The 61,601-nt window shown below is 40.0% G+C and overlaps 2 protein-coding genes, 3 long non-coding RNA genes and 1 pseudogene across 5 annotated transcripts; 3 read left to right on the top strand and 3 right to left on the bottom strand.

Annotated features, from left to right (window-relative positions):
- The first annotated feature begins 37,315 nt into the window (after positions 1-37,315).
- Positions 37,316-39,135, top strand: LOC143480617 (uncharacterized). The gene is made up of 2 exons (XR_013121856.1): positions 37,316-38,170; positions 38,946-39,135. It is a non-coding gene; the product is annotated as an uncharacterized LOC143480617 (long non-coding RNA).
- Positions 39,136-45,131: 5,996 nt separating this feature from the next.
- LOC143480616 (uncharacterized) lies at positions 45,132-46,950 on the top strand. The gene is made up of 2 exons (XR_013121855.1): positions 45,132-45,986; positions 46,761-46,950. It is a non-coding gene; the product is annotated as an uncharacterized LOC143480616 (long non-coding RNA).
- Positions 46,951-52,943: 5,993 nt separating this feature from the next.
- On the top strand, positions 52,944-54,764 carry LOC143480618 (uncharacterized). The gene is made up of 2 exons (XR_013121857.1): positions 52,944-53,798; positions 54,575-54,764. It is a non-coding gene; the product is annotated as an uncharacterized LOC143480618 (long non-coding RNA).
- A 1,745-nt stretch (positions 54,765-56,509) lies between these two features.
- LOC143480604 (histone H3) lies at positions 56,510-56,930 on the bottom strand. The gene has a single exon (XM_076978375.1). The coding sequence runs from the start codon at positions 56,918-56,920 to the stop codon at positions 56,510-56,512; it is 411 nt and encodes a 136-aa protein (XP_076834490.1). The 5' UTR covers positions 56,921-56,930.
- A 593-nt stretch (positions 56,931-57,523) lies between these two features.
- On the bottom strand, positions 57,524-58,063 carry LOC143481121 (histone H2A-like). Its single transcript, XM_076979066.1, has 2 exons — positions 58,040-58,063; positions 57,524-57,931 (listed from the first exon to the last, which is right to left on the bottom strand). Exons 1-2 carry the CDS (start codon positions 58,061-58,063, stop codon positions 57,524-57,526), a joined length of 432 nt encoding a protein of 143 aa, XP_076835181.1.
- Positions 58,064-59,909: 1,846 nt separating this feature from the next.
- On the bottom strand, positions 59,910-60,606 carry LOC143480656 (histone H1 pseudogene; annotated as a pseudogene).
- Between the last annotated feature and the right edge of the window lie 995 nt (positions 60,607-61,601).

The raw sequence follows: 61,601 nt of genomic DNA on the forward strand, positions 1-61,601 counted from the left end.
CAAGGGGTACGCCGTTGAGATTCCTAAGGCGCAACTGAACTGCCATGATGGAAAACTGTGGTATATTCCCCACCACGGGGTATATCACCCACAGAAGAAGAAGCTCCGCGTTGTCTTCGACTGTGCGGCCAGTTACCAGGGAATCTCACTGAACAGTGAGCTACTTCAGGGACCGGATTTAACGAACTCGTTGATAGGAGTCCTTCTCCGCTTCAGGCAAGAACCAATTGGCATTATTGCAGACATCGAGGCCATGTACCATCAAGTCCGCATTCCGGAAGATGATACCGACCTGCAGCGCTTCCTGTGGTGGCCAGCAGGTGATTTAAGTCAAGACATTGTTGAGTACAGGATGACAGTCCACATTTTTGGTGAGACTTCTTCTCCTAATTGCGCTGCGCAAACTATGCACTTCGAAGAACGGCTGAGGAAAACCGCAGCAAGTCGTCACAAGAAGCTGTGAACTCAATACTGAATAACTTCTATGTCGATGACTCATTGACATCAGTTGCCAATGACGATCAGGCAGTGAAGCTGTACAAAGACCTAACAGCACTGTGCGCCAGTGGAGGATTTCGTTTAACAAAGTGGACAAGCAACAGCCGAGCTTTGCTCTCCTCTATCCCCGACCAAGAAAGAGCAAAAGACATTAGAGATCTCAACTTGGCTCACGACGCGCTACCTATGGAGAGAGCCTTAGGTGTTCTATGGAGCACTGAGTCTGATGCCTTCAAGTTCAGGATCAACGTCAAAGACAAGCCTGTCACAAGACGAGGAATTCTCTCGATCACGAGTTCCATCTATGACCCGCTCGGATTCCTTGCTCCTGCAATTTTTCCTGCAAAGTTGATAATGCAACATCTGTGCAAAGAGGAACTTGCTTGGGATGAAAAGATTCCAGAACAGCTCAGTAAAAAATTGAACAATTGGCTGAAAGAATTAAGCCAGCTGTCAGCTGTGACCATACCTAGATGTGTGAAACCAGTGGAATTTGGGCCTGTCGCAACAGCACAGCTCCACCATTTTTCTGATGGAAGTGAAAGTGGGTACGGAACAGTTTCTTACCTATGCTTGACTGGGGAAGATGGACATGCTCATTGTGCCTTTGTGAAGGGCACATCCCCCGTGACTCCAATCAAGCAGGTCACTATCCCACGTATTGAGCTGACAGCAGAGATGGTTGCAGTAAAGACAGACAAGATGCTGAGAAGTGAGCTCCAGATGGATCTACTCGATTCTTTGTTTTGGACTGACAGTACAACTGTGCTAAAAAACATTGAGAATGAAAAGCTTCGCTTTAAGACATTCGTTGCGAATCGCATCTCAGTAATCAGAGAGCTGACCACACCCCAACAATGGAGGTATGTTGACACGTCAACTAATCCCGCCGATTGCGCATCCCGAGGGATGGCACCAACCAAATTCATGAAGAACACAAGCTGGTTCCAGGGACCAGCTTTTTTGAAAGAACCAGAACATTGCTGGCCGAAAAGACCAGATAAAGCAGAAGGTGATGAAGATGACGATGAAGTGAGACACACTGCCACAGTTTGTCGCACAAACGCTGCTGAAGATGTTCAATTTGTGAACAAACTGTTCAACCGTTACTCGAACTGGTACCGTTTGAAAAGAGCTGTGGCGTGGGTTCTCAAGTTCAAAGACCTGCTTCTGCAACGCTGCAGAAAAAGGAAAGAGCAAACAGACACAGACAACACGAACAAACAAGACAAGAAACCAATGACAACAATAACAGTGCTTACCTTGGAAAACCTAACACAGGCAGAAACAGAGATCATCAAGTTCTGTCAGAATGAAAGTTTCCAGGAAGAGATCACCATGCTAAAGAAAGGCAACAGTGTGAAGAAAACCAGTAGCTTGCGGAAACTTGATCCAGAGCTTCATGAAGGTGTCTTGAGAGTCGGAGGTCGTCTCTCTGCTGCAGCTATGCCTGAGCACACTAAACATCCAATAATCCTTCCGAAGGACCTACATGTCACCACATTGATCTTGAGAGACACTCATGAAAGAGTTGGACACTGCGGGAGACTTTATATGCTCTCCCAGCTACGACAAAAGTATTGGATACCCTCTGCCAACTCGGTAGTGAGAAAGTTTTTATCAAGGTGTGTGACCTGCAGGAAAGTTAAAGGCAAACCTTTAGAGCAGAAAATGGCAGACTTGCCAGAAGACAGACTTCTGCCTGACAACCCTCCTTTCACTAGCGTGGGGGTTGACTACTTTGGGCCATTTGATGTTAAACAAGGCCGCAGTACAGTGAAAAGATATGGTGTGCTGTTCACCTGTCTCACAACAAGAGCAGTGCACATAGAGATTGCGCACACATTGGACACTGATTCTTGTCTGAATGCCATCAGACGTTTTGTGTGTAGGACAGGTAGCCATCGTGGGCTTCCTCTCCCACGTCCCAAACCCAAACGTGATTTACGTGTTTGACAACACTGCTTGCTCCATCGCTACACGACACACACAGACTCTGGATGTTTGACGGATGAATTTGTACGGCCGCCGTGAGACCTAAGATAAGTAGAGCGCGGTTGTTACATCTGCTACTCTGCTCTCTGCCGTCCTGCGTGGTTCTTTTCAGCTGTTTTCGGCATCGTTCCAGCTAGCCAGGTTGCTACTTGGTTCAAACTGACTAACGTGGTTGCTACACAGCTGCTACTCTGTTTCATATCAGCGAGTGCTAGGGTAGCGGTTACACCTGCTACTCTGCTCCATGCTGGCTAGCATGGTTGCCACACCAGTGTTAATTTTGACAGAAATTTTTGATTTAGTTTTAGTCTTAGTCTTTTGACTAAAATGTAATTTAGTTTTAGTCATAATTTAGTCATTGATTTGTTTTTAGTCTTAGTCTAGTTTTAGTCGACTAATTATCATTAGAATTTAGTCGAATAATATCAAAATAATTTAGTTGACTAAAATATAAATGGTGTAGTAGTCATTATATACACTTGCACAAAATGAAACATTTATTAACCAGTTACAGAATATTATTTTTTGTATGTGCAATATATACAAAAACAAATTTCCAAACAACTCTATTGACCTGAACTTATAGTTATTGAGCATAACAATAACAAAACATTGATGACCAGTAGGTCCGCTCTACCTGAAAACATATGGAGTTTATGAACAATGCATATTAGATTCTATATAAAACTGTGCGCCGTAAAACAATGCCATAGCCCGCAGATGTCGTTTCATTTGTCGTATTTGTCTCGACATCATCATTCCTCATGGTTTACACAGCATCTTGTTTTTCTCAAAGTCAAAGGAGAAATGTGTCCATATATCGCCGCTCATCTATCTCCCTGCTGACATTGTCGAGTTAACGTCGAGTTTAATTTCATGAGTGACCACAGTTCACGGGCTAGTTTTGTCCTAACGGGTTCTGCGCGTTGTGAAGACGTTAGTTCTGATTGGATGGTTACCCGGTTTGTCCCGCCTCTCCGTGTACGCTAAAGTAGTTACGGTTGGATCTCTTCTTAACTTATCCCTACCTTTCACAAAAATAAATCAGGTCTGATTGAATGTCGTCGCTGGCCAATATTTTCGTCTCGTTTTTATTCGTTGACGAAAATGTCCTTTAATTTCGTCATCGTTTTTATCCCTTCGTATAGTTTTAATTTAGTTATCGTCTCGTTTTCGTCATGAAAAAAGGTTCGTTGACGAAAACTATGACGAAAATTATTCGTCAACGAAATTAACACTGTGCCACACACCTGTTACTTTGTTTCATTTGGATTTTACTGACTGTAATGGCCTCTCACTGCCAATGGCCACCTCCAAACAGGGGTCTTGGCCGCTGGATTACTTCAAACGTGGCATCTCCAAATATTATTCCATCTATTTGGTCACACCGTACGCCTGCTTCTCTACGTCGACATCACAAGACGTCTGCAAACCTTCGTCCTCTCCTACGATCATCACAAGCAACCTTACAGCATTATAGCTTGAAAATGGCTTTGCTTAATATTCGGTCACTAAACACTAAAAGCCTTGTCTTAAATGATTTTATATCGGACAGTAAAATTGATTTTCTTAGTCTCACTGAAACATGGCAAAAACCTCTGGACTATTACTTATTAAACCAGGCAACTCCTATAGGGTATTCATATATGGATAAACCTCGTACGGAACGGCGAGGAGGTGGTGTTGCTGTAATCCATCGGGCTGATATTAAAACTACGGCAATTTCTATTCCTGCTGCCCTCTCATTTGAACACCTTGTCTTTAAACTGTCCGGCCGTACTCCTCTGGTTATTGCTCTTATCTATCGCCCTCCCAAGTCTAACTCTTCCTTTCTAGCTGACTTCTCTGACTTTCTCACTCATCTAAGTGCACTGTCCTCTTCTGTTCTTGTTATGGGTGATTTTAATATTCATATTGATGACCCAGACTGTAAGTTTGCTGTTGAGTTTCTGGATCTCATACAATGTTTTAACTTTACGCAGCATGTTAATTTTCCAACTCACACTAAAGGCCATACTCTGGACCTTGTCTGCTCAACAGGTGTCATAATCAACCAGCTCTCCAACCATCAACTTGGTGTTTCGGATCATCTGACAGTCACATTTGATATTGACATTCCTGCACCTATTATTAAATCTAAACGTAAAATTTCATTCCGGAATCTTAAACAAATCTCCCCCTCTGCTCTCTCAGACTCTCTAATCAGTCATATGTCTGTCTCCCCTACCTCATCTAATAATCCATCAGTTCTTGTTGATTATTATAATGACACTCTTTCGTCCTGTCTTGATCAGCTGGCTCCCCTTAAAACCAAAGAGGTTTCATTTACCCACTCTGCACCTTGGTACACACCAGAGCTTCGTCAAATGAAAACTCGAAAGCGCCAGCTTGAGAGACTTTATAAGAAATCTGGCCTAACAGTACATCATCAGGCTTACTCTAGTTATCTTAAACTCTATAAAGATGCTCTCAATATAGCCCGGACTACATATTATTCTGACCTTATTCATGCTGATTCTACTAGCCCCAAAGACATTTTTTCTACAATAAACAAACTTCTCAAACCAATAGATAATATCTCAAATACCTTTACAATTGATAAATGCAACTCATTCATGTCATTCTTCCAGACAAGGATAAAGACTATCTACAGTTCCTTGAACATCCCTTCTGTTCCTCCTGTCCTTCCGTTGATCACACCTCAATCTACCACCCAGTCTCTCTCCCAGTTCTTACCTGTATCTCAGGCTGAGCTGTCTGAGATCATGACGAAAACACGAAGCTCTACCAGTATTCTTGATCCTGCTCCAACAAAACTGGTCAAGGATTGTTTTCCAGTTATATTATCAGTTGTATCAGATATAATAAACTCTTCCCTTTGTTTTGGTTCAGTACCTCAGTCCCTTAAAATTGCTGCTCTCACTCCAGTCCTTAAGAAACCAGGGCTGGATTCAGATAATTTAAGTAATTTTCGCCCTATTTCTAATCTTCCATTTCTATCTAAAATACTAGAACGGGTAGTTGCCACTCAGCTTAATGATTACTTAATGTCACATAGTCTGTTTGAACTATTTCAGTCCGGTTTTCGCTCCCAACACAGCACCGAATCAGCCCTTATTAAGGTCACAAACGACCTTCTTCTTTCCTCTGACTCTGGCAATCTTAGTATTCTCATTCTCCTCGATTTAACTGCGGCCTTTGACACTATTAACCACTCTGTTCTTCTTTCTCGCCTAGAATTCTCTACCAACATCACTGGTACTGCCCTTGCATGGCTAAGATCATATCTCACAAACCGTAAACAGTTTGTATGTATCAATAACTGCAGATCACACATTGCTCCATTGTCCCAAGGTGTTCCCCAAGGTTCTGTGCTTGGTCCCCTTCTCTTTGTTCTCTACATGCTCCCCTTAGGTGACATCATACGGAAACATGGTCTACATTTCCACTGCTATGCCGATGATATTCAGCTTTATATTTCCACCAAATCAGTCTCCACTTTAACTCTAGCCACACTGTCAAATTGCCTTACTGAAATAAAATTATGGATGGAAACCAACTTTCTCAAATTAAACTGTGATAAATCTGACATGGTCGTAATAGGTCCCAAATCCCTCACAAAAAACATACAAGACATCTGCCTGACCATAGACAACTCTACACTGTACCCTTCCTTACACATCCGTAATCTTGGTGTTATTTTTGACAGTCATTTATCATTTGAACAGCATGTAAAGCAAGTCACTAAAACTGCTTTTTTTCATTTAAAAAATATTGCTCGCCTTCGTCCATCACTCAATTTCTTTGCTGCTGAAACTCTGATCCATGCTTTTATTACATCACGAATTGACTATTGTAATAGCATTCTCTATGGTACACCAAACAAAATCCTAAATAAACTTCAGTACATTCAGAACTCAACTGCACGTCTTCTCACCCAGTCACGCTCCCGTGAACACATCACACCTGTTCTTCAACAACTACACTGGCTCCCTGTCACACAACGTATTCAATATAAAATTCTTTTATTTACTTATAAAGCTCTCCATAATCAGGCACCTCCCTACATCACTGATCTGCTCCATCACTATACTCCCTCTCGGTCGCTTCACTCCTCTGATGCAAACCTTTTGTCCATACCTTTTAGGACCAAACGTACCTGGGGTGATAGGGCCTTTTCAGTGACTGCACCCACTCTATGGAACTCTCTCCCCAAACACGTCCGTGATTCTTCTGATCTTTCCACTTTTAAATCTCTTTTAAAAACTCACCTCTTCAGATCCGCTTTTAATTTATGATGCTACACATTTATCTTCTTCTTATTTTGTTTTATCTAGTACTAATTATCTTTATTTCTTATAATGTTGTTCTATATTGTATTGTATTGTAGTCATTATGCTGCTTGAAATTTTGTACTGTAAAGCGTCTTTGAGTGTCCTGAAAAGCGCTATACCAAATTAAATGTATTATTATTATTATTATTATTATTATCATGCGCTCAGATAACGGCACAAACCTAGTGGCCACTGAGCGTGAGTTGCGTACAGCAATTCAAGAATGGAATCAGTTCAAGATATCAGAATCCCTGATGCAAAGAGGAATTCAGTGGATATTCAATCCACCCTCAGGTTCTCACTTCGGGGGAATTTTGGAAAGGCAGGTCAGATCTGTGTGAAAGGTTTTACGGTCTGTGCTCAAACAACAGACAGTCAGCGATGAATGCTTGCTGACACTGATGTGCGAAGTGGAGTCGGTGCTGAACAATAGACCACTGACTACAATGACAGACGATTTGGCAGATCCTGAACCGTTAACCCCTAATCACTTGCTACAGATGAAGAAGCAGCCAGTTCTTCCTCCTGGACTGTTCCAGAAGAAGGACTCTTATTCCCGCCATCGATGGAAACAAGTGCAATACCTTGCCGACATGTTTTGGAAACGGTGGGTGCGTGAATATCTACCCATGTTGCAGGAGCGGCAGAAATGGACTAGCATCAAGAACAACTTGAGTGCCGGGGACATCGTCATGATCGTCGATGATACTGCACCCAGAAGCTCATGGGTACTGGGGAGGGTTCAACGGGTCATTCCAGACGCCAAGGGTCTTGTGCGGCATTTAGTCATCAAGATAAAGACCAACACTTTAGAAAGACCTGTTGACAAACTTCGCTTTATTTGTGAACAGGACACATGAGTAAAAAAAAAAGGGAAGGAATGTGAATATTGTACATTTCTGAGTGTTATGCAAATGATGTGCGTTTTATTGGCATGTAATACCTAATGTGTGTGTATTTGGCTCCATATTTAGTAGTATAGTGAGTAATTGTCAGCCTTCATGTCTTACAATTAGGGGCTGGAAATGTTAGAGCCAAATTATTGAAAGTGATTTTGATGAGTATTTGTTGAATCTCTATATGCCAGAATAATGTTTAGCATTGTTTTTGACTAGTTGTAATTTAAATATGCTTGTTTAGAAGCATAATGTTAATGCTGAGTTTTGATTGGTTAGCAGGGTCTGGTGGGATAAGTATGATTAAAAAGATGTGGGGGGGTGTAGTTAATTGTTGAAGGTGAAGTTCGTGCAGCAGTGAAGGCGTATAGCTTTTTGACCGTGCCCGTGTCTATGTGCCCAGTGCCTTAAAGGAAGACAAATGGTGCTTGATTAAGCGATATATTTTCCCTTTGTGTTTATTTTTGTGTTTGTACCAAGATACTTTTGTGTTACCACGTTGACAAGAATAAACAAAACCAAAATGAAGCTCAACTGGTCCGTGAGTACACTGAAGTAATACGGATAGCGGTTAAACATTGGACATGGAGACGAGTCAGAAACTCTTAGGCTGCACGCACGAAGTGGTTAATTAATGAACCCCATGACCGAAATTTTGCCACTACACCTGTGCTCGTCGTTGTCTGAGTCTACACATTCTCCGTGTGATCATGTGTATGTTATATGTGCGCTAACGGCACTTATTCGTGTCTGAGATCTGGATTCCTGTCTCGTCCTTTGCCTCGCACCCAGCGTCATAGAACAACGAGCCACAAGAGACAGCATGCCAGGCTATGCCACCCGGCCAAAGAAGGGCAAGCGCCCCAGCAAGTGGCACCACCGTGCTTCTACCTCCCCCCCGCACCGCGAAGCCGCAGTATCGCTCGAGGAGATGGAGAGAGACCCGGTGTGTGCTTTCCAGCTGGCTTCAGCGCGGGAGTGCAATGTCCCAGAGGTGGCGAAGATACTCCATGAGGGGGTGGTGAGGATGTGGAGAGAGTGACACCCCTCTCCTTCCCGCGAGCTCTCACCTCTGAGAGTGGGTGCTTGCGTGATCTGCGCCATGGACACAACCCCAGAGAGCGAATTCAGGGAGGAGGCAGGGTACCCGCGGGTCCTTAAAAAGTCTTTAAATGTCTTAAATTAAGTTTTACATATTCAAGGTCTTAAAATGTCTGGAATTTTAGGAGGCGAGGCATTAAATAAGTGTGTTGCTCAGTTTTTCTGTTTTATTTTACCGATGTATATCCCACAATAATTATCATTTCCGCAACGGCCGTATACTCTGCATGGTAGATGGCAGTAGTACGTCACCTAACAGGTGGAAACAGCAGACGATGCTTTAGCTGCCTAGCAATCTGCTTTTCTTATTTGAGGGCTGCGGCGGGAACAACAATACAAGGCTCCGATGCAGACATGGGTAAATGTCGATTCAATGAAGTGGCTGGAGGATGAAAAATATTGTGGCTAGCTGAAACCTTCCAGTGATTTGTATGAGGCGCAATGTGAACATTCAAACTTGGTACAATGGGCTGTAAAGTGCTGGATTCTCATATGAAATCTGAAAAACACAAGCAATATGTTAGCACTCGTAATAGTAATATGCATATCGAGTCATTCGCTGCTAACTGCAGTTTAACTGTAAGTGCCAAAAATGATTTGTCTACTGTGTAGTGTGACCAAACGTCTGTATTTCCCGGGACGTATTTCACGTCCTGTCCCAGGTTTTTTTTAAGTGAGGAAATGTCCTGGTTTTTTAATTACCTTCATTGGACCCTTACAATTTAAATGTACAGGCACTAGGGCACTGCGCACAGCGCTGTATGTGCCGTAATCCCTGAGCCGCGTCAAGCTTGGTTTATACATGACGCGACGCGACCGGCGCGAGGTTCCACGTGCCGACAATGACGTAATCGCGGTGGCTCCGCCCCTGCGCGAGGTCCCCGTGTGCTGTCGCTTTGCGAGGTCGTGCACATCCCCTCCCCCCTCAACAACTTACGGTCGCCACCCCCCCCCCTCCAAACAATTTACACTCGCCACCCCCTCCAGGTTCAAATTTCACTCCAAGCGATCTTAAAAAGTTGGCAAGCCTGGTATTATTTTTTCTTGTGAGAGGTATTAAAAAGGTCTTAAAAGTCATTGAATTTGAGATTTTAAAATGTGCAGATACCATGGAGGAGGGTCTCCGTGGATTCAGAGGAAGAGGACTACCCTCCGTCCATGGGCTCCACTCCCACCGTGGACTACGGTGGGGAAGAGGAGGAAGATGAGGAGTCCTACATGGAGGAGGAAGAGGTGTCCTACACGGAGGAGGAAGAGGAGAGTCCTCCCCCCTCGGAGCTCTCCACGGGGACTGTGAAGGGAAGGAGGACTCCTGAGAAGGGCGTGTCCTCCAGACCGTCCGAGGCCAGTACCATGGACTACTCCCAGGGTGAGAGCCCGGCAGAGTCCATGAAATGGAGCCTGGGAGAGGAGGAGGAGCAGAGGGAGACCGACAGGAGACTCCCATGCGACCCGCCTAAAGTGTCCTTTAGCTACGTTGCACCCGGCGCGTCCGCCAGCCGCGCTGCACCCGGAGCGTCCGCCAGCCGCACCGCACCCGGTGGAGGGTTTGCAGTGAGGGCAGGAGGAGGACCGCCCACCGCAGCACCAGCAGCTCCCGGTCTCTCTCCCTTTGCCCTTCTCCTGGCGCGTAGCTTGGCGCCTGTGTCGTGTGTGTCTGTTCCTGTGTTCGTATGTCTTCCCGTGTGTCTCCCAAACCCCCTTTTCCCGTTTATGCCTCTGTGTGTTAATGTACCTGTGTGTGTATTCGTGAGCGTCCCGTTATGTTTGTCTAATGTGTTTTCCATGGTCTTCCCAGGGAGGGCGGTTCATGGTGGACTCTCCACCGAGGGCGGTCATCTCCCAGGCGCAGGACTGAACGCGTCGGATCCGCCCATCGATGTGGGTTCGGGGCACTCAGTCCTGTTGGCACCCTGGGACGGGTAGTGCCCTTGGTCACGTTGAGGACCCCAGCCCCTCCCTTTTTGGCATGTGTTTACGTCATCTACGTCTCCTAGTCTGCGTTAGTGATTCTCCGTGGGTGCAGTTGTGTCTTGTGCTGATTCGTCTCACCTGTGGCTCGTCTCGTAATCACGTGGGTCTTATGTGGTTTGTCTACCTAATGTGCGTTCACGCAGTGTCCTATGCTCGTCGTTCTCCGTGTGATTGTGTGTATGTTATACGTGCGCTAACGGCGCTTATTCGTATTATTAAACGTGTCGTTGTGTCTGAGACCTGGATTCCTGTCTCATCCTTTGCCTCCCACCCAGCGTCACAGATAGATTAGATTAGATTGAACTTTATTAATCCCAAAGGGAAAGTCAGTTATTACAGCAGCACAGATACAAAGAGAGCAAGAATAATATAAAAGTATCAGTAGTAATGAATATATGATATAGCTAGGATTAAGTAGAATAAAAAATATTAAATATAACAGTATGAAAGTAATAGATTACATGAGATCTACATCTAATGACATGAGATTGATGTGCAAGGTAGTGGCATGAGTATTATGCCGTAATAGTGCAGTAAGTACTAGTGTTTTAACTAAGCGCAGTGACTAAGCTCAGTAACAGCAGTAATATTAACAGTTAAAATTGATGAAGGACAAAGTGCATGGAGAATGTTATAAAGACCAGCTGGTGTAGACTGAGTGCAATTGAGCAGGACTGTCAGGAATAGCACATGATCTCCATGCAGATGCAGTTCACCTGCTACTCATTGCCCCTCCCCCTTCACAACTATTTAAGTTTCCTCCGCTCTCTTCCGGGTTGCGAAGTATTGTTGCCATGCCACATACCAAGCGTTCTTTCTGTGTTACTCCCTTTCTGTGTACCGACCTCTGCTCTCCTCCTAGACGTTGTTCCCTGCCTAGTCCCTCTATACCTCCTGGCTTCTGTCTCACCGGCGTGACCCTGGACTGTCCTGACTATAATTACAATACTCCTGCACAACACACCCTGAACGGAGTAACCCACCTGTTTGATTGCTCTGTGATCGTTGTTTCAATAAGCAGCTATTACCCGCACTTGAAACCTTGTCTGTCTGATCAGTATGTTACAAGGACCTGATAAGCCATTGTCGTGAAGTAACGACTGGCACAGTGGAGAGCTTTTGTACAGCGTGGTCGCAGTTGGTATGAATGATCTCCTGTACCAATCTTTTTTGCAGCGGAGCTGGATGAGTCTGTTACTAAAGGTGCTCCTCTGTCTGACCGGTAGCTCATGGAGAGGGTTTGATGTGTTATCTAGTATAGAAGTGAGTTTGTTGAGTGACCTTTTTTCCACCACTTCCTCAAAACCAACCAGTGGGCATCCCAAAACTGAGCTGACTTTCCTGATCAGTTTGATGAGCTTCCTGGTGTTTCCTCCCCTGATGATGCTTCCCCAGCAGACTGCTGCGAAGAAGATAGTACCAGCAACAACAGACTGGTAGAAGATCTCCAACAACTTGCTGCACACATTAAAGGACCTGAGTCGTCTCAGAAAGTATAGTCTGCTCATCCCCTTCTTGTAGACAGCATCAGTGTTGGCCTTCCAGTCCAGTTTGTTGTCCAGCAGCATACCCAGGTATTTGTAGGAGTCCACCAGCTCAACATCCTGACCCATGATGGTGACAGGGCAGATTGTGGATCTCTTCCTTCTGAAGTCCACCACCATCTCCTTGGTTTTGGTCACATTGATGATCAAGTGGTTCCTTTTACACCACCCAACAAATCTGTCCACGAGGTATCTGTATTCTCCTTCCCGTTCATCCTTGATGCACCCAACCACCACTGCGTCATCAGAAAATTTCTGAAGGTGACAGAGGTCAGACCTGTACTGGAAGTCAGTGGTGTACAGGGTGAAAAGGAAGGGGGAGAGCACAGTTCCCTGTGGGCACCGATGTTGCTGACCAGACGATAAGACGGGCAGGTTCCGGTTCTCACATACTGGGGTCTAGCAGACAGGTAGTCCCGGAACCAGTGGATCATGGGCTTATCCACCATCATCTTAATCAGTTTTTCCTTCAGTATGATGGGTTGAATAGTGTTAGAAGCACTTGAGACGAAAAAGTCAAAAAGGTGGCTCTCACAGATGTGTTGGCCTGGTCAAGATGATAGTGAGCCTTCTGCAGTAAGTAGATCACAGCATCATCCACTCAAATCTTCTGCTGGTAAGCAAACTTCAGGGGGTCCAGCAAAGGGCTGACCTGAGGTCTGAGATATGTCAGAACAAGTCTTTCAAGGACCTTCATGACATGAGATGTGAGAGCCACTGGTCTGTAGTCATTGAGAGTGGAAGTCTGAGACTTTTTTTGGAACAGGAACCAGATCTCACACAGCTGAGAGGCACAGACCTTCAGGACTCTTGGGACAATTCCATGAGGGCCTGCAGCTTTGCCTGGCTTCAGCTTCTCCAACTGCCTCTTCACCTGGTAGGCGGTCACCTCCAAAGGTGGAGGTGGATGTGTGTCTGCAGACAATGGCTGTGAAGTGGTGGGGTGCGAAAAGGAATGAGAAAGCTGTTGAGGTGACAAGGGTGTGAACAGGGTGCTGCTGGTGATGGGTGTGGGTGTGCTAAATCTATTGAAGAAAGCATTTAGCTCATTGGCTGTGTCCAGACTACCCCCAGCAGCTTGTTGTTGTGAACTGAAGCCCATGATCATCTTCATTCCTGACCAGACTTCCTTGGCATTGTTCTGCTGTAGTTGGCCTTCCAGCTTCCTTTTGTATGTCTCCTTGTTCACCCTCAGTCTCACCTTCAGCTGCTTTTGCACACTCCTAAGAAGATCTTTGTCTCTCAGCTTGAAAGCCTGCTTCTTTTTATTTAAAAGTTATTTCATATCACTGGTGATCCATGCTTTGTTGTTGGGAAAACAATGCACCCGCCTGACTGGAACAATTGTGTCAGTACAGAAGTTGATGTAGTCAGTGATGCGGTTCGTCACATTGTTAATGTCCTCTCCAGCTGACTCATACAAAACTCCCCAGTCTGTGGTCTCAAAGCAGAATTGCAGAGCCTCCTCTGCCTCTGGAGTCCACTTCCTGATGGTCTTTACTGTCACAGGCTGTCTTAAGACCACTGGTCGGTATGTGGGGGTCAGCAGGACCAAATTGTGATCGGACCTACCAAGTGGGGGAAGTGCAGATGAGCTGTATGCATTTTTTACATTTGCATACAGAAGATCCAGGACTTTATTCTCCCTTGTTGCACACTTTACAAACTGGTAAAACTTTGGTAAGGTGGTGGAGAGTGTGACGTGATTGAAGTCATGATTGAAGAGCATTTGGATACAGAGTCTGAAGTCTTGCGATACATGAGAGTATAACGTCACACGCTACCTCCGCATCCGCAATTGGTGGAATGTAAACAATAACAAAGATGGTGGCGGTGAATTCCCTCGCCAGGTAGTACGGACGTGAACTGACTGCTAAAAGTTCAGCGTTTGAGGAACAATGACTCTCCTTAATAGTAAGATGTTGCGGATGGCACCATTTTTCATGTCGGCCCTCACGATCCGAAAGCCGGGCACCGACACGTTAGAGTACGGACAGTCAGTACACAGCCAGGTCTCAGAAAAGCACAGCACACTGCACTCCAGGTACTCCCGGTACTTTATCACATTCTGGAGATTCCAGAACTACCTGCAATCCACGAAGTAGAAATGGTATATTTATTTAAGTTTTTATACACTATATTAAGGCTTTATAAACCCTCCCCACACCTTTACATAAACTTTTCCCATTCACTTAATAAGCATTCCCACACTGTTCTGTGCATGTGTGCTTGTCCAGCGAGCAGTTGTGTTGCATACTTATTTTCCTTCGGGATTAATAAAGTACCTATTCTATTCTATTCTATTCTATTCTATACAATCTCATGTAGGCGAGTAGAGTCTCAGGCAAGTGATGCTGGTTCTCGTTTCCAAGAGTAAATATGCACTATTTCCTGTAATTCGTACTATTTTATTATTTATAACATTCCTTGTTAATTGTTAGAATTAATACTTATAATATATTTTTATACATTTTGGGATTTTGTCATGTAAAAAATCATGAAATATTTTTTTTTTCAGCCGATCGAATTCCGCAGACAACCGGCGAAAAAGTGAAGACCCACGAATTATTTTTCCCCATTAATATCTTATAAAAACCCGTGAAAGAGTGAATTCGCAAAAGCTGAAGCATGAAGTGGCGTGGGATCACTGTAACTTAATACAAAAAATAAGTATGAACTAACCTACACCTGAGTGCAAAATAAATATAAAATTAAGATAAAAACTGTACATTCAGAAGAAAATATCAACTTAAATATGCAATCAAAAAGAAAATGTGAGTGAGTGGCAGTGCAAACGTAAATCACGTCCTTAGCAACAGTTCACTGGGTGACAGTATGTTCAGTGAACGAATCAGAGAATGAACGAGAGCCCACAGTACAGTGAACGAATCAGAGAATGAACGAGAGTCCTCAGTTCATGAACGAATCAGAGAGTGAATGAGAGCCCTCAGTTGAGTGAACGAATCAGAGAGTGAACGAGAGCCCTCAGTTGAGTGAACGAATCAGAGAGTGAACGAGAGCCCTCAGTTCAGTGAACGAATCAGAGAGTGAACGAGAGCCCTCAGTTCAGTGAACGAATCAGAGAGTGAACGAGAGCCCTCAGTTCAGTGAACGAATCAGAGAGTGAACGAGAGCTCTCAGTACAGTGAACGAATCACTGAGCATGCGCAGTTCCCTCACAATGAATGTCTCCGCTTCTAGATTCACGGGTGAATCAGTGATTCACAGGCCACACAGCAGTTCCCCCTGCCGGCCTGCACGGTCGCTGCTGAGCTCAACTACTGAACTGAAAAAGGAACGAATCAGCTGAGGAAGTGAATCGATTCAGTTCGTTCACTCAAATGATTCGTTCATTTCAACGAATCGTTCGCGAACAACACAACACTAGAACAGCCTAGCCTGTGTGTCTGCTGCCTGGCCTCTGCTCTGGTTTGTCAATCCCCATTAACTACTCCTCCTAGGACAGGAGTACTCAACTAAATTTGTCCACGGTCCAATTTTGGCAGATACCTGTGACCTGAGGTCCGGTGTGGCGGGGGTGGCGAACGTAAGTTGTTGAGCGGGGGTGGCAAACGTAACACTCGTGACGGATTGTTTATTTTTCAATAGCCCTGAAATAAATGCTCCGTTTTTTTGTTTGGTCCGTATCCAGTTAATCAGGAATGAGATTGGGTCCGGACAGGACTGCGTTCGGGTCCGGATCCGGACCGCGGTCCGCCAGCTGAGTACCCCTGCTCTAGGACTTTCTAAAGCCCAGATGCGTGTAGTTCATGAAGGTGAATAGTGTGTATAGTGTGATGTGTATGAAGGTGCACAGTGTGCTGTGTGCTGTATGTGTCTGTGTGGAATGGGTAAGAGACAGATGTATGTGTGTGGGTGTGTGGGGGGAGCTACCTGTTGTGACAGGATTAGAGTGCAATGTGTGTAGAGTCTAGTTGTGTGTTATGGTTCATGGGATTGTATGTGGTGTGTATGTTTATGGCATATATGATGCATATGTTGTGTGTATGAAGGTGTATTGTGTGTATGACCACCTCCTTAGCTACAGTTGTGATCAAATTTATTCAACCCCCACTGAAATAAAGTGTTTTGGCCAGTTTGACATTGATTTTGATCATTTCAGTCATCTTATTTACAATTATATCAAAGAGGCACTTATAAATTAGACAAACATAACATAATATTTATGATGGAATAACCACAAATGTCTTTACTGTGCTCACATCATTATCAGTTTTATTCAACCCCCTAGTGACATTATTTTTTAGTACTTAGTACAACATCCTTTTCCAGTTATGACAGCTTTCAAGCGTGAAGCATAGCTTGACACAAGTGTCTTGCAGCGACCTATGGGTATCTTAGCCCATTCTTCATGGGCAAAAGCCTCCAGTTCAGTCACATTCTTAGGCTTGCGCACTGCAACTGCCTTCTTTAGGTCCCACCAGAGGTTCTCAATTGGATTTAAGTCTGGTGATTGCGATGGCCACTCTAGAATGTTCCAGCCTTTCATGTTCAACCATGCTCTAGTGGACTTGGATGTGTGCTTCGGATCATTGTCCTGTTGGAAGGTCCAACGTCTCCCAAGCCGCAGGTTTGTGACTGACTCCATCACATTTTCCTCCAAGATCTCCTGGTACTGAAGGGAATTCATGGTACCCTGCACACGTTGAAGCTTTCCTGTACCATTAGAAGCAAAACAGCCCCAAAGCATAATTGACCCCCCGCCATGCTTCACAGTAGGCAAGGTGTTCTTTTGTTCATAAGCCTGGTTCTTCCTTCTCCAAACATAGCGCTGGTCCATTGTCCCAAACAGTTCTAATTTAGTTTCCAAAACCTGTTCCAAAACCTTTGTGGCTTGTCCACATGACTTTTGGCATACTGCAGTCGACTTTTCTTGTTCTTTGGAGTCAGCAAGGGGGTGCGTCTGGGCGTTCTGGCATGGAGGTCTTCGTTATGCAGTGCGCGCCTTATTGTCTGAGCTGAAACTTCAGTGCCCACATCTGACAGGTCTTTTTTCAGTTCCTTAGCAGTCACGCGGGGATTTTTCTCCACATTACGCTTCAGGTAGCGCACAGCAGTCGCGGTCAGGATCTTCTTTCTGCCACGACCAGGTAACGTTTCCACTGTGCCCTTTAACTTGAACTTGCGAATGATACTTCCGATAGTGTCTCTTGGAATATTTAACAACTTCGCAATCTTTTTATATCCATTGCCATTCTTGTGAAGAGCAATAACCTCTTCTCTTGTCTTCTGGGACCATTCTCTTGCCTTCACCATGCTTGGAAACACACCAGTAGATGTCTAGAAGGAGCTGAGTATCACAGTCCTTTTAAATCTGCCTAATTGGTGCTTATCATGCTTGATTGCTGCTCGTTGACATCCACAGATGTTTTCAATACCTGATGGAAAACACTGGAATGAACCTCTGTTCTTAGGAGTGGTAGTCGTAAAGGGGTTGAATAATTGTGTCAATGAAGAAATCACAAAAAGGCCATTTAATACTTTATGACAAAAAAAATTGATGCTATCTTAGTTGCATTTAGTTCTTTAACAAGTCCTTGTAAGATTTCATTATGAACACAATTACAAATGTGCACTGAATTCCATAAAACCCTTCGCAGCATTGGGGGTTGAATAAATTTGATCACAACTGTATGTATCTGTCTGTGTACGTGGCATGGGTATGAGAAAGATGTAGGTATGTGTGTGTCTGTGTGGAGTGTGTATGAGAGAGATGTATGTATGTATTGTCTGATTTATGACAAGTTAAACACCGAGGCAAATTGAGAAAAAGCCTAACTCTGATTTTGATAAGTTTACATGAGAGCCCATGGGGCAATTTGTGGTGCATAGGGCCAAACAAATGGTCATAACTTAAAAAAGTAATTATTCAAATGATTAGATATTTAGAACTGCCGGAAAGGACAAGTTTATCTCCTATGTAAAATTTAAATGGAGCTTCTAGGTAAATGCTTAAAGATTTTACAGCAGTTTATCCAGGAGATTTTTGATCATTTTTCACTACAGCACACTCTAACTGGCAGTTATAATTTTAAATTCTGAAAATTTCGCCATTAATTTCTATGGGGCTTTTAGAATGTTTAAATTCATAAGCAATTACAAATGCTGTCAACTCAAAAAAAAAAAACAGCACAAGTCATATAATAAGAAGAAGTATGAGGCAATATATAGGTATAGGTCCCCTCATGTCAAAGTGACAGGTTGACCTCTAGTTGACCCCCCCCCCCCCACCAGCACCCCCCAAGCCCCCACCATCCCCCCCCCCCACCCACCCACCATGTGACATCATCACATCAATCAATGTCAAGACAATCAAAGTGTAAAGCAATGCTTTGATATTTTGTTTTGATAAGTTTTGATAAGCTTAATTAAAACATTATTTTGATCTTCTTTGATGTCGACTCTCCGGAGCTGTGTAACCCTAGCCACCTGCGACACACACACACACACATACACACACACACACAAACCCCTAGTCCACACAGAACAACGCTGAAGACAGAGGGTCTCAGGCACACACACACACACACACACACATACTGATGCGCTCACACATGACCTTGACTAGCGCTGTAGGGAAACCGTTATCTGCACACACGCACACACACACACACACACACACACACACGCCCTAGTCACACACACACACACACATACACACACACATCCCTAGTAACACAGAACCGCGCATGCGCACACAAATATGCTTACTTTGAGTAACTTCAAACAAAACTGATGAACCAATGAGGAGGCAATCTCAACAGACCAATCCGGGGTGCGTGTCTAGCGCGCGAGCATTTAAAGAGAGAGAGAGGGGGAACGTTTCCTTGAGGAGTCAACATGCAGTCTAAGGTGGTATTGTCCATACAAACCATTTTTTTCCTGAGTGAGGCCCCATACTGACTTGAAGTAACTCTGAGGGTCCTCGGCACGCTGAGTTGACCTTGTCACCTTTCCCTCAATGAATTAACTCAGGTCTTCCCACACACACACACATATACACACACACACACACACACACACACACATACCGATGCACTCGCACATGACCTTGACTCACGCTGTAGGGAAACCTCCGTCCACTGCCCGCGACACACACACACACACACACACACGCCCCCTAGTCACACACTCCCCTAGTCACACAGAACAGCGCACACACAAATATGCCTACTTCAAAGTAGCGTACTTCAAACAATTAACAAACTCTGATGAATCAATGAAGAATCATTCTCAACCGAGTTAAACCACACTGTATAAACATTAAAATTACCTCTTTTAAAATTTTATGTAGAGAACTTGTTAAACTATCAAGTTTATAATGACAATCTTAAAACAATGTAAATATATGTAAAAGATTAATACATTGTTTTATTCACTGTTTTTTTCTAAAAACATGGAACTCAGATTTCAGTCTCCCTATATCAAAGAAACTGCCATAACTTTTTATCAAATGTTGGAATATCTCCTCAGGAATCACCCGACTCTTTTAAAACATATCCTTTCTAAAGTCTGCAGGAGCCTATGATACATGTTGGGTCATAGTGCTTAATATCCGTTATGTGAAATTTCTTTAACTTTATCTTAAAGTCCTTTAGCGGAAGCCATGACAATAGTCACAATGTACATCACATTTTTTACATCACAAATTGTTGCATCTGTTATTTTAAAAAACCAAAGACAGATTGGACATTTTGTCGTTCTGAAATATAAAACATCCACAAATCATTACTAAGTTTGGGCCTGGGGTATTTACATAACAAATTATCACAGACTGTTGTGCATGACATGAAAATGTCAGTTGTCTTATCTACTCGCCAGTCAAAAATGTAAGCAGATGGAACTTCATCTTTGATTTCATTAAGGCCAGAGGCTGTAATAACAGAGCCTACAGTTGTAAATAACTCTGAATGTAGTTGGACATGCCAGAAAACAGAGGATGACTGGAGTGGTTAAGACATCATCATACACGGATATTCTCTGTAATTGCCCTTGTTAGTAGATTCTGCCCTCATTACAGCCTCTGAAAGTGAGCTGTTTACCGTCGAGCAGTGAAGAACATCAATATCTGGATTGTGCTGTTAAATCTTTATCTTTTGATCCCTTAATATGTAGTCCATCATCAATCACACGTGCTACTGTGACTCTACATAGGAAACCTGACCATGAACATGAGCTCACGTTCCTTGTTTTTCTATTGAGTTTTGCATATCTAGTCAAAATTAACCAAACCCTCCAAACACACCTTTCACCAAACAATATGTAACTGAGATGATTGCGGCCAAACATTCTCTTCGTTTAAGGTAAGACACTACAGGTGAATAGGGTAAAAATGTCATCTAGCAATCACTATGAAACTTACCACATTGATTATTGACATTAAGAGAATTACAAGTTTTCTGAAATGTTATGTTTAAATATGCAACTTAGGCGTTATCTAATTAAATATATGTTAATTTGCATTTATTTCAAAAACAGAAAACTAAACAATGCATAAAGTCAGGTTCAAAATTCTTGTTTTGAGATTCTGAATATCTCTTTATTACTTTATAAATCAGAAAAAACTGTTTACTTACTCTCAATCTAATCATATCATTTAGAGCATCCCAACAATAAAAGGACAAACAACAGCAAAACAGAGCAATGTAATGACTAAGTTTAACTTCAATAAAACGCAATCACAGCGCACACACTGCAACCTGTAGAACTTTTACCTTAGATTGTTGTATGTCTGTCCTGCACAATAGTTCCCCAGTCCTGTTTACAACCTAGTCATCCATCCCTGCTCCATAGTATGTCCCTCACACATTTCCTCATGATGTCTTTTCAGCTTTTTAGCTGTGCTCAGGTTTGCACTTGTGTTTCACGCTGGCGAACGTGTCAGATGCGACATCCTCTGCTTTTGATACTCTGATCATATCAGCTTCATTACATTGACAGTAAGACTGTGCTCTGATCATATCAGCTTCATTACATTGACAGTAAGACTGTGCTCTGCAGCCACAATCTCTCCATATCAGTCATCATAGCAGAGGCACCTTCACTAAAGGTAGAAATGGTCATACCTGTTGCTGCCTCAACCCTGCATTTACCAACACAATTAAATGTATAGGATATCACTACCTGTTCATCTCCTCACGTTTAATTGGTGCATTTATTTTTTACTTTTACATAACATAGGTATGTGTTTAAAACTTTTAGTCACAAAACATTGTATTCATTCACTTTTATTAATATTTTGTCCATTCTACCACTAAAGAAAAAATCTGTAGGGTAAAACTGACATTATTGAAAGACAGGGTACTTTATTAATCTGTGGATCAACTTCTTGTCTCTATCTCAACCCTGTCCCATACCTGTATTATTTTTGTAAACCTGCATGTCCCAAGACGCGTATATGTATATACAGGTTTGCGGTACCCACCTCTTTCACACAGACTGCACTCTTAAAACAAACTGCTGCAAAATCCGTGGTCTGATATTAATTTTAAGCCCTGTGCCTACACAATTAAGATAAATTAATCTACTAATTAGTTCAAACGCGCTTTGCTGTGCGGCGCATTTGGTCCGACCTGCTATCTAAAGTCTAAATGCGTGTAAGCATTTCATTATCTAATTGATTTTTGCAAGTTTCACCTTGCTTCTTCTCGCAAGTGACAACTGTTGTCTTTTCTGAGAAGCTGTTAAAAGCAATACTTTCGGCGTTTTTATATTATAAAGATACTGAAATGCTAAACCAGAAAGTGTGACCGCATGTGACCACGTGACGCTCTCAGGTTTCACATTCTCAGAAATCGACACCGGCCAACGAGATGTCAAGCTTGCGTTTAAATCAACCTTTTATTCTTTCACGATCTGTTGCTGTTAGAAAGGAAATTATCATATTTGGAGCAGATGTACTCGTGTAGGAGAGAGAGAGAGTTTTACAACGATACCCATGATGATGACAGGTAGATAACGGGAGCGGCGGTTCATGCTCCGTAAGAAAGCTAACTTTTCGTGAACTTATGAAAAATCTACAGGCGCATCCAGATAAAGTGTAGATAAATAAACACTTTAATGTTTATTTTGCACATTTTCTTTCCATCAGCTTGAAATAAGACATGTTACGGAATCAAAATAGTCTAAAACCTCAAAATTTACCGGCGCATGATAAAACTATGTAGGCCTATTTGCCTGCCGTGTCTCGCCATAAGCACCTCTAATAATCAAGTTCCCGGTCATAACAGGAGAGTTAAAATAATGCGCTCCGGGCACGTCCAACAGGGAGGAGACCCAGGTCACGTGGGAGAGTTTATATCTCTCAGATGCCCTGGGAACACCCCCCCCCCCAGAAGAGCTAGAAGAGGTGGCTGGGGAAAGGGAAACCTGGGCCTCTTTGCTCAGGCTACTGCCCCCGCGACCAGGGCCCCAGATAAGAGGATGAGAATGGGGGGATGGATGTATCCTGAATTTTGAACTACATGAATGCTGTGTGATGCTGTTTAATTCTCTACATAAGGAATGCCAAAACATGGCCCACATTTGCATTTTACACCTGAGAATATCCCTCTGCAATCTTCAATAAAATGAAGCGACTTAAGAAGTCAATATTTACATTTTTCTACAGTATATACAAACAGTATAGTAAATAATAAATAAAATGAGCTGGACTTTGAGTTTATATTCCATATATGCCCCATGAACCGAGCTTGAATTCCTCCAAATGCCGGGGTATGCTTTTAAAACTATGTTCTTTGTCAAAGTGATGAAAAGCTTCAGATGATCTTCCAATCATTATATATTACACTGCACAAATTCATTCCTACTGTGCAATAAATGTGTAAATATTCCAGATAACAACTGAACTGAAAAGTCTGAAGTGTAGTACTGAACCCCAAATATGCACAATGTCCGAGGGATTAAACGTGTTGTGCTTCTACGGGGGAAAACGTCACGCTAGTTGATGACAACCTGTGAGAACTTGTTCTTTGAACACTTGCACGTCCGGTACATTGTTTTGGAAGAATATAGTTATGTACATATAATATTAAATATCTGCAGAACTTTTTTCAAGATATTTTGGATATTTTACCTGTCCTTACCTCGCAGTTGCCTTTGAACTGCGGTTATCTATTACACTTTAGGTCTAAACTCATATCCATACTGTTTAAAAGGTTTTTGAAGTAACGTAATGTTTTGTACTACATTTTCCATATGACTTGTGCAGTTTAATGAAGTTTATATATAGGCTACTTTGCACTTCACTTGCCCGGCTGAAGACCTCTGTCTAAACCTCCTGTTTCTCTATAAAATCTGCACAATTAGGGGAGACCGGGTATGTTTGTAACACTTTTTGCTTCCAGTATGGAAAACACAATATGTATTAGTTAAACAATATACAAGACTCGTGTGGCTTAATGAAATGTGGGAGTGATATAATTTATAATTATTTTATAACTGTGGGGTATTTTTCTTGTCCAGAATCAACCAGCTTTTTGCTGCCATGGTTCTATGGTGTAACTATTTTGCACTTCACTGCACACACACACACACACACACACACACACACACATCAACATTTTTCTCAACTACGTATTCAACAAGTGTATCAGCCACTTTGCAAACATTAATCTGTTTCTTTGTTGAAAGTTTTACTACACAAATGTCTATTATATACACACACAGACAAAGCACATGATCGATTTTTACAGCATTGTTGCTCTTAGGCATGAGAACCAACAGTTTACTAATAGACACATGGGGTGTTTCGTTAGAATCTACACACAACTGGGCCAAATGATGCCAATCATGCGACGTTGTTGTTTTGACAACATTCATTTGATTCTTGAAATTTTGTAAACGTTTAACATCATCAGCGTTCATGTTATTAAAAAGTGTAAAATCATCCACACTATCGCCAATACAATTATACAACAAATGTGTCAATTCGTAGTACACACGATGTTTCATCACACGTTCTGACAGACACCTTTTTGAGTGATTTATGACCCTTGAGTGACATGTTTGATTGACAGGTCACCCCCACAACAGGGGCAAGTCTGGGCATATCCTACCCATCTCCATCCAACCACCCCCCTTGATTTATGACCCTTGAGTGACATGTTTGATTGACAGGCTATCCCCCACAAGGGGAGGTCTGGGGGTACGCCCCCCACAGTTCACATCCCCTGCCACACCACACCTGTTGGTGCATGACGCCTTGACGTCTATGTCACACAGTTTAGTCAATCAGACACGAGACATTTAAATATGTAGATGTTGTATATAGTATTTAAACCGACACTACAGTTTATGTGGCTACAACATTTTAAAATGTCTGCTGTGTGTGGATCAGGCTCTTTTTAGAGATTCAACAGTTACGCCAAGATTTAGTTCTAGTGGTGAAACCAATTTGTTTTTAGCGCCAAGGAAGAGACGGTATACCAAAGCATTTGGTCAAATACCTCGCGACCACTTTAGGGATGTTAAAATTAATCTGTTTTATTCTCTGGCTTATGACGTTTGTGGGGTGGTCAAAGAGGATCACAGCCTACCCGAAAGTGCGTTAAAAGAAACACAACTCCACATCGTGGGCACACAACATCAAGACAAGACCAACATGCAGGCCAACGTGTTTGAGGATTTTCATCCAGCAGACCAGCCGGATGCCTGTGAGCGTGTGTGGTATAGAAACTACAGAGGTCTGTGCTTTGAATATACGGAGATCGGCACCGGTCGTAGGTTTGTGGACTACGGCTATGATGAATCAGCTATGGACAACACAGGACCGGACAATAGTATGTTGGCTCTTGGATATGTGAATATGGCCTCCCCATCGGATGAGCAAGTCGATGTTCCAGAAGACACAATCACACATGAGCAGCCCGATGATGTGGACAGCCGAGTGTGTACTACGGCGTTGAAACTGATAAAGTCTGCCTTTGTTGCAATCCTACAACACATCATAGATCGCAAGTTGAAGGAGATGTGTCTCGGTTGTGAGGTGAATCACCCCAGCCAGCGTCGACACACGTGTCTCTTTGAGCCGGATATCTTCTTTTTTGAAAAATACTATAAAGATATAACACAGTCACTGTTCATACCCGAGTTAAGAGAAGCCATAGCGGGTCTTCTAAAGTGTTTTGGAATACAGCTGGCTCTTCAAAAAGTGCAAGGATGTGCTGAAACCGTTGTCTGTGAATTGCGGAGCGAGCCGTACATTGTGGAAAAGCTGCAGGAGCTAAGGGGAAGTCTGGTTGATCAAACATCCGAACAATTCGTCTCTGACGCCGTTGACCATTGGGAAGGCGGTTCAAAGACTCATAGTGCTGTTTAAGTCGAAAATGGGTCTGGCTTGTGTACGACAGAGTTTGTCAGAACGTGTGATGAAACATCGTGTGTACTACGAATTGACACATTTGTTGTATAATTGTATTGGCGATAGTGTGGATGATTTTACACTTTTTAATAACATGAACGCTGATGATGTTAAACGTTTACAAAATTTCAAGAATCAAATGAATGTTGTCAAAACAACAACGTCGCATGATTGGCATCATTTGGCCCAGTTGTGTGTAGATTCTAACGAAACACCCCATGTGTCTATTAGTAAACTGTTGGTTCTCATGCCTAAGAGCAACAATGCTGTAAAAATCGATCATGTGCTTTGTCTGTGTGTGTATATAATAGACATTTGTGTAGTAAAACTTTCAACAAAGAAACAGATTAATGTTTGCAAAGTGGCTGATACACTTGTTGAATACGTAGTTGAGAAAAATGTTGATGTGTGTGTGTGTGTGTGTGTGTGTGTGTGTGTGTGTGTGTGCAGTGAAGTGCAAAATAGTTACACCATAGAACCATGGCAGCAAAAAGCTGGTTGATTCTGGACAAGAAAAATACCCCACAGTTATAAAATAATTATAAATTATATCACTCCCACATTTCATTAAGCCACACGAGTCTTGTATATTGTTTAACTAATACATATTGTGTTTTCCATACTGGAAGCAAAAAGTGTTACAAACATACCCGGTCTCCCCTAATTGTGCAGATTTTATAGAGAAACAGGAGGTTTAGACAGAGGTCTTCAGCCGGGCAAGTGAAGTGCAAAGTAGCCTATATATAAACTTCATTACACTGCACAAGTCATATGGAAAATGTAGTACAAAACATTACGTTACTTCAAAAACCTTTTAAACAGTATGGATATGAGTTTAGACCTAAAGTGTAATAGATAACCGCAGTTCAAAGGCAACTGCGAGGTAAGGACAGGTAAAATATCTTGAAAAAAGTTCTGCAGATATTTAATATTATATGTACATAACTATATTCTTCCAAAACAATGTACCGGACGTGCAAGTGTTCAGAGAACAAGTTCTCACAGGTTGTCATCAACTAGCGTGACGTTTTCCCCCGTAGAAGCACAACACGTTTAATCCCTCGGACATTGTGCATATTTGGGGTTCAGTACTACACTTCAGACTTTTCAGTTCAGTTGTTATCTGGAATATTTACACATTTATTGCACAGTAGGAATGAATTTGTGCAGTGTAATTAGGGTTGCAACGGTATGAGATTTTCACGGTATGATAACCGTCTCAGAAAATACCGCGGTATCACGGTTATCACGGTATCACAGTTAGTTTGTATATTATTAAAAGATACACCGACCCTTAAAGAAATTACAAGTTATTTTTGTTCAATTAACTATTTATTGTAGAAACCTGGAACTATTGTATACAAAATGTGTCCTTTAAAAAAATAAGCTGTACACATGTTTATATAAATACTGCAAAATTAGAGAAACCTAAATCATGGATTTCAGTACAATTATTTAAGTTTAAATTATTTAATATCTGATAAACTCAGCCTGGGTCAGTGTCTGATCAACAACTGTTGTAAACGTCCGTTGTACTGCCAAGTTGGAATATAACCAGATACTGCAGGAAGAGAGGATTTATTTCTGACATCATCACAATAGAGATTTCTATTTTAAGGTTTTCACACCGAGTCTGGTTTTAACATATCAAAAACAGGTACGTTAGAATTTGAACGCATGTAAATTAATAGCGTCTTTCACATCCAGTGAAAGCAATGACCATAAAAAGCTAGGTTTATACTTTCACTAGTGACCGTAGCACGCGACTCCGCACAGTTCTTTTGTCTTACGTTAACAAATACGAGCCTCTTTTAATTCCAGGACAAAACATGAGAGAACGTGAAGACGTTAAGATTGGGCGTTTTGGAAATAAACAACCATTAAATAATGTGATGAAAAAGCGAATTATTTCGAGTATATGTATAAATATTTAACTTAATTAAGTTTAAGGTGCTGGGAAATATTGAAACGGACCTTTAAAGTGACGTACAAGTGTTTTAATTCCACCTTTTAAACGTGTATGAATCCTGCAAACGTGACTTTGTTCATTGCGCTGAGGCGCAGCGCGCAAAGTTACAAGTGTACGACCTCGCGAATCGACAGCGCGCGAGACCCTCGCGCACGGGCGGAGCCACCGCGATTACGTCATTTCGCCACTGATTTTAGTTTAGCTTTTTTTTTTTGTAAAAAAATGTGTTAAGTCTGATGCACTTTCTGCCATTCTCACTGCTGTGTGCTGAGTAGCTGAACCGGAGCGGAGTTGCGCATGCGCGGGTCAGTTTCTCCGCTGGCTTGCTTTTTACCGGTAATAAGCAAACGCACACGGTATGATAACCGTGCATTTTAATACCGTGGTATACCGTGAAACCGGTTACCGCTGCAACCCTAAGTGTAATATATAATGATTGGAAGATCATCTGAAGCTTTTCATCACTTTGACAAAGAACATAGTTTTAAAAGCATACCCCGGCATTTGGAGGAATTCAAGCTCGGTTCATGGGGCATATATGGAATATAAACTCAAAGTCCAGCTCATTTTATTTATTATTTACTATACTGTTTGTATATACTGTAGAAAAATGTAAATATTGACTTCTTAAGTCGCTTCATTTTATTGAAGATTGCAGAGGGATATTCTCAGGTGTAAAATGCAAATGTGGGCCATGTTTTGGCATTCCTTATGTAGAGAATTAAACAGCATCACACAGCATTCATGTAGTTCAAAATTCAGGATACATCCATCCCCCCATTCTCATCCTCTTATCTGGGGCCCTGGTCGCGGGGGCAGTAGCCTGAGCAAAGAGGCCCAGGTTTCCCTTTCCCCAGCCACCTCTTCTAGCTCTTCTGGGGGGGGGGGTGTTCCCAGGGCATCTGAGAGATATAAACTCTCCCACGTGACCTGGGTCTCCTCCCTGTTGGACGTGCCCGGAGCGCATTATTTTAACTCTCCTGTTATGACCGGGAACTTGATTATTAGAGGTGCTTATGGCGAGACACGGCAGGCAAATAGGCCTACATAGTTTTATCATGCGCCGGTCAATTTTGAGGTTTTAGACTATTTTGATTCCGTAACATGTCTTATTTCAAGCTGATGGAAAGAAAATGTGCAAAATAAACATTAAAGTGTTTATTTATCTACACTTTATCTGGATGCGCCTGTAGATTTTTCATAAGTTCACGAAAAGTTAGCTTTCTTACGGAGCATGAACCGCCGCTCCCGTTATCTACCTGTCATCATCATGGGTATCGTTGTAAAACTCTCTCTCTCTCCTACACGAGTACATCTGCTCCAAATATGATAATTTCCTTTCTAACAGCAACAGATCGTGAAAGAATAAAAGGTTGATTTAAACGCAAGCTTGACATCTCGTTGGCCGGTGTCGATTTCTGAGAATGTGAAACCTGAGAGCGTCACGTGGTCACATGCGGTCACACTTTCTGGTTTAGCATTTCAGTATCTTTATAATATAAAAACGCCGAAAGTATTGCTTTTAACAGCTTCTCAGAAAAGACAACAGTTGTCACTTGCGAGAAGAAGCAAGGTGAAACTTGCAAAAATCAATTAGATAATGAAATGCTTACACGCATTTAGACTTTAGATAGCAGGTCGGACCAAATGCGCCGCACAGCAAAGCGCGTTTGAACTAATTAGTAGATTAATTTATCTTAATTGTGTAGGCACAGGGCTTAAAATTAATATCAGACCACGGATTTTGCAGCAGTTTGTTTTAAGAGTGCAGTCTGTGTGAAAGAGGTGGGTACCGCAAACCTGTATATACATATACGCGTCTTGGGACATGCAGGTTTACAAAAATAATACAGGTATGGGACAGGGTTGAGATAGAGACAAGAAGTTGATCCACAGATTAATAAAGTACCCTGTCTTTCAATAATGTCAGTTTTACCCTACAGATTTTTTCTTTAGTGGTAGAATGGACAAAATATTAATAAAAGTGAATGAATACAATGTTTTGTGACTAAAAGTTTTAAACACATACCTATGTTATGTAAAAGTAAAAAATAAATGCACCAATTAAACGTGAGGAGATGAACAGGTAGTGATATCCTATACATTTAATTGTGTTGGTAAATGCAGGGTTGAGGCAGCAACAGGTATGACCATTTCTACCTTTAGTGAAGGTGCCTCTGCTATGATGACTGATATGGAGAGATTGTGGCTGCAGAGCACAGTCTTACTGTCAATGTAATGAAGCTGATATGATCAGAGCACAGTCTTACTGTCAATGTAATGAAGCTGATATGATCAGAGTATCAAAAGCAGAGGATGTCGCATCTGACACGTTCGCCAGCGTGAAACACAAGTGCAAACCTGAGCACAGCTAAAAAGCTGAAAAGACATCATGAGGAAATGTGTGAGGGACATACTATGGAGCAGGGATGGATGACTAGGTTGTAAACAGGACTGGGGAACTATTGTGCAGGACAGACATACAACAATCTAAGGTAAAAGTTCTACAGGTTGCAGTGTGTGCGCTGTGATTGCGTTTTATTGAAGTTAAACTTAGTCATTACATTGCTCTGTTTTGCTGTTGTTTGTCCTTTTATTGTTGGGATGCTCTAAATGATATGATTAGATTGAGAGTAAGTAAACAGTTTTTTCTGATTTATAAAGTAATAAAGAGATATTCAGAATCTCAAAACAAGAATTTTGAACCTGACTTTATGCATTGTTTAGTTTTCTGTTTTTGAAATAAATGCAAATTAACATATATTTAATTAGATAACGCCTAAGTTGCATATTTAAACATAACATTTCAGAAAACTTGTAATTCTCTTAATGTCAATAATCAATGTGGTAAGTTTCATAGTGATTGCTAGATGACATTTTTACCCTATTCACCTGTAGTGTCTTACCTTAAACGAAGAGAATGTTTGGCCGCAATCATCTCAGTTACATATTGTTTGGTGAAAGGTGTGTTTGGAGGGTTTGGTTAATTTTGACTAGATATGCAAAACTCAATAGAAAAACAAGGAACGTGAGCTCATGTTCATGGTCAGGTTTCCTATGTAGAGTCACAGTAGCACGTGTGATTGATGATGGACTACATATTAAGGGATCAAAAGATAAAGATTTAACAGCACAATCCAGATATTGATGTTCTTCACTGCTCGACGGTAAACAGCTCACTTTCAGAGGCTGTAATGAGGGCAGAATCTACTAACAAGGGCAATTACAGAGAATATCCGTGTATGATGATGTCTTAACCACTCCAGTCATCCTCTGTTTTCTGGCATGTCCAACTACATTCAGAGTTATTTACAACTGTAGGCTCTGTTATTACAGCCTCTGGCCTTAATGAAATCAAAGATGAAGTTCCATCTGCTTACATTTTTGACTGGCGAGTAGATAAGACAACTGACATTTTCATGTCATGCACAACAGTCTGTGATAATTTGTTATGTAAATACCCCAGGCCCAAACTTAGTAATGATTTGTGGATGTTTTATATTTCAGAACGACAAAATGTCCAATCTGTCTTTGGTTTTTTAAAATAACAGATGCAACAATTTGTGATGTAAAAAATGTGATGTACATTGTGACTATTGTCATGGCTTCCGCTAAAGGACTTTAAGATAAAGTTAAAGAAATTTCACATAACGGATATTAAGCACTATGACCCAACATGTATCATAGGCTCCTGCAGACTTTAGAAAGGATATGTTTTAAAAGAGTCGGGTGATTCCTGAGGAGATATTCCAACATTTGATAAAAAGTTATGGCAGTTTCTTTGATATAGGGAGACTGAAATCTGAGTTCCATGTTTTTAGAAAAAAACAGTGAATAAAACAATGTATTAATCTTTTACATATATTTACATTGTTTTAAGATTGTCATTATAAACTTGATAGTTTAACAAGTTCTCTACATAAAATTTTAAAAGAGGTAATTTTAATGTTTATACAGTGTGGTTTAACTCGGTTGAGAATGATTCTTCATTGATTCATCAGAGTTTGTTAATTGTTTGAAGTACGCTACTTTGAAGTAGGCATATTTGTGTGTGCGCTGTTCTGTGTGACTAGGGGAGTGTGTGACTAGGGGGCGTGTGTGTGTGTGTGTGTCGCGGGCAGTGGACGGAGGTTTCCCTACAGCGTGAGTCAAGGTCATGTGCGAGTGCATCGGTATGTGTGTGTGTGTGTGTGTGTGTGTGTGTGTGTGTGTGTGTATGTGTGTGTGTGTGTGTGTGTGTGTGTGGAAAGACCTGAGTTAATTCATTGAGGGAAAGGTGACGAGGTCAACTCAGCGTGCCGAGGACCCTCAGAGTTACTTCAAGTCAGTATGGGGCCTCACTCAGGAAAAAAAATGGTTTGTATGGATATTCGCATACCACAGTCGAATGCATGTTGGCTCCTCAAGGAAACGTTCCCCCTCTCTCTCTTTAAATGCTCGCGCTCTAAACACGCACCCCGGATTGGTGTGTTGAGAATGCCTCCTCATTGGTTCATCATAGTCAACTAGAGGTCAACCTGTCACTTTAACATGAGGGGACCTATACCTATATATATGAGGCATAACAAAATAAGACTTTTCAAGCCCTCTAATATTAATAATATTTATTATTATAAAATAATTTTCCTGAGCTGTGTTCAGGTTGCCCTGAGGAACAGGTTTCAGACTTCGCATTTTAAAGAAAGAGTGCATATTTCTCCATTTTACAGCAGGACTCCTCTAACGTAGATGTTTGAAACTGTAGTTCCCAGTGCTGAGGATCTACACTATATTGCCAAAAGTATTCGCTCACCTTCCTTGACTCACATATGAGCTTAAGTGACATCTCATTCCTAATCCATAGGGTTCAATTTGACGTTGGTCCACACTTTGCATCTAGAACAGCTTCAACTCTTCTGGGAAGGCTGTGCACAAAGTTTAGGAGTGTGTTCATGGAGATTTTGATCATTCTTCCAAAAGCGCACTTGTGAGGTCATATACTGATGTTGGAGCAGAAGGCCTGGTCCATCAGATTGTCAGAAACGTGATAGAGAAACGTGATTTGTCACTCCAGAGAACACGCCTTGACTGCTCTAGAGTACAGAGGTGGAGTGCTTTACACCACTGCATCTGATGCTTTGCATTGCACTTGGTGATGTATAGCTTGGATGCAGCTGCTCAGCCATGGAACCCCATTCCATGAAGGTCTCTGCACACTGTTCTTGAGTTAATCTGAAGGCCACATGCATTTTGGATGTCCTCTTTACACAATGTGCTTCAGCATCCGCTGAACCTGCTCCATCAGTTTACCTGGCCTACTACTTAGTGACTGAGTTGCTGTGGTTCACAAACACTTCAATCTTCTTATAATACAGCTGACAGTTGACTGCAGAATATTTTGGAGCAAGGACATTTCAGGACTGGATTTGTTGCACAGGTGGCATCCTATTACAATTTCATGCTGGATTCATTGAACAACCCATTATTTCACAAATACTTTGTAAAAACAGTCTGCATGCAAAGGTGCTTAATTTTATACCCCTGTGGCCAAGGAAGTGATTGAAATACCTCATCCTGATCATTTGGATGGGTGAGCGAATACTTTTGGCAATATAGTGTACTTCTATGCCAAGTCTTATTCTTGTTATTAGCAGTAGTAGTAACAGAAAGAGTTGTAGGCTGGCATTTGTTGCTCTTAAACTGTTGCTGTCTTTCTTTGCTTTCTCTTTTCCCTTTTCTTTGCTGCTTGTTGTGCTTGCCTAAACTATCTCAAATTGTAAAATTGTACTTTTTGTGACTTAGCGTGGAGTCCTTGTTCCAGTTGGTCTAAATGTGGTGCTGGAGGCTTTGGAGGAACGTGGCATTTAGCTCCGCCTCCTCCAGTGCTCCAGTGTCTTCAAAGAGGTCCTGTAGAGAAGTATAACAGAGGCGCGCTGGGTGTTGCAGCTTTATTATTTCTCTTTTCCGTAAGTAGTTAAAGAAACGTTTAGCGATGTCTGGAAGAGGTAAGGGTGGTGACCCATCCTGACCTCTGCACAGGATGTGGAAGATGTTAAAAAAAATGTGGATTAATGAAAATATCATAATTTCTATTGGTGAAAACCGAGCAGATGGAGTTGCTGTACTGTTTAACATTGATGTAGAAATAATTAAGATTCGGTATATTATACCAGGAAGACTGCTGATGGTTGATTGCTATATAAAAAACCAAAAGATTAGAATAATTAATGTGTACACCCCACCAGATAGAGCAGGAAAAATGAGGATCCTTCACAAGCTGTATGAATTATCTGTTGGATACAGTACTATATTATGTGGAGATTTTAACACCACCACACACAGAAATGATAAATTTCCACCTAGCAACTCCATTTCTAGAGAGGGTAAACTGCTGAAAAGGGTTTCAGAAACATGTAAACTCAAAGATTCATTCAGAGAAAAATTCCCGGAAGATTTTGGGTTTACTAGATTTGACAAAAAAATAAAAACTAGAATAGACAGGATCTATGTATCTGACAAAATCCATGTCATGATTTATAAAACTGAATACCTGGTCGAGTCGGATCACCTAGGTGTTTCTGTTAAATTAAGCTTTGACAACAGAGCTCAAATTGGGTATTGGAAATTAAATACAAACTGTTTAAAAAATAAAGAATTAGTTGGTGAATTAACAGACGAAATAAATAGAATTAAGGATCTAAGAGTTTTAACGAAATCAGACAACCACATGTGGGCTATTTTTAAAAAACAAATAACTGCTTTCTTTAAAAGGAAATGCAAAGATCTTAACATTCAAAAAAATGAAAAATATTACTCATTGATTTCAAAATACATAGAACTCCAGACTAAACAGATTAGAGATGAAGAAGAAGAGGAGGAATTATACAAAATCAAATCAGAAATAACGCAGATAAATGATGATCTTACTTTAAATATTCAAATACAAGCCGGTGTAGATACAATTCACTTAGGAAATTTACAAACCATCATCAAACAGTTACAAAAACGCAAAGAAAGTAAGTATATAAAAGGCATTAAGGATGATTTAGGTAATGTGATAACTGATGAAAATGATAAACGGAACTTAATAGCTAAGACATGTCGTGAAGGTTCGACTAGGGTTAACGTCGATGATCATGACATTTTGAAATTTTTAAGCAATTGTAAAATAACACCAAGCATAAACGATGATGGTCTGACAAACCCAATCACCATTAAAGAAGTTTTAACTGCTATATCTGAGTTAAACGTAGGGAAAAGCCCTGGCCCAGATGGCCTTCCATCAGAATTTTATAAATTATGCAGCTCAAACATCGCCGACTTATTGGTTAAAATGTATAACGAAGGTATCAAAACAGGAGAGATGCAAAAAGATTTTTATCATTCTGTTGTCTCCTTGATCTTTAAGAAGGGAAATGAGAATGATTTGGACAACTGGAGACAAATAAGTGTAATGAATATTGATTATAAGATTTTAGCAAAAATTGTGATGAACAGAATGACTAAAACATTACAGAATATAATAGATAGTGAACAAACATGTGCAATTAAAGGAAGATTCATGTGGGATAATCTTGGTATGTTAAGGGAATTGATTACAAACAATATTGGAAGAGAGTTTTTTATTGTTGCCTTAGACCAAAAGAAAGCTTTTGATTTTATATCAAGAGAATATCTGTGGTGTGTGTTAAAATATTATGGCTTTCCTGACAAATTTATTAACATTATTAGATTGCTGTACATGAGATCCAATGTTCAGATTAATGTGAATGGGATTTTAACTGAAGGATTTGAGGTACAGAGAGGGGTTAAACAGGGCTGCCCTTTAAGCGCAGCTCTGTATGTTATTGCAATCAGTCCTCTTTTAAACATTATTAAAAATGATAATAGGCTCCAAGGCGCCCGAACTGCCTCTAACCAAATAATAAAGGTCTCTGCCTATGCAGATGACGTGACTATATTCATCAAAAACCAAACAGAATTAGAGGTGATTAAACAGCTTTTTAAAGAATATGAAAGTGTCTCAGGAGCCAAACTCAATTCAAACAAGACTGAAGTTGTGTGGATGGGTAAAAATCCAGCTCCTCCTTTAGATATGGAGTGCAAAAAAGAGATTAAAATTTTAGGTATAATATTAACAAACGGAAAGTGTGCTGAAGAAAACTGGAAACAGAAAGAAATTGAAGTCCAGAACGAAATTGACTTGTGGAAAGTATCAAATTTTAAAAGTAGAATAAAAATAATTAAAACCTTTGTGCTCTCAAAATTGTTGTTTTTAGCCACTGTCTTTCCACCAGATAAAAAAAACCATTAACAGATTGAACAAAATGTGCGTCAGATTTATCTGGGGCTCAAACAGAGAGGTCACAAAGAGAGAACTATTGTTTAAACCTATTGAGAAAGGAGGCCTGAACGCAATGGAAATGGGAAACAAATTAACGATAGCCTTTTGTAAAAATGTGGCACAGGCTATAGATAGACGCGCAGATTGGGTAGGTGACAGAAAAGACTGGACTAAAAAACGAGGGAGAGGGAGACACAAAATACCTGATTTTAAGCTTTTATATGGTGACTTTATATCAAAACACTCTGAAACCAACATAGACTGGCTAAATATGACAAACAAAGTAATCTATAACAAAATCATAGCAAAAGAATACGGGGGTAATTTTTGTTTTAAATACCTTACACCTAACGAAATGGATGTAGGGATAAAAAACCTCAGATGTAAAGATCTCTCAGAAAATATGAGAGACGTAATGTGGTTGATTGGTGTGGGTAGATTATCAGTCAGGTGCGTTGTGAAATGGAGTTGCTACGTTACCACCAAACTGTGCCCTATAAATGGATGTAACAACGATGAGACTGTTGAGCACCTTTTGCTATATTGTCCCCGCTCAGCAGAGATATGGCAATACATGAAAGAAATCGGGCTTAATATTACCATAAACGAAAAAGCTGTCATGCATGGCATATTCATAGAAACACTTCCAAAAAAAGTTCACAACCTGTTTTGGCTAACAATCTGCATAATAAACAATAAAATTTGGAAAACAAGATGCAAAATGATAATAAACCAGTGCCATATCTCTGCTGAGACGGTTTTTAAACAGATAAAAATCGAATTGAGGAGACAACGGACGGTCGATAGAAGGACAATTAACACACTGCCATGGGACATTTTGGATTTTTGATAGTGAGTAATTGAATGTAAAGGAAAAAAAAAAAAAAAAAAAAAAAGGATGTATGTGTGTATTTTGTTTATTGGTGTATATTCCCACATGTTTTTTTTTTGAATAGCTGTTGAAAATCAATAATAAAGATTCAGTAAAAAGCGTAAGGGTGGTAAAGGTCTTGGGAAAGGAGGCGCTAAGCGTCATCGCAAGGTTCTCCGTGACAACATCCAGGGCATTACTAAACCCGCCATTCGCCGTCTGGCTCGTCGTGGCGGTGTCAAGCGTATCTCCGGTCTGATTTACGAGGAGACCCGTGGTGTGCTCAAAGTGTTCCTGGAGAACGTTATCAGGGACGCTGTTACCTACACCGAACATGCCAAGAGAAAGACCGTCACCGCTATGGATGTGGTTTATGCTCTGAAACGCCAGGGACGCACTCTGTACGGATTCGGAGGTTAAACGCTCAACTCGACACGAAACCAACGGCTCTTTTAAGAGCCACCCATATACTCATTTAAAGAGCTGTTTCATGCGTTTACTGGTAACCACAAGCGTCAATTACTTAAACGCGCACAGAGAACGTTTTGTCCGACTTTGCTTTTTGAACAGAGTTCCCGCGGGGTCTTAAAAAGTCTTAAAATGTCTGAAATTCAAAACTTTAAATTTAAGGCCTTAAAAGACTTAAAAACAGCCAGATTTTCATCCAAGGTCTTAAATCTTATTTAGTCAGGTCTTAAATTTTTACCTTAGTTAATTTTAGAGAAGTGTAGTTTAATCGGAACGTCCGGAAGTCAGTTCTGTGTCGTCTGTGTTTGTGCGGGGTGTGCACGTGTTAATTAAACTACAAAACCCATAATAACCGCAGGCAGGAAACGGCCCTTGCCATGAAAAGCCTTCAGCGGACTCAAGACATCACGCAATTTTGTGCCTCATCCCCGCCGTCTTCTCTATCGTCAGTGCTGGGTCCCGCCGGACTCCACCGCAGTATCACTAGCGCTTCGGCTAATGATATTCGGGCTACATTAGGATCCAGTGATGGCAGTGTTCCCTGATTCTAATATCGCGAAAACTTTTACGTGTGGACCAAACAAACTCGCATATATAGCTAGATTTGGCTTGGCAGACTTCATCAAGTGAGAGTTGATACGCGCGCTTACCGGACCGTATGTGTTAATGTTTGATGAAAACTTTAATTCAACCACAAAATCCAAACAGCTGGATCTTCATGTTCGGTTCTGGAGCAATGGATATGTGCAATCGAGGTACATGGGCTCTCGTTTCATGGGCCATGAAACAGCGCAGGATCTACTAAAACTTATCAAAGTAAGTGATCCTTACTTATGTTCCACTTTTCAATGTGTTAACCATTTTATACAATTAGGCTACAATACAAATAGCCTACATCTCAGAACCATACTGTCCATGGCATTAAGTTAGAGAAATTTTTCAATGCATGCTAAATCCCAGCTAGAGGAAATAAAAATATATTTACTGTGTTAAATCATGTAAAATGTAAAAAAAAAAAAAAAAAAAAAAAAAAAAACACCAAACAGAAAAACAACTACGCCCTGTAGATGGGTTATGTTGTTTTGAAACATGTTCCACTGTCCCATGCTCTGTTTCATGGATTGCACATGGTTTTATTTACATTGATTGTACTGATCTATTGCCTTTTAGTGGGCATATATACATAGGGTAAAAACAGGTAGTGTGTCCCAACGTTTTCAATGTTAACATTAAAATTCATATTCAGCATGGCTAGACAAAGTAAGTTGGTTTCATCGGGATAATAAATAGAAAATAAGGTAGGGGGTTTAAAAAGTTTTGTGTGTTTTAAGATACAGATGGCCTGGGGAAAGAAAATTCTGAGCCGTTATGTAATTAGTTAATTTTATAATTTCATTTATTTCAGTAATTTAAACAAAATGTAACATTTAATACATTTTATCAGCTGCAGGGTGTGAGGATTTTGGTCAAACCATGCCTTAGACATACTGGAAGATAGGCTGAGTCTACATGTTGTTAAATGTATAATGTGTGTATGATTATTTAATTTGATGGTGTACCTCTATCTTTTTATTTCTTATTTTCCAACAAGGAGGTGGAGGCAGAAAACATGCAAGAGGACACAATTGTCACACACAGACTCATATGTGACTATGTCACAAACACAGACTCATATGTGACTATGTCACAAACACAGACTCATATGTGACTATGTCACAAACACAGACTCATATGTGACTATGTCACAAACACAGACTCATATGTGACTATGTCACAATACATGGAGGTGTCACAGGTTCCCCTCACCAAGGAACTCTTAGCATCTGTGGGTCCAGCCCAATCAAAATACTGACTTTTTCTGGATCAGGAACGAATCAGGAAAGAAAAGGAATCCCAGAGCCAGAAAAGAAAGCTGACTGAGCAGTCTTTAGAGGACCTTAAGAAAAGGAAGAAAAGCTTGGAAGATGTGTCCACCTGTCTTGCTAGAGAGGCAGATTCTCTTGCAGAAGAGGCTGAGGGCAAGGCTGGATCCAAGATGGCTCAGCTCCTTTCCAAGTCAAATGCCCTGAGAAGGGCATACAAAGAAAAGCTTGCCCAAGTCAGAATCCTTGAAACTGAGATTGGTACTATAAAGGAAGAATGCAGACATATGTAGGGTGTACATATGTATGTAGATATGCTAGTGTTGTCGGTAAGGTTGCTTGGGTTGAGAATGTTACTATTTTGATTATCTGTTTCAATATTGAATTAATGTAATCCTGTAACTAATCAAAATAAAATGTTTTAAGAGTTTCTGGGATCATTGTATTGTTTCTGGTAATATGTTGTGTTGGTCTTAAATTTAATTTAAAATTTTTTTTTTACATTGAATGAAGAATAATAAGGCAATAATGTTAGCAGTTTTCAAACACATCAATTCAAAGTACAGAACACATTACAGAAGGTGAGGGGTAAACAAATGAGAAGGCCTCCCATTATTCTAATGGATTTACTGTTATTGTAAGAGTTCAGCTGTCTGCTATCTTGTGGATAACTTTTCATAATTTGTTTTCTGTCATATCTTGGTTTCTCAGATTTCATGTACACATTTGCTGACATGGACACAAACAAAACATACTAACAGTGATAATATTACAAAATAATTTTCATTCTTCAATTTTCATTTCATTCTTATTCTTTCTACAGTGGTTCTGTAAAACCAACTATTGCTCCTGACATCTCTGATTCAATGGGTCATTTATGAATGGTTAGGAATGTTATTGTGTTCTTCGTTTTTTGTCGTCTTCCTTCTTTATCAAAACCCAATTCACAAAACCTCTATAAACACAATATTTATTGTCCACAAAAGCAAATGCTGTTCACTGTAAAAACAAAACTCTTGTTTTGCAAAAAATAATAATTATGTATTGTGCATTATATAGATCGTATTGAACCAAGGCTTCCCTGTACAGTTGCTTCATGCGAATTTTGTTGCGTATCAGGATTCGATCACTGGTGTCTATGGTGAATCTACTGTATGTTGGAAATGACACCAAGGACACATCATTTTAAATTGAAGGGCTCATCTCATCCTGCTTACCAGATTTGTTGCCTACACACTTTCTCAAAAACAATTCTCCCTATAGCAATTGATCCTTTACTAAATAAAAAAAAACTCTTCCCTGAACATTTGCTATGTATCCAAGCCATTCAAATGAGCAGTAATCCTACCACTTATCAAAACGACTGAACTTGACAGGCCATTTATTTCAAAGATCTGAGAAAAAGTTTTAGCTTAACAACTAAGCTCATGAATACCTGATTCAGAACCAGTTAAAGGAAATATTTCAGTCAGGGTTTAGGCCTCAACATAGAAATGCTGATCAAAAAAATTCATTCATACTAGATGTGAAAACAGCAATTGTCTTATTTAGCTTCAGAGAATCATTCCTCTGCTGAGTGAACTTGCTCGTTTTGCAGTGAAACAATTAGGTGGCTCTTAAAAGAGCCTTTGTGTTTTTGGGGGCTTTTACTCTGAGCGCTCAGTTTAAGCACGCTCTCCGCGAATCCGACGGGCCAGCTGGATGTCTTTGGGCATGATGGTGACTCTCTTGGCGTGGATGGCGCACAACCCATTATTTCACAAATACTTTGTAAAAACAGTCTGCATGCAAAGGTGCTTAATTTTATACCCCTGTGGCCAAGGAAGTGATTGAAATACCTCATCCTGATCATTTGGATGGGTGAGCGAATACTTTTGGCAATATAGTGTACTTCTATGCCAAGTCTTATTCTTGTTATTAGCAGTAGTAGTAACAGAAAGAGTTGTAGGCTGGCATTTGTTGCTCTTAAACTGTTGCTGTCTTTCTTTGCTTTCTCTTTTCCCTTTTCTTTGCTGCTTGTTGTGCTTGCCTAAACTATCTCAAATTGTAAAATTGTACTTTTTGTGACTTAGCGTGGAGTCCTTGTTCCAGTTGGTCTAAATGTGGTGCTGGAGGCTTTGGAGGAACGTGGCATTTAGCTCCGCCTCCTCCAGTGCTCCAGTGTCTTCAAAGAGGTCCTGTAGAGAAGTATAACAGAGGCGCGCTGGGTGTTGCAGCTTTATTATTTCTCTTTTCCGTAAGTAGTTAAAGAAACGTTTAGCGATGTCTGGAAGAGGTAAGGGTGGTGACCCATCCTGACCTCTGCACAGGATGTGGAAGATGTTAAAAAAAATGTGGATTAATGAAAATATCATAATTTCTATTGGTGAAAACCGAGCAGATGGAGTTGCTGTACTGTTTAACATTGATGTAGAAATAATTAAGATTCGGTATATTATACCAGGAAGACTGCTGATGGTTGATTGCTATATAAAAAACCAAAAGATTAGAATAATTAATGTGTACACCCCACCAGATAGAGCAGGAAAAATGAGGATCCTTCACAAGCTGTATGAATTATCTGTTGGATACAGTACTATATTATGTGGAGATTTTAACACCACCACACACAGAAATGATAAATTTCCACCTAGCAACTCCATTTCTAGAGAGGGTAAACTGCTGAAAAGGGTTTCAGAAACATGTAAACTCAAAGATTCATTCAGAGAAAAATTCCCGGAAGATTTTGGGTTTACTAGATTTGACAAAAAAATAAAAACTAGAATAGACAGGATCTATGTATCTGACAAAATCCATGTCATGATTTATAAAACTGAATACCTGGTCGAGTCGGATCACCTAGGTGTTTCTGTTAAATTAAGCTTTGACAACAGAGCTCAAATTGGGTATTGGAAATTAAATACAAACTGTTTAAAAAATAAAGAATTAGTTGGTGAATTAACAGACGAAATAAATAGAATTAAGGATCTAAGAGTTTTAACGAAATCAGACAACCACATGTGGGCTATTTTTAAAAAACAAATAACTGCTTTCTTTAAAAGGAAATGCAAAGATCTTAACATTCAAAAAAATGAAAAATATTACTCATTGATTTCAAAATACATAGAACTCCAGACTAAACAGATTAGAGATGAAGAAGAAGAGGAGGAATTATACAAAATCAAATCAGAAATAACGCAGATAAATGATGATCTTACTTTAAATATTCAAATACAAGCCGGTGTAGATACAATTCACTTAGGAAATTTACAAACCATCATCAAACAGTTACAAAAACGCAAAGAAAGTAAGTATATAAAAGGCATTAAGGATGATTTAGGTAATGTGATAACTGATGAAAATGATAAACGGAACTTAATAGCTAAGACATGTCGTGAAGGTTCGACTAGGGTTAACGTCGATGATCATGACATTTTGAAATTTTTAAGCAATTGTAAAATAACACCAAGCATAAACGATGATGGTCTGACAAACCCAATCACCATTAAAGAAGTTTTAACTGCTATATCTGAGTTAAACGTAGGGAAAAGCCCTGGCCCAGATGGCCTTCCATCAGAATTTTATAAATTATGCAGCTCAAACATCGCCGACTTATTGGTTAAAATGTATAACGAAGGTATCAAAACAGGAGAGATGCAAAAAGATTTTTATCATTCTGTTGTCTCCTTGATCTTTAAGAAGGGAAATGAGAATGATTTGGACAACTGGAGACAAATAAGTGTAATGAATATTGATTATAAGATTTTAGCAAAAATTGTGATGAACAGAATGACTAAAACATTACAGAATATAATAGATAGTGAACAAACATGTGCAATTAAAGGAAGATTCATGTGGGATAATCTTGGTATGTTAAGGGAATTGATTACAAACAATATTGGAAGAGAGTTTTTTATTGTTGCCTTAGACCAAAAGAAAGCTTTTGATTTTATATCAAGAGAATATCTGTGGTGTGTGTTAAAATATTATGGCTTTCCTGACAAATTTATTAACATTATTAGATTGCTGTACATGAGATCCAATGTTCAGATTAATGTGAATGGGATTTTAACTGAAGGATTTGAGGTACAGAGAGGGGTTAAACAGGGCTGCCCTTTAAGCGCAGCTCTGTATGTTATTGCAATCAGTCCTCTTTTAAACATTATTAAAAATGATAATAGGCTCCAAGGCGCCCGAACTGCCTCTAACCAAATAATAAAGGTCTCTGCCTATGCAGATGACGTGACTATATTCATCAAAAACCAAACAGAATTAGAGGTGATTAAACAGCTTTTTAAAGAATATGAAAGTGTCTCAGGAGCCAAACTCAATTCAAACAAGACTGAAGTTGTGTGGATGGGTAAAAATCCAGCTCCTCCTTTAGATATGGAGTGCAAAAAAGAGATTAAAATTTTAGGTATAATATTAACAAACGGAAAGTGTGCTGAAGAAAACTGGAAACAGAAAGAAATTGAAGTCCAGAACGAAATTGACTTGTGGAAAGTATCAAATTTTAAAAGTAGAATAAAAATAATTAAAACCTTTGTGCTCTCAAAATTGTTGTTTTTAGCCACTGTCTTTCCACCAGATAAAAAAAACCATTAACAGATTGAACAAAATGTGCGTCAGATTTATCTGGGGCTCAAACAGAGAGGTCACAAAGAGAGAACTATTGTTTAAACCTATTGAGAAAGGAGGCCTGAACGCAATGGAAATGGGAAACAAATTAACGATAGCCTTTTGTAAAAATGTGGCACAGGCTATAGATAGACGCGCAGATTGGGTAGGTGACAGAAAAGACTGGACTAAAAAACGAGGGAGAGGGAGACACAAAATACCTGATTTTAAGCTTTTATATGGTGACTTTATATCAAAACACTCTGAAACCAACATAGACTGGCTAAATATGACAAACAAAGTAATCTATAACAAAATCATAGCAAAAGAATACGGGGGTAATTTTTGTTTTAAATACCTTACACCTAACGAAATGGATGTAGGGATAAAAAACCTCAGATGTAAAGATCTCTCAGAAAATATGAGAGACGTAATGTGGTTGATTGGTGTGGGTAGATTATCAGTCAGGTGCGTTGTGAAATGGAGTTGCTACGTTACCACCAAACTGTGCCCTATAAATGGATGTAACAACGATGAGACTGTTGAGCACCTTTTGCTATATTGTCCCCGCTCAGCAGAGATATGGCAATACATGAAAGAAATCGGGCTTAATATTACCATAAACGAAAAAGCTGTCATGCATGGCATATTCATAGAAACACTTCCAAAAAAAGTTCACAACCTGTTTTGGCTAACAATCTGCATAATAAACAATAAAATTTGGAAAACAAGATGCAAAATGATAATAAACCAGTGCCATATCTCTGCTGAGACGGTTTTTAAACAGATAAAAATCGAATTGAGGAGACAACGGACGGTCGATAGAAGGACAATTAACACACTGCCATGGGACATTTTGGATTTTTGATAGTGAGTAATTGAATGTAAAGGAAAAAAAAAAAAAAAAAAAAAAAAGGATGTATGTGTGTATTTTGTTTATTGGTGTATATTCCCACATGTTTTTTTTTTGAATAGCTGTTGAAAATCAATAATAAAGATTCAGTAAAAAGCGTAAGGGTGGTAAAGGTCTTGGGAAAGGAGGCGCTAAGCGTCATCGCAAGGTTCTCCGTGACAACATCCAGGGCATTACTAAACCCGCCATTCGCCGTCTGGCTCGTCGTGGCGGTGTCAAGCGTATCTCCGGTCTGATTTACGAGGAGACCCGTGGTGTGCTCAAAGTGTTCCTGGAGAACGTTATCAGGGACGCTGTTACCTACACCGAACATGCCAAGAGAAAGACCGTCACCGCTATGGATGTGGTTTATGCTCTGAAACGCCAGGGACGCACTCTGTACGGATTCGGAGGTTAAACGCTCAACTCGACACGAAACCAACGGCTCTTTTAAGAGCCACCCATATACTCATTTAAAGAGCTGTTTCATGCGTTTACTGGTAACCACAAGCGTCAATTACTTAAACGCGCACAGAGAACGTTTTGTCCGACTTTGCTTTTTGAACAGAGTTCCCGCGGGGTCTTAAAAAGTCTTAAAATGTCTGAAATTCAAAACTTTAAATTTAAGGCCTTAAAAGACTTAAAAACAGCCAGATTTTCATCCAAGGTCTTAAATCTTATTTAGTCAGGTCTTAAATTTTTACCTTAGTTAATTTTAGAGAAGTGTAGTTTAATCGGAACGTCCGGAAGTCAGTTCTGTGTCGTCTGTGTTTGTGCGGGGTGTGCACGTGTTAATTAAACTACAAAACCCATAATAACCGCAGGCAGGAAACGGCCCTTGCCATGAAAAGCCTTCAGCGGACTCAAGACATCACGCAATTTTGTGCCTCATCCCCGCCGTCTTCTCTATCGTCAGTGCTGGGTCCCGCCGGACTCCACCGCAGTATCACTAGCGCTTCGGCTAATGATATTCGGGCTACATTAGGATCCAGTGATGGCAGTGTTCCCTGATTCTAATATCGCGAAAACTTTTACGTGTGGACCAAACAAACTCGCATATATAGCTAGATTTGGCTTGGCAGACTTCATCAAGTGAGAGTTGATACGCGCGCTTACCGGACCGTATGTGTTAATGTTTGATGAAAACTTTAATTCAACCACAAAATCCAAACAGCTGGATCTTCATGTTCGGTTCTGGAGCAATGGATATGTGCAATCGAGGTACATGGGCTCTCGTTTCATGGGCCATGAAACAGCGCAGGATCTACTAAAACTTATCAAAGTAAGTGATCCTTACTTATGTTCCACTTTTCAATGTGTTAACCATTTTATACAATTAGGCTACAATACAAATAGCCTACATCTCAGAACCATACTGTCCATGGCATTAAGTTAGAGAAATTTTTCAATGCATGCTAAATCCCAGCTAGAGGAAATAAAAATATATTTACTGTGTTAAATCATGTAAAATGTAAAAAAAAAAAAAAAAAAAAAAAAAAAACACCAAACAGAAAAACAACTACGCCCTGTAGATGGGTTATGTTGTTTTGAAACATGTTCCACTGTCCCATGCTCTGTTTCATGGATTGCACATGGTTTTATTTACATTGATTGTACTGATCTATTGCCTTTTAGTGGGCATATATACATAGGGTAAAAACAGGTAGTGTGTCCCAACGTTTTCAATGTTAACATTAAAATTCATATTCAGCATGGCTAGACAAAGTAAGTTGGTTTCATCGGGATAATAAATAGAAAATAAGGTAGGGGGTTTAAAAAGTTTTGTGTGTTTTAAGATACAGATGGCCTGGGGAAAGAAAATTCTGAGCCGTTATGTAATTAGTTAATTTTATAATTTCATTTATTTCAGTAATTTAAACAAAATGTAACATTTAATACATTTTATCAGCTGCAGGGTGTGAGGATTTTGGTCAAACCATGCCTTAGACATACTGGAAGATAGGCTGAGTCTACATGTTGTTAAATGTATAATGTGTGTATGATTATTTAATTTGATGGTGTACCTCTATCTTTTTATTTCTTATTTTCCAACAAGGAGGTGGAGGCAGAAAACATGCAAGAGGACACAATTGTCACACACAGACTCATATGTGACTATGTCACAAACACAGACTCATATGTGACTATGTCACAAACACAGACTCATATGTGACTATGTCACAAACACAGACTCATATGTGACTATGTCACAAACACAGACTCATATGTGACTATGTCACAATACATGGAGGTGTCACAGGTTCCCCTCACCAAGGAACTCTTAGCATCTGTGGGTCCAGCCCAATCAAAATACTGACTTTTTCTGGATCAGGAACGAATCAGGAAAGAAAAGGAATCCCAGAGCCAGAAAAGAAAGCTGACTGAGCAGTCTTTAGAGGACCTTAAGAAAAGGAAGAAAAGCTTGGAAGATGTGTCCACCTGTCTTGCTAGAGAGGCAGATTCTCTTGCAGAAGAGGCTGAGGGCAAGGCTGGATCCAAGATGGCTCAGCTCCTTTCCAAGTCAAATGCCCTGAGAAGGGCATACAAAGAAAAGCTTGCCCAAGTCAGAATCCTTGAAACTGAGATTGGTACTATAAAGGAAGAATGCAGACATATGTAGGGTGTACATATGTATGTAGATATGCTAGTGTTGTCGGTAAGGTTGCTTGGGTTGAGAATGTTACTATTTTGATTATCTGTTTCAATATTGAATTAATGTAATCCTGTAACTAATCAAAATAAAATGTTTTAAGAGTTTCTGGGATCATTGTATTGTTTCTGGTAATATGTTGTGTTGGTCTTAAATTTAATTTAAAATTTTTTTTTTACATTGAATGAAGAATAATAAGGCAATAATGTTAGCAGTTTTCAAACACATCAATTCAAAGTACAGAACACATTACAGAAGGTGAGGGGTAAACAAATGAGAAGGCCTCCCATTATTCTAATGGATTTACTGTTATTGTAAGAGTTCAGCTGTCTGCTATCTTGTGGATAACTTTTCATAATTTGTTTTCTGTCATATCTTGGTTTCTCAGATTTCATGTACACATTTGCTGACATGGACACAAACAAAACATACTAACAGTGATAATATTACAAAATAATTTTCATTCTTCAATTTTCATTTCATTCTTATTCTTTCTACAGTGGTTCTGTAAAACCAACTATTGCTCCTGACATCTCTGATTCAATGGGTCATTTATGAATGGTTAGGAATGTTATTGTGTTCTTCGTTTTTTGTCGTCTTCCTTCTTTATCAAAACCCAATTCACAAAACCTCTATAAACACAATATTTATTGTCCACAAAAGCAAATGCTGTTCACTGTAAAAACAAAACTCTTGTTTTGCAAAAAATAATAATTATGTATTGTGCATTATATAGATCGTATTGAACCAAGGCTTCCCTGTACAGTTGCTTCATGCGAATTTTGTTGCGTATCAGGATTCGATCACTGGTGTCTATGGTGAATCTACTGTATGTTGGAAATGACACCAAGGACACATCATTTTAAATTGAAGGGCTCATCTCATCCTGCTTACCAGATTTGTTGCCTACACACTTTCTCAAAAACAATTCTCCCTATAGCAATTGATCCTTTACTAAATAAAAAAAAACTCTTCCCTGAACATTTGCTATGTATCCAAGCCATTCAAATGAGCAGTAATCCTACCACTTATCAAAACGACTGAACTTGACAGGCCATTTATTTCAAAGATCTGAGAAAAAGTTTTAGCTTAACAACTAAGCTCATGAATACCTGATTCAGAACCAGTTAAAGGAAATATTTCAGTCAGGGTTTAGGCCTCAACATAGAAATGCTGATCAAAAAAATTCATTCATACTAGATGTGAAAACAGCAATTGTCTTATTTAGCTTCAGAGAATCATTCCTCTGCTGAGTGAACTTGCTCGTTTTGCAGTGAAACAATTAGGTGGCTCTTAAAAGAGCCTTTGTGTTTTTGGGGGCTTTTACTCTGAGCGCTCAGTTTAAGCACGCTCTCCGCGAATCCGACGGGCCAGCTGGATGTCTTTGGGCATGATGGTGACTCTCTTGGCGTGGATGGCGCACAACCCATTATTTCACAAATACTTTGTAAAAACAGTCTGCATGCAAAGGTGCTTAATTTTATACCCCTGTGGCCAAGGAAGTGATTGAAATACCTCATCCTGATCATTTGGATGGGTGAGCGAATACTTTTGGCAATATAGTGTACTTCTATGCCAAGTCTTATTCTTGTTATTAGCAGTAGTAGTAACAGAAAGAGTTGTAGGCTGGCATTTGTTGCTCTTAAACTGTTGCTGTCTTTCTTTGCTTTCTCTTTTCCCTTTTCTTTGCTGCTTGTTGTGCTTGCCTAAACTATCTCAAATTGTAAAATTGTACTTTTTGTGACTTAGCGTGGAGTCCTTGTTCCAGTTGGTCTAAATGTGGTGCTGGAGGCTTTGGAGGAACGTGGCATTTAGCTCCGCCTCCTCCAGTGCTCCAGTGTCTTCAAAGAGGTCCTGTAGAGAAGTATAACAGAGGCGCGCTGGGTGTTGCAGCTTTATTATTTCTCTTTTCCGTAAGTAGTTAAAGAAACGTTTAGCGATGTCTGGAAGAGGTAAGGGTGGTGACCCATCCTGACCTCTGCACAGGATGTGGAAGATGTTAAAAAAAATGTGGATTAATGAAAATATCATAATTTCTATTGGTGAAAACCGAGCAGATGGAGTTGCTGTACTGTTTAACATTGATGTAGAAATAATTAAGATTCGGTATATTATACCAGGAAGACTGCTGATGGTTGATTGCTATATAAAAAACCAAAAGATTAGAATAATTAATGTGTACACCCCACCAGATAGAGCAGGAAAAATGAGGATCCTTCACAAGCTGTATGAATTATCTGTTGGATACAGTACTATATTATGTGGAGATTTTAACACCACCACACACAGAAATGATAAATTTCCACCTAGCAACTCCATTTCTAGAGAGGGTAAACTGCTGAAAAGGGTTTCAGAAACATGTAAACTCAAAGATTCATTCAGAGAAAAATTCCCGGAAGATTTTGGGTTTACTAGATTTGACAAAAAAATAAAAACTAGAATAGACAGGATCTATGTATCTGACAAAATCCATGTCATGATTTATAAAACTGAATACCTGGTCGAGTCGGATCACCTAGGTGTTTCTGTTAAATTAAGCTTTGACAACAGAGCTCAAATTGGGTATTGGAAATTAAATACAAACTGTTTAAAAAATAAAGAATTAGTTGGTGAATTAACAGACGAAATAAATAGAATTAAGGATCTAAGAGTTTTAACGAAATCAGACAACCACATGTGGGCTATTTTTAAAAAACAAATAACTGCTTTCTTTAAAAGGAAATGCAAAGATCTTAACATTCAAAAAAATGAAAAATATTACTCATTGATTTCAAAATACATAGAACTCCAGACTAAACAGATTAGAGATGAAGAAGAAGAGGAGGAATTATACAAAATCAAATCAGAAATAACGCAGATAAATGATGATCTTACTTTAAATATTCAAATACAAGCCGGTGTAGATACAATTCACTTAGGAAATTTACAAACCATCATCAAACAGTTACAAAAACGCAAAGAAAGTAAGTATATAAAAGGCATTAAGGATGATTTAGGTAATGTGATAACTGATGAAAATGATAAACGGAACTTAATAGCTAAGACATGTCGTGAAGGTTCGACTAGGGTTAACGTCGATGATCATGACATTTTGAAATTTTTAAGCAATTGTAAAATAACACCAAGCATAAACGATGATGGTCTGACAAACCCAATCACCATTAAAGAAGTTTTAACTGCTATATCTGAGTTAAACGTAGGGAAAAGCCCTGGCCCAGATGGCCTTCCATCAGAATTTTATAAATTATGCAGCTCAAACATCGCCGACTTATTGGTTAAAATGTATAACGAAGGTATCAAAACAGGAGAGATGCAAAAAGATTTTTATCATTCTGTTGTCTCCTTGATCTTTAAGAAGGGAAATGAGAATGATTTGGACAACTGGAGACAAATAAGTGTAATGAATATTGATTATAAGATTTTAGCAAAAATTGTGATGAACAGAATGACTAAAACATTACAGAATATAATAGATAGTGAACAAACATGTGCAATTAAAGGAAGATTCATGTGGGATAATCTTGGTATGTTAAGGGAATTGATTACAAACAATATTGGAAGAGAGTTTTTTATTGTTGCCTTAGACCAAAAGAAAGCTTTTGATTTTATATCAAGAGAATATCTGTGGTGTGTGTTAAAATATTATGGCTTTCCTGACAAATTTATTAACATTATTAGATTGCTGTACATGAGATCCAATGTTCAGATTAATGTGAATGGGATTTTAACTGAAGGATTTGAGGTACAGAGAGGGGTTAAACAGGGCTGCCCTTTAAGCGCAGCTCTGTATGTTATTGCAATCAGTCCTCTTTTAAACATTATTAAAAATGATAATAGGCTCCAAGGCGCCCGAACTGCCTCTAACCAAATAATAAAGGTCTCTGCCTATGCAGATGACGTGACTATATTCATCAAAAACCAAACAGAATTAGAGGTGATTAAACAGCTTTTTAAAGAATATGAAAGTGTCTCAGGAGCCAAACTCAATTCAAACAAGACTGAAGTTGTGTGGATGGGTAAAAATCCAGCTCCTCCTTTAGATATGGAGTGCAAAAAAGAGATTAAAATTTTAGGTATAATATTAACAAACGGAAAGTGTGCTGAAGAAAACTGGAAACAGAAAGAAATTGAAGTCCAGAACGAAATTGACTTGTGGAAAGTATCAAATTTTAAAAGTAGAATAAAAATAATTAAAACCTTTGTGCTCTCAAAATTGTTGTTTTTAGCCACTGTCTTTCCACCAGATAAAAAAACCATTAACAGATTGAACAAAATGTGCGTCAGATTTATCTGGGGCTCAAACAGAGAGGTCACAAAGAGAGAACTATTGTTTAAACCTATTGAGAAAGGAGGCCTGAACGCAATGGAAATGGGAAACAAATTAACGATAGCCTTTTGTAAAAATGTGGCACAGGCTATAGATAGACGCGCAGATTGGGTAGGTGACAGAAAAGACTGGACTAAAAAACGAGGGAGAGGGAGACACAAAATACCTGATTTTAAGCTTTTATATGGTGACTTTATATCAAAACACTCTGAAACCAACATAGACTGGCTAAATATGACAAACAAAGTAATCTATAACAAAATCATAGCAAAAGAATACGGGGGTAATTTTTGTTTTAAATACCTTACACCTAACGAAATGGATGTAGGGATAAAAAACCTCAGATGTAAAGATCTCTCAGAAAATATGAGAGACGTAATGTGGTTGATTGGTGTGGGTAGATTATCAGTCAGGTGCGTTGTGAAATGGAGTTGCTACGTTACCACCAAACTGTGCCCTATAAATGGATGTAACAACGATGAGACTGTTGAGCACCTTTTGCTATATTGTCCCCGCTCAGCAGAGATATGGCAATACATGAAAGAAATCGGGCTTAATATTACCATAAACGAAAAAGCTGTCATGCATGGCATATTCATAGAAACACTTCCAAAAAAAGTTCACAACCTGTTTTGGCTAACAATCTGCATAATAAACAATAAAATTTGGAAAACAAGATGCAAAATGATAATAAACCAGTGCCATATCTCTGCTGAGACGGTTTTTAAACAGATAAAAATCGAATTGAGGAGACAACGGACGGTCGATAGAAGGACAATTAACACACTGCCATGGGACATTTTGGATTTTTGATAGTGAGTAATTGAATGTAAAGGAAAAAAAAAAAAAAAAAAAAAAAGGATGTATGTGTGTATTTTGTTTATTGGTGTATATTCCCACATGTTTTTTTTTGAATAGCTGTTGAAAATCAATAATAAAGATTCAGTAAAAAGCGTAAGGGTGGTAAAGGTCTTGGGAAAGGAGGCGCTAAGCGTCATCGCAAGGTTCTCCGTGACAACATCCAGGGCATTACTAAACCCGCCATTCGCCGTCTGGCTCGTCGTGGCGGTGTCAAGCGTATCTCCGGTCTGATTTACGAGGAGACCCGTGGTGTGCTCAAAGTGTTCCTGGAGAACGTTATCAGGGACGCTGTTACCTACACCGAACATGCCAAGAGAAAGACCGTCACCGCTATGGATGTGGTTTATGCTCTGAAACGCCAGGGACGCACTCTGTACGGATTCGGAGGTTAAACGCTCAACTCGACACGAAACCAACGGCTCTTTTAAGAGCCACCCATATACTCATTTAAAGAGCTGTTTCATGCGTTTACTGGTAACCACAAGCGTCAATTACTTAAACGCGCACAGAGAACGTTTTGTCCGACTTTGCTTTTTGAACAGAGTTCCCGCGGGGTCTTAAAAAGTCTTAAAATGTCTGAAATTCAAAACTTTAAATTTAAGGCCTTAAAAGACTTAAAAACAGCCAGATTTTCATCCAAGGTCTTAAATCTTATTTAGTCAGGTCTTAAATTTTTACCTTAGTTAATTTTAGAGAAGTGTAGTTTAATCGGAACGTCCGGAAGTCAGTTCTGTGTCGTCTGTGTTTGTGCGGGGTGTGCACGTGTTAATTAAACTACAAAACCCATAATAACCGCAGGCAGGAAACGGCCCTTGCCATGAAAAGCCTTCAGCGGACTCAAGACATCACGCAATTTTGTGCCTCATCCCCGCCGTCTTCTCTATCGTCAGTGCTGGGTCCCGCCGGACTCCACCGCAGTATCACTAGCGCTTCGGCTAATGATATTCGGGCTACATTAGGATCCAGTGATGGCAGTGTTCCCTGATTCTAATATCGCGAAAACTTTTACGTGTGGACCAAACAAACTCGCATATATAGCTAGATTTGGCTTGGCAGACTTCATCAAGTGAGAGTTGATACGCGCGCTTACCGGACCGTATGTGTTAATGTTTGATGAAAACTTTAATTCAACCACAAAATCCAAACAGCTGGATCTTCATGTTCGGTTCTGGAGCAATGGATATGTGCAATCGAGGTACATGGGCTCTCGTTTCATGGGCCATGAAACAGCGCAGGATCTACTAAAACTTATCAAAGTAAGTGATCCTTACTTATGTTCCACTTTTCAATGTGTTAACCATTTTATACAATTAGGCTACAATACAAATAGCCTACATCTCAGAACCATACTGTCCATGGCATTAAGTTAGAGAAATTTTTCAATGCATGCTAAATCCCAGCTAGAGGAAATAAAAATATATTTACTGTGTTAAATCATGTAAAATGTAAAAAAAAAAAAAAAAAAAAAAAAAAAAAACACCAAACAGAAAAACAACTACGCCCTGTAGATGGGTTATGTTGTTTTGAAACATGTTCCACTGTCCCATGCTCTGTTTCATGGATTGCACATGGTTTTATTTACATTGATTGTACTGATCTATTGCCTTTTAGTGGGCATATATACATAGGGTAAAAACAGGTAGTGTGTCCCAACGTTTTCAATGTTAACATTAAAATTCATATTCAGCATGGCTAGACAAAGTAAGTTGGTTTCATCGGGATAATAAATAGAAAATAAGGTAGGGGGTTTAAAAAGTTTTGTGTGTTTTAAGATACAGATGGCCTGGGGAAAGAAAATTCTGAGCCGTTATGTAATTAGTTAATTTTATAATTTCATTTATTTCAGTAATTTAAACAAAATGTAACATTTAATACATTTTATCAGCTGCAGGGTGTGAGGATTTTGGTCAAACCATGCCTTAGACATACTGGAAGATAGGCTGAGTCTACATGTTGTTAAATGTATAATGTGTGTATGATTATTTAATTTGATGGTGTACCTCTATCTTTTTATTTCTTATTTTCCAACAAGGAGGTGGAGGCAGAAAACATGCAAGAGGACACAATTGTCACACACAGACTCATATGTGACTATGTCACAAACACAGACTCATATGTGACTATGTCACAAACACAGACTCATATGTGACTATGTCACAAACACAGACTCATATGTGACTATGTCACAAACACAGACTCATATGTGACTATGTCACAATACATGGAGGTGTCACAGGTTCCCCTCACCAAGGAACTCTTAGCATCTGTGGGTCCAGCCCAATCAAAATACTGACTTTTTCTGGATCAGGAACGAATCAGGAAAGAAAAGGAATCCCAGAGCCAGAAAAGAAAGCTGACTGAGCAGTCTTTAGAGGACCTTAAGAAAAGGAAGAAAAGCTTGGAAGATGTGTCCACCTGTCTTGCTAGAGAGGCAGATTCTCTTGCAGAAGAGGCTGAGGGCAAGGCTGGATCCAAGATGGCTCAGCTCCTTTCCAAGTCAAATGCCCTGAGAAGGGCATACAAAGAAAAGCTTGCCCAAGTCAGAATCCTTGAAACTGAGATTGGTACTATAAAGGAAGAATGCAGACATATGTAGGGTGTACATATGTATGTAGATATGCTAGTGTTGTCGGTAAGGTTGCTTGGGTTGAGAATGTTACTATTTTGATTATCTGTTTCAATATTGAATTAATGTAATCCTGTAACTAATCAAAATAAAATGTTTTAAGAGTTTCTGGGATCATTGTATTGTTTCTGGTAATATGTTGTGTTGGTCTTAAATTTAATTTAAAATTTTTTTTTTACATTGAATGAAGAATAATAAGGCAATAATGTTAGCAGTTTTCAAACACATCAATTCAAAGTACAGAACACATTACAGAAGGTGAGGGGTAAACAAATGAGAAGGCCTCCCATTATTCTAATGGATTTACTGTTATTGTAAGAGTTCAGCTGTCTGCTATCTTGTGGATAACTTTTCATAATTTGTTTTCTGTCATATCTTGGTTTCTCAGATTTCATGTACACATTTGCTGACATGGACACAAACAAAACATACTAACAGTGATAATATTACAAAATAATTTTCATTCTTCAATTTTCATTTCATTCTTATTCTTTCTACAGTGGTTCTGTAAAACCAACTATTGCTCCTGACATCTCTGATTCAATGGGTCATTTATGAATGGTTAGGAATGTTATTGTGTTCTTCGTTTTTTGTCGTCTTCCTTCTTTATCAAAACCCAATTCACAAAACCTCTATAAACACAATATTTATTGTCCACAAAAGCAAATGCTGTTCACTGTAAAAACAAAACTCTTGTTTTGCAAAAAATAATAATTATGTATTGTGCATTATATAGATCGTATTGAACCAAGGCTTCCCTGTACAGTTGCTTCATGCGAATTTTGTTGCGTATCAGGATTCGATCACTGGTGTCTATGGTGAATCTACTGTATGTTGGAAATGACACCAAGGACACATCATTTTAAATTGAAGGGCTCATCTCATCCTGCTTACCAGATTTGTTGCCTACACACTTTCTCAAAAACAATTCTCCCTATAGCAATTGATCCTTTACTAAATAAAAAAAAACTCTTCCCTGAACATTTGCTATGTATCCAAGCCATTCAAATGAGCAGTAATCCTACCACTTATCAAAACGACTGAACTTGACAGGCCATTTATTTCAAAGATCTGAGAAAAAGTTTTAGCTTAACAACTAAGCTCATGAATACCTGATTCAGAACCAGTTAAAGGAAATATTTCAGTCAGGGTTTAGGCCTCAACATAGAAATGCTGATCAAAAAAATTCATTCATACTAGATGTGAAAACAGCAATTGTCTTATTTAGCTTCAGAGAATCATTCCTCTGCTGAGTGAACTTGCTCGTTTTGCAGTGAAACAATTAGGTGGCTCTTAAAAGAGCCTTTGTGTTTTTGGGGGCTTTTACTCTGAGCGCTCAGTTTAAGCACGCTCTCCGCGAATCCGACGGGCCAGCTGGATGTCTTTGGGCATGATGGTGACTCTCTTGGCGTGGATGGCGCACAAGTTAGTGTCCTCGAACAGACCAACCAGGTATGCCTCACTAGCCTCCTGCAAGGCCATGACAGCGGAGCTCTGGAAGCGGAGATCGGTCTTGAAGTCCTGAGCGATTTCTCTCACCAGGCGCTGGAAAGGCAGCTTACGGATCAGCAGCTCAGTAGATTTCTGATAACGACGAATCTCCCTCAGAGCGACAGTACCGGGCCTGTAACGATGAGGCTTCTTCACGCCGCCAGTGGCCGGCGCGCTCTTGCGAGCAGCCTTAGTGGCGAGCTGCTTCCTCGGGGCTTTGCCACCGGTGGATTTACGGGCGGTCTGCTTGGTTCGTGCCATAGTGACAGAAGTCGACTGTTCACCAACAAGAAAGAACGAGAATATGAACCTAGTAAGGCGACGTCCTTTTTAAGCCCTAACGACGACCAGCGCTCATTGGGCGTCTTCAACACGAAGACCATCCATTGGACAATCAAGAAGTGTGCGTCAGGCGGGTTCACGGCAAGACTTTGTTTGGATTTTTCTGCCCATAATGTACCATAATCAGTCTCCTTAATTCGCATACAATCTGCTTAAAAACAGACTGCAGGTATAACACTGTTATTTTATGTCTCTGGTACCATATAATCCTACATTTCTCACCTGCAAACACTGCTGGCTTTCATTAGTTGCCAGCAGCTTATGCTTACTGTCCTATATTCTGTTCATAGGAGCAACATCATGTCTGTCTTTATGCACACGTATAAATTCATGTGTGCATATGCAACATTACTGAGTGACTGTGCGCATTTAAACGAAGTGTGCGAATGCTTAGACGTGAAACGGCAGCATCAAATAATGACAAGAACGCTGACAAATCTGCATGAATGAAAAGTTGCACTTCATAAGTCGATGTGGGTGGCTCTTAAAAGAGCCGTTGGATTCTGAAAACAGAAGGGAAATTTACTTGGATTTAACGGTCTTCTCAGTCTTTTTGGGCAGCAAAACAGCCTGAATGTTGGGCAGCACGCCACCCTGAGCGATGGTCACTCCTCCCAACAGCTTGTTCAACTCCTCGTCGTTACGCACGGCGAGCTGCAGGTGACGAGGAATGATACGAGTCTTCTTGTTGTCGCGGGCGGCGTTGCCTGCCAACTCGAGAATCTCAGCAGTTAGATACTCCAACACGGCAGCCAAGTAGACGGGAGCACCGGCACCGACGCGCTCGGCGTAGTTACCCTTGCGCAAAAGCCTGTGTACACGGCCCACAGGAAACTGCAGTCCGGCGCGAGACGAACGAGTCTTGGCCTTGGCCCTAGCCTTACCACCGGTCTTGCTTTTTACTGAATCTTTATTATTGATTTTTAACAGCTATTCAAAAAAAAAAAAACATGTGGGAATATACACCAATAAACAAAATACACACATACATCCTTTTTTTTTTTTTTTTTTTTTTTTCCTTTACATTCAATTACTCACTATCAAAAATCCAAAATGTCCCATGGCAGTGTGTTAATTGTCCTTCTATCGACCGTCCGTTGTCTCCTCAATTCGATTTTTATCTGTTTAAAAACCGTCTCAGCAGAGATATGGCACTGATTCCAAGGCGCCCGAACTGCCTCTAACCAAATAATAAAGGTCTCTGCCTATGCAGATGACGTGACTATATTCATCAAAAACCAAACAGAATTAGAGGTGATTAAACAGCTTTTTAAAGAATATGAAAGTGTCTCAGGAGCCAAACTCAATTCAAACAAGACTGAAGTTGTGTGGATGGGTAAAAATCCAGCTCCTCCTTTAGATATGGAGTGCAAAAAAGAGATTAAAATTTTAGGTATAATATTAACAAACGGAAAGTGTGCTGAAGAAAACTGGAAACAGAAAGAAATTGAAGTCCAGAACGAAATTGACTTGTGGAAAGTATCAAATTTTAAAAGTAGAATAAAAATAATTAAAACCTTTGTGCTCTCAAAATTGTTGTTTTTAGCCACTGTCTTTCCACCAGATAAAAAAACCATTAACAGATTGAACAAAATGTGCGTCAGATTTATCTGGGGCTCAAACAGAGAGGTCACAAAGAGAGAACTATTGTTTAAACCTATTGAGAAAGGAGGCCTGAACGCAATGGAAATGGGAAACAAATTAACGATAGCCTTTTGTAAAAATGTGGCACAGGCTATAGATAGACGCGCAGATTGGGTAGGTGACAGAAAAGACTGGACTAAAAAACGAGGGAGAGGGAGACACAAAATACCTGATTTTAAGCTTTTATATGGTGACTTTATATCAAAACACTCTGAAACCAACATAGACTGGCTAAATATGACAAACAAAGTAATCTATAACAAAATCATAGCAAAAGAATACGGGGGTAATTTTTGTTTTAGGCGCGGTCTTGCCTCTGCCACTCATAATGTCAACCACAGCGTCGTGTAAGCAAAGATGAAATAATCACGCCTGCTCTAAGAGCGCTGGGGATATAGCTAAATCAGCTGCTCTCCTATTGGCTTAAAGAAGGCATGACGAATAACCAACCCGAAGCGGTCGACATCCAAAGCCAGCCTCCATCTCTTTCCCCTGCAACACTCCATGTGGCACGTCTTTTCTTGTTGTCCTTCGTATATGCATTTCAATATTGAATAAAGTTTTAGAAATCTTCTAAGCTATTCAGGGGACACGCATATGTATGACAAGGACAGGAGAGATTGGCAAATTTAAAAATATAGCATACAATAGAATATTACTGTGTACATGTCCATATGTTGAATGAGATGCAAAATGTTTTACGCGCGTTTACTCTACAAAACTCCCTCTCGTAATAACGTTTTTCTATATGTATGCACTTCAATTTAATGTAGAAATGTACTCAAGTTATTCAAGCTACGTACATGTATGACAAGGAGAGGAGAGATGGGCAGACTAATGTATTCATAGCATACAATAAAATCTTATTATATACAGTATTTCTGTGAATAATGAAATGCACCATGTTTACTATGGATACAGTAAGAAAAACTGATTTTCGTTGGACCCTAAATAGATATATAAAGTTATATATATATATGTTGTTTTACCGTCATATTGATATTGTAATGTTATGAATATGGATTGCTTGAAATGCTTGTGTATTGACTTTTCATTCTCCATTTTAATAAAGTACACTTGGGCAAATAAAACATACGTATATAAAATAGAATCTTATTCTACACAGTATTTCTGTATTTAGGACGGGATGAATGTTTTAGGTTGTCATTTTTCTTCCCAATGTCCACGCACTTAATGTAGAGCAATGGATGAAACTGCACCTTAAAATCCACCAACGACACAAATATTTAAAGAAAAGCGCTCTTTAGAAAAAAAGGTGGGTGGCTCTTAAAAGAGCCTTTTGGGGAGACCAAGACATGAAAACATGCACGTTTACTTCTTCTTGGGGGCTGCTTTTTTCGCCTTTGCTGCTTTTGGCTTGGCGGTCTTGGGCTTCGCAACCTTTGCCTTCTTGGGGCTCTTGGCTGCTTTCTTCGGAGCGGCCGGCTTCTTCGCCTTCTTGGGACTCTTGGTAGCTTTGGTGGCAGCGGGCTTCTTCGCCTTCTTGGGCGACTTCTTTGCAGCGGCGGCGGGCTTCTTTGCTGCGACCTTCTTGGGCTTTTTAGCCGCGGCAGGCTTCTTAACGGGGGACTTTTTCGCCTTAGGCGCGGCTTTCTTTGCGGGTTTCTTCTTAGTTTCCGCTTGCTTGTTAATCTTAAACGAGCCAGACGCTCCGGTGCCTTTGGTCTGCACCAAAGTCCCTTTCGTCACCAGGCTCTTGATGGCGAGCTTGACGCGAGAGTTGTTCTTCTCCACGTCGTAACCGCCAGCAGCCAAAGCTTTCTTCAGCGCGGCGAGAGACACGCCGCTCCGTTCTTTGGAAGCAGAAACAGCTTTAACGATAAGCTCACCGACGCTGGGTCCCGCTTTCTTGGGTCTAGCGGCAGCTTTCTTCTTGGGCGCTTTAGCCGGCGCGGCAGCGGTTGAGGCTGGAGCCACTTCTGCCATCCTTGAATTTTCTAAGAGAAATAAACACTGAACGAACTGATCTGTGAACGTGAACCTCCCTCCTCGCGACGGCCTGTGGTCTTAAAATACACATGAGGACGGTGTAGACTCAACTCGCCCGACACTGCGTGCCTGTGCTTCCGTGAGTAGATGGCACTTGTGTTTTCTCACGACAAATCTCGACCTAAATATGCATCCAAACACTATTTGCAGTGCATCAAAAAACACAAATGGCAAGAGAAGGCTCTCTCGTTTATTTGCGTGACAGGGAAGCCCATGCAGTTCCGGGTCGTTTTGCACAACTGCCACAAAAACGCAACCTGCGCCTGTCGCACCTAAGAAGACATGCTGTGTTTTGTGTGATGTGTGGGGTGAAATTGACAGAAATGAAGGAGTAGGTCTAACAGCTCATAGTGTGTGCTATGAAGGAGAGTCTGAGTAAAGGCATGGAGGTGTTTTGAACGTGGCAATGGTGTGTTTATTAGTTAAAAAATCCCTTGTGTAGGTGTGACTAAAACACAAACATGGGGTGCAGGAGGTCGTGGCCATATGTACAAATACTATGAGATAATAGTGGTGGTCTCAAGAATCAGGAAAAATTAAACTTATGAACAGGTATGTTTAAAAAAATAAGAGTAAGAACTAATGGAAAAGTAAATGTTTATCTGTCAAAGGTGTAAACTTGTGGAACAGTTGTGACAAGGACATAAAAATCTGCAGTTCACTTGTCAAATTTGAAAAACATGATTAAAAATAAGGTAATAGATACTTATAATAAAGATAAATAATTTTATATATGTATAACTTGATATTGATTTTTAATAGCAATGTATGATTGTTCTGTAGATGAGCAAAGTTTATTATTAATAACATAATTGGAAAAATATATATTTGATTTAAAAGGGTAGTCAATATAAGTTAATGCTTCAAACTATACATTTTTCGGTTATCATTATTTTCACCATTATAACAATTATTATTTATTAAATATTATTATTTTACTTTCGTT

This window comes from Brachyhypopomus gauderio, chromosome 17 (genome assembly GCF_052324685.1).
Source record: "Brachyhypopomus gauderio isolate BG-103 chromosome 17, BGAUD_0.2, whole genome shotgun sequence".
Taxonomy (NCBI): domain Eukaryota; kingdom Metazoa; phylum Chordata; class Actinopteri; order Gymnotiformes; family Hypopomidae; genus Brachyhypopomus; species Brachyhypopomus gauderio.

Bases quoted from the DNA above. Each gene is read 5' to 3' on its own strand.
- LOC143480604 (XM_076978375.1), bottom strand. From the start codon at position 56,920: ATGGCACGAACCAAGCAGACCGCCCGTAAATCCACCGGTGGCAAAGCC.
- LOC143481121 (XM_076979066.1), bottom strand. From the start codon at position 58,063: ATGGGACATTTTGGATTTTTGATA. The intron at 57,932-58,039 runs GTGAGTAATTGA...TTTTTTGAATAG, and splicing joins GACATTTTGGATTTTTGATA to CTGTTAAAAATCAATAATAA.